The sequence below is a fragment of the Phocoena sinus genome, chromosome 3 (genome assembly GCF_008692025.1).
Source record: "Phocoena sinus isolate mPhoSin1 chromosome 3, mPhoSin1.pri, whole genome shotgun sequence".
NCBI lineage: Eukaryota > Metazoa > Chordata > Mammalia > Artiodactyla > Phocoenidae > Phocoena > Phocoena sinus.
Window position 1 is genome coordinate 13062475 of NC_045765.1, and position 60948 is coordinate 13123422.

General features: G+C 49.9%; 2 protein-coding genes across 2 annotated transcripts; both read left to right on the forward strand.

Moving 5' to 3' along the window:
* The first annotated feature begins 2001 nt into the window (after window positions 1–2001).
* MED26 (mediator complex subunit 26) lies at window positions 2002–41326 on the forward strand. Its single transcript, XM_032625905.1, has 3 exons — window positions 2002–2353; window positions 37857–37931; window positions 38592–41326. The coding sequence occupies exons 1-3, from the start codon at window positions 2282–2284 to the stop codon at window positions 40242–40244; spliced, it is 1800 nt and encodes a 599-aa protein (XP_032481796.1). The 5' UTR covers window positions 2002–2281; the 3' UTR covers window positions 40245–41326.
* Window positions 41327–43635: 2309 nt separating this feature from the next.
* Window positions 43636–60641, forward strand: SLC35E1 (solute carrier family 35 member E1). Its single transcript, XM_032625906.1, has 6 exons — window positions 43636–44068; window positions 44471–44541; window positions 46713–46850; window positions 47879–48004; window positions 56792–57037; window positions 57517–60641. The coding sequence occupies exons 1-6, from the start codon at window positions 43645–43647 to the stop codon at window positions 57745–57747; spliced, it is 1236 nt and encodes a 411-aa protein (XP_032481797.1). The 5' UTR covers window positions 43636–43644; the 3' UTR covers window positions 57748–60641.
* The last annotated feature ends 307 nt before the right edge of the window (window positions 60642–60948 follow it).

Here is a 60948-nt window from a genome sequence, read left to right on the forward strand (position 1 = left end):
TACAGAATCTGTGTGTGCCCATGTGCATCCTCATGTGTATTTATATCTAATGAAGTACTTCATGTATTAAATATTTATTGAGCCCCCACTGTGTGCCAGATCTGTGGAACTGAACTGCATAAGTACGTCTGGGTGTGTGTATACAGCTGCCATGTGTTTGGATGAGACATTCATTCACTTATTTCACATATATTTAATAAGCACTTCTCTATCTACTGGGGACACGGAATCAGTGCCCTTGTGGAGCTCACAGTCATCTTAATGTTCCTTCTTAGTTTAAAAAGAGTAGGTAAATGGAGTGCTTTCCAGATCTTTCTTAAGTAACCTGACCCATGGGAAACAAATTGCTTGTTTCTAAGTAACCCTTGATTTAAAAAATAATATATTGTATATCTGAGTCAGAAATTAAAAAGGGAGGCAGGACAGGAATATCCTTGGGGGAGTGCTTGTTTGTTTTGCTTGTCTGAAATGAGATAAAGAATATCTCCAAGTGGGCTTGTTTCCAACCGGGACCGTGTACACAAAGCACCTCATTCTAGGAGGGAGAGTGAGTAAATAAGAGAAGTCTTTTGCCGGTATTTATTGCCTCCTACAAGTGTGATGTAAAACTTTTCACACGTGCAGAAGCAGGCAACCACAACCACGTGCGGAAGCCGCCGTTTTTGCAAATAAAAATGCTTCCCAGAAGCATGACAAATGCAAGACTAACAGGTGTAGCACAGATCCAAGGCGCACATGTGGTTCTCATCAGCTGCCTCTGTTTTAAATCTAGGCCTTCCTGTAACAACGAAAAAAGTTATTTCTTCCGAGGCTGCGGCTAATAATCCACTCAGCCTGCCTTTCTACCCCTTCGCATAACCGTATATTTAACAGAGCTTCCAGAGAGAGAGAGAGACAGCAATGAAAGAAGGCAGTGAGGGGGCGGGGGGGGGGGGGGAAGCCCTTAGACTTGACATTTAACAATTCTGGGTTTGACCTATAACTCTGGGTGACCTTGGGCCTCAGTTTCCTCCTTTATAAAGGAGGTTCAGAGAATGAGGGCTTCAATTTTCCAGCATCTCCACGCAAAGCAGGGTAGGAAGGTCTTTTAAACCAGTGATTCTCAACAGGGGTCGGTTCTGCCAACCAGGGGACCTCTGGCAGTGACAGGAGACATTTTTGGTCGTCCCCAGCGGGGAAAGGGTGCTACTGGCATCTAGTGGGTAGAAAACAGGGATGCTGCTGAACATCCTGCAATGCACAGGACAGGCCCTGCAACAACAGTGATCCGGCCCCAAATGTTACTGGTGCCCAGGTTGAGAAACCCTGGCGTGGACACAGGTTTGCAACGTTGGTGTCAGCTCATGGTTTGGGGCTTTCCCAGCTTGGGGTAGCGGCTCCTCCGTGAGGCGCTTTGCAGTCTCATGCTTTTGGGGATCCTGGCCCTCGGCGCTGCCGACGCCGGGTTCGCATCCACGACCTCTGGAGGGGCGGGGGCGGCAGCGTTCCTCGGCTCCTCAGTTGACCCGCGCACGGAATTACAACGTGGACGTCTGCTTACTGACCCCCAGGAATGCAGATAGGCTGAGGAGGACCCCCGGGCTCAGAAAACTTGGCAGCTCCTCCCACCCGCGACTCCCGTCACCTCCGTCAGAATGGGGAAAGCTTTTCTGCCCTAGGAGGGGTCCTTCCGCTGTCCTCTCCGCCCCGCTGCCCTCAGGCGGCCACCCAGAGCGCCCGGGTTCAAGGACTCGGCGCGTATCGACCGTTTCCGTCGGAAACCTCGGCCCCCGCCCAGCTTGGGTGGGGGCGGGGCCACAGGTGGTGGCCGTTGCCCTGCCCAACCGCCTCCCAACGTCACCTTTGACCGGGAGGGAATAATGCGCCTGCGCGCGCATGCGTAAGAAACGAGGGGGCGTGGCCAGCGTGTGGCCCCGCCCAAGTTTGGCGTCTCAGCCCGCCCCATCTCCCAACCTCCTCAGTGTGGTGCCGACGCTGCGTGCGGCGCGGGTTACCCAGAGTGCTCCGCGCGGGGGCTGCTCACTGGAGTTTGGTTCTCGAAGCGGCGGCAGCAGCGGCGACGGCTCCGGCGGCTCCTCCTCCTCCTCTGGTGGCGGCGGCGCCCCGGGCCTGAGCCCCGGCCCCGGCTCCCCTCTCCGCCACCCCGCGCGCCCCCACTTCCCCCGGTGCCGGGGGGAACATGAGGCTCCGCTCCCGGAGGCCGGCGAGTGAGTGACCCCCGTCCGCCGCCTCAGCCCGCCCGCCCGCTGGCCCGGCCGCTCCCCCCCGCCTCGCCCAGGCAATGACAGCGGCTCCGCCGTCTCCGCAGCAGATCAGGGACCGGCTGCTGCAGGCCATCGACCCCCAGAGCAACGTAAGTGTTCACCGCACGGGCTGAGGTGGAGGCCGCGTGGGCCCGGGACCCTCCCCCTCCATAGTGCCCCTCCCCCGCAGGGCTCCGGGGGACCCCCCGGCCACCCACCTAACCCCGAGGGCCGCTGCCATCCCGGCCTCTCGCCCCCCAGGCCCGGGCCGGGGGCTGGTCGGGCAGCCCGGCGGCGCTCGGTACGTGAGGCCGAGGCTTTCGTGCGGCCTGGGCGGAGGGAGCAGATGGGAGCTGAGATCAGAGCTTTTTCTCCTCTCCCGCTCCAGCTCTACGACCCTTGCTGCTCCTGACGGAGCTCCCCCGCCTCGCCCTTCCCGGGGGACCCGCGACCCCCGGGAAGCCCTCCCGGCGGGGGGGAGGGGAGGGGGGAAGGCTGTGGAGCAACTGGTGTCCGGCGTATGACTCGGGGAGCCGGTGCCGGCGGTGTCTCGGTCTTCTGGGTAATCAGGGAAGTCCTCTTTCTCTTTCCTCCCGTCTGGAAGCACCTTCCTGGCTTCGGAGGGAACCCCCCTGGCCTGCTTTGCACCTAGCCGGGTGCCCAGGGCACTTGGAGAGTCCCTTTTGGTTCTGAGAGTGGACATGCCTTTGGCGGGTCTCTCTTGGGGTCCCTGCCGACGGAAGATGATCTTGTGGAGAGTGGGATTCTTTCTGTTACCTTTCTGGGCCTAAGTACTCATTACGTCTCAGACCAAGCCAGAGCCCTGCTTTTCGGTAGTGAATTAAAGGTGATTGTTTGCTCTCCCATTCCACCCAGAGCCCTCCGTCGGCTGTCTACGCCCTACCTGGGGTCCTAGCCTGTTGGTTTGTGACCTAGGCCATCAGGGTTAACCCCAGGGTGTCGCTTTCTCAGGTGCTCCTCCATGGAGGCTACTGTTTGTGGAGGGATCTCCCCTGCCCCCCTCCGTGTGTGTAGGGAAAGACTCACCGTGTTCTCATATTTTTTATGAGCGGTTTACGGCCATAGGGGTCATTTCCCCCTGTGGCAGGAGCAGTGGAGCAATGGGAAGATGTAGTAGCATCCAGGTATGAAGTGAGCCCCTGCATTTCCTGGGAGACCAAGAAGTGGCCATTGAAACCACTTTTTAATGTGCTGGGGATGGAAGAAATAAACCATCTTGGGCTTGGCTAGGTTACTTAGGTTTCTGTCACTATGGGGGCTTTTGCTTTTCGTTTACATGAGTTTGGCTGATTACTTTTAGCAGTAGGCTTTAGCCTAGCATTTTGGGAATAATTCATGTTGGATTGTACAATTCTGGCAGAAATAGTTATTTTTGTAAGACTCTGACTTCTGTATCATAAGTAATTCTGTCATTCCTGGTCTTCAGACCCCATTAAGATAGACTTGGTGGTAATTGTCTTTAAGAAATATCGTATACATTTTTGTTATGACTTTGGGGGTGGAGTAGGCACAAGCTATATAAAAACCTTGCAGAATTTTTGCAGAAACGGGTGCTGCAGCAATTCCCAAGACTGAAATATTAGAGGATAAAACAAGTGACTTGAAATATATAGCCTTGGTGACTTTTGCATCAGTCAGAGTGTAATTTCTTGAATTCCATGTGCTTGTTTGCCTTCCGGAGAGTCTGAAAGGTTGCTGAGATATTAGCACTGATTCTTAACGCCACCTAGGAAAGCTTTGGGATCAGGAGGCGCTTTAACGGGCAGTCACCATGTTGTAGATTAGGTGGGGCAGTGACCTCAGGGGTTCCAGTGTTGTGTAAGGCTCTAATCTAAAGGGTTCCTAAGAGTACAGGAGGAAGAGAGGCCAAGCCCACGGTTGTGTTACGTGTCATGGAATGCACATTTCACGTGGCTTATTTGGGTGGACTCTTGTGATAGGTTGTGTAGAGTCCTACTAATATAAGTGTGGTGGATGAAATTGGGAAATCGTCTCTGAATATGAGTGGGGAGAAAGTGCCACCTTTAAATGCTGCTGTTGTCAGTGACATCCCTGAGTATTGTTATAAGCCGTTTGACAGGCGTGTGGCTTGGAGCAAACCCCATATAGAAACTCAGAGCCGTGGAGGGATAGGTTGCTGGCAGAGATGGTGTGACCTTATTTCTGCAGTTTCTCTTGATTGACCTGGGCTCAGGTGAGAGCTAGGTGGCTCCAACCAGGCAGTGCCAGCACACAGCTGTTCTTCTCTTCTGCCTTGCCCAAGTAGGAACTCCACTTCTGTGTAGTTAGTTGACACATATTTAAGGTGCTCCTGGAAAATAAAAATGGGGACAGTGTTGAAGAGCCAACACTAAAATTAAACCTCTTCTGAGAGAAGCGACAGAGAATTGTGTCATGTAATGCTTACCTTTATGGGCATGCAAGTATGCTAACAAACTTAGCTTTTGCTTGAAAACCCAACGTCAGGCAGCTGACCTAATATCCACAGGTATCTGAAAACTTAGGGAAATAACAAAGTAACACTTTCTGACCATCTCCCTGACAAAGGAGTTCTTAAGAGGAAAGTTGTTTCTTTGCTCTATATTCTAGCCTCTGGAGTATTTGAATATCTATAGCATCAGGCTCTGAGTTAATTTCTCTCAACTCAGTAATAAAGTAAATTCTGTACATTCCTTTTCAAAAAGCAACTAACGGTTTTTCAGAACAGTCGAAGCCTTACTCTTCTTGTGTATGGCAGCCCAGAGTGTTGAAAATCTTTCTTAAGTGCACTCTGTGCCTTTGTTCCATCTTAATCTTGTTTTGTTATGGACAAAGTTGAGGACTGTCTTACTCCTGCCCAGAAATCAGAGTCAGTCCACCCAAGCATAATCTCATCAGCAAATGATTAGGTTCCCGTTTGTATCAGACACTCATTGTTTCCCCAGAGTTCGGGCTTTGTCTTCTCTGTCTAGAGCAGAAGCCTTAGGTGTACTTTCTAAGTGCTGGTTAAACTGACTGAACCCTAGACTCCTTCTTGGGCTGTCCAGCAGGAAACCTCAGGAACTACTTTTCTTCTTCACTGTTCTGCAGACTTCAGGTGCCAAGGGGAGGTGAACAAGGGGCCTCTGCAGAGAGAGACACGGGAAGGATAATTTTCCCACCTAGGAATTTGAAGGTTAAGATACCACTTAGCTTCACTGGACTGCCAGTTCCTCATCTGCAAAGTGGGATTGGGAACTGGTGTATTTGCCCCAAAAGCTCCTTCCAGATCCAGGTTCAGATTCTGGAAGGCGCAGCAGAGGCTAACATGAATTGTTGTTCTAGAAGTTTTTTCTTTTAATGCAAGGTACATTGTGTGAATTTTCTGAATAACAAACACTAACACACTTCTACACAGAGATGTATGCTTTACCTGACTTTGTGCAGCAGAGTCTCCTGCTTTCTCCCAACAGCCTATAAAGCGAGGTGGGGTGAGTAGCCAGTCTCCCCTTTCTGCAGGTGCAGAAGCAGACATCATGACAGTACTGTTTAGTGAGTGTCTCCCATGGCCAGGAGAGGGCAAGATGCCTTTGTTTCCTACTGACTTAATGTGAGGTGACTGCCCTAAAGTTAGGGAGGGACTTAGCCAAAGTCATTAAGCGATAGTGCTTCCAACTTTAAACGCCACCATACTGCTCTCAAACATGGAGAGGCAGCTTCAGAAGAGGCCAAGAAGGCAGCGTCCTTGAGCTGGTAAGAAAAGATGTGGGAGTCTCTTCTCTCCCACACAAGTTTATATGAGATTACAACTTGGGTTCGATTTACCTGTGATAGATCTTACAGGTTGATGACATTAGACAGCCTGTCCCGGAAACATCTTAAGGTTTCTGTCAGGGACACAGAATCCTGGGCCAGACCACACTGTGGTGTGGCAACTGCCAGCTGATGTGGAACTTTTCATGAGTCTTGTGTTCCAGCTTCCTTTTCTGCTTCAAGATTGCAGCACTTTTGATGTTAATTTAAAATGCCATTGATCCTGCAGAAAAGAGGAATCTTATAAGTTCTAAAATGGAAGACTATTAGTTCTGATTCTCATTAGTATATTAGAAGATATGAAATCTAAGCATGTGGACTCTTCCTGATCACACTGGTTGCCCACGTTCAGTAACCTTCCTGTCTTTGCTCCTTTACGTCGTGGCCAGGACGTGTGAGGACAGCAGTGTGGCATTTTATGACTTTGGGAAGTAGGTAGGTAACAGTGTTGGTTGTGAAGCAGGTGTAAGACCTTGTTGTGATTCACTCTCTCCCTCAGAAGAAGGTAGACTTTACATTCGGTCTTCATGGAGGTCCTCAGAGGCGGCTCTTGTCAGGGTATGCTGTCCTGGCTGGAGGTCACAGAGGCCTAGGAGGACAGTCCAAGATCAGCTTATGGGGAAGGGGTTTTTGTCCTGATACAGATATAAACAGGCACCATGGTCACCCGGGCTCATGATGCAGCTTCGTGTGGCAGGACATGCCCTCGGGGGTGCCAAGCGTGGAGCTAGGTGAAGGAGGAGAGCTGTATTTACTTTGCCTCAGTTTTGGTGTCCATGTGAGTGTCTTCTCAGATGGAGTTCTGGTTCATCCAGAACTGATTTAACCCAGCCCAACCTCTAGGTGACTGCCTCAGGGCGTCTCCTGCCCCCCCACCACCACTGTAAACCGCCTTCTGGAAGCTGGGGGCTCTGTCTCTCAGTAGAAGTTGTGCTTTTCCTTTTTATTCCTGGTGGTGGCTCTGGCCTGAGTCCGCCTGGTCCCTGTGGGGCCCACTAGCTGGTTGTCAGATTGGGTGACTGAGTTTGTGGCTCAGTGGCCGGCTGCGTAGGCAGCGCATTTTCAGTCCAGCCTTGTGAGTGCCCACTCAGAGCCCCTTCTCAAACTGCTCCTTTTCACTCTCCAGGCACATGAGTAGCGCTGAACAAGTATTGACACACGGGTTCCATGAACTGGAGAGCATTTCCTGAATAAGGAGGGCCTACCAATATTCCTCATGCTGTGTTTAAAAGTACTCTCTGAATGAATTCCAGGTCTTGGGAGGCAGTACGCTTACATTTCTTTCTTTCTTTTTTTTTTTTTTTGTGGTACGCGGGCCTCTCACTGTTGTGGCCTCTCCCGTTGCGGAGCACAGGCTCCGGACGCGCAGGCTCAGCGGCCATGGCTCACGGGCCTAGCTGCTCCGCGGCATGTGGGATCTTCCCGGACCGGGGCACGAACCCGTGTCCCCTGCATCATCAGGCGGGCTCTCAACCACTGCGCCTACAGGGAAGCCCTACACTTACATTTCAATCACCAAGTGATGCACACTGTTTATGGAGAAATATGGTAAAACTGGAAAAGGTGGCTCAGCAGTTGAATAAACATTTCTAGCAAGCATTTATGGTGCTGGATATGGAGAGTGCAGACCTGGGGGTGCCCAGCTGCAACCCTCCAGGGACCTGGAGCAGGCATAGAGCGTGCACATGGATAGTCTGGGGTGCGGCAGCCTTACAGGGCTACAGCTCTTAGATCCAAGTGGAACAGTTCATGTGTCTTATTCGAAGATAGTTCAGAATTCTTAAGAGCATGAAATGGCTTTCTAGAATCATCATTTTTTTCCATCATTTCAGTTTTCAGAAGGAAAAGGAAGTCAGTTCTTGGTTTGTCTCTGACCTGAGGGGAATGGAGAGTTTGGAGGAGTTGGTAGCAAATCCTTGAACAGTTTGCCCTCTCAGCAATGGGATGGGAAGGGGGCAGGTGTCAGGCTCTGTGAAGGGCCTGGGGCTCGTTTCCAGTACTGGAGTTAGGTAGGCTCTGTGTGGCTTCCGGAGGCAAACCTAGGACTCGGAAGGCAGGAGTTCCTGGGAGGTAGGTGCTGTTGCACTCAGGGGAGCTCTTGATTATCGTCAGAGCTGGCTCAAGAGTCCAGGGCCACCATGCCAGGTGGGCGTGCAGACAGGACTGGGCCCTCTATCTGGGCCCTCAGATTCTTGATCTGTGAGTTCCTGGAGGTTCTGTGATTGTATATGGAGGCTGCTAAAAAGAAGAGTCGTGTCAGGTGATGTGCCACTTCCAGGCAGGTGGGGTTAAAAGCCTTCCAGTGCTCCTGGGACTGCAACAGAGTTTCCTGGATTCATCCATTGGAGGCTGTAAAATGAAGAGCTGCTGTTTACTGAGCACTTACTATATGCCAGGTATTGTGTAGAGTGCTTTGCATCCTTGGTGGTTCTCTGAACCACTCTTGCAAGTGGATGCTCCATCTTCATCTTAGGGGAGAGCAGAGGTTAAGTGATCTGTCCAGTGTCACAGAGGTGGATATGGGAAAGCTCTGGGCCCAAACCCAGTGCTGGTTGGCTCAGAAGCCGATGGGCTTAACAACAGTGTCCCACCTCCTACATAAGCAGTGCCCAGCATGAAAGTTGAACTCCAGTGCGTCTTCTGAGGTTAACCTTAAATATGAAGTGTTTTTAAACGTTAAGTTTTGCATTTCTATTTCCTTCCCATATCCTACCACCTTCCCCCCCTTAAAATCTTCTAGCCTAGTGGGTCCTAACCTTTTTGGGTGTTAGGGTCCATTTTTATGATCAGAAACATTCAGGAACTTCCACATAATGGCAGGTGTACTTTGAGTAGCTGTTTTTTTTGTTTTTGTTTTTGGAGAAAACTCAAGGACAGAAGCTACTCCTAATCCAGTAATGTTTTGAAATGAAGTTATAGCTTGTTGTCAGAACAGCATCTACTTAAACCTGGAAGCCGACTTTACTTGTATGTGTGTGACACCTAGGATCGAACCCTTCGTTCTACCTCTGGTTGGGGCCTCCTGTTGTCCCTACTGCTCTCCCTTTTCCAGAAACCTTTCCTGCTTTAATCAAAGACAGTCTCCTTCTGGCACTGTACATAACTTAAAAATCCTACGTTCTTGCTGAGTATAGGTCTTGTTGAACACGTTTTCTATGGGATTGCAAGCTCCTTGCTGGCAGAGCATGAGTATCCAGAACTTCTTCAGCAGGTATCCCCAGGTATCCAGAACTTCTTCAGCAAGTGGGTGCTCAGATGCTTGTTGATCTTCCGTGAAAAGGGCTGGTCTTCAGAATTGGCTGTCAGCGCTTACTGAGCAGGTATGAGGTGCCAGCACTTTTCACCTTTAATCTGTACAGCAACCCTGGGAGGCAGGTACCAGTGCAGAAACTGAGGCTCAGTGGACACACAGCTAGAAGGGATGATACTAGGGTTGGAACCTACCCACCCAGTCCTTAGCCACCTGCTGCTGCCTCCCATGTCACTCGAGAGAGGGCAGTGGATACAAGGCAGACATTCCACTCTCCTGCCTGGATTTGGATCCTTATGCTGGATTCATCTGTACAACGTTTTTATGCTTGTCCCAGAGGAAAGTTGTACCTGAAATACTTTCTGCTTTCTCTTGAACTGGCTGAGGATAAGGTGTGAAGTGTTTTTTCCTTTTTGTTTCTTGGCTGGCATTTTTCACCCCTGACAGAGAAGGTGGCTCTTGATCTTAGATTCCCTGGCTGTCTGTGATCCCTGGAGACACTGTTCAAATGCTACCTTGGGATCCTGTGTCCTTTTTTGGTCATGTGACAAATCAAACCCTTCCTGGACACCCCCCTCTCCCGAGTTTCATTCGTCAAGGGCCAAAAAATGGGTGATGCTTTCTCCAGGCCACACCCTGTGGTGGGTCAGCCTCATGGCTGCTGTGGAGACTCTAGTCACTCGTCCACTGTGTGCACAAAGTGATTTTGTAGGTGGCTGGCCTTGGCTCTGTGATGGGGGTTCTGTGGTGCAAACGTCAGCAGTCAGGTGAGTTACTGACGGAGAACTCAGCTGCACATGACTGTGGCTCACACCGAGAGGCCATTGCTGGCCTGGCAGCCCTCCTCCAGGTGCCGGTGGCCCTGCTGTCCTGCTTGTACCTTCAGCTCCTTCCCTTACCCACAGTCCGGTCAGATTTGGCTCCGCATGGCGCCTGGCCCCCCAAGCTGGCTGCAGCTCTGCTTGCACACACCTGGGGGCTGGTTCTCCTTGTCCCCTTGATGCCTTACTTGGATATTCCCGCCTCCCCTATTCCACCTTAGCTCTCTTGACCCCTCTTTCCATCAGGTCCCTGGCCTAGCTTGGGTTGGATCATGGGGTGGTGGCCACGTCCGCTTTCCCCTGGGTGATCCCCAAGATAGCTACCTGTGTCCTCCTTCTTGAAGCCAGTTCTCCTGAAAGCCACTTCCAGTGAACACTTCGCATCTTTTTTTTACCCCTTGGTGCACCTTGCATCTGTGCCAGGCAAATAGTTGGCAAGCTAGCTTTTTAGAGCTGCGAGGGTGGGGGGTGAGTGACACTGACGTGTAGGTATATAAACTAGGAAGAGTTTACCCTTTCTGCTCATTGTTTCACATTGTTTCCTTCAAGTGTTCAGTTAGATAGTTGCAGGCAGAGCACCTTTACTAATTCTTTTAACCCCTTTTCTCCAGAGGGAGGGTGGCACTGCACTCATGACAGGAGCTTAAACGCAGAGGGGCTCATTGGCTTGTGTTACTTAAAGGCCCAGAAATGGGTCTCTTCTCAGGTGACGACCTGGCTTTACTCCCTCTCTCTGTTTTGCTTTTTGTTGTGTTGCCTTTGCATAGTGGGTGTCTTCTCCCCAGCCCCTGCAGCTTTGGGATTCACCCTCACTGACCATTCATTATCCAGGGGCAGAAAGAGAAGTCACCTCTTACCCAGAAGGCCCAGCAGACATTTCCTGGTGCCTTCTCTGGACTTTGATTGAAATAGCAGGCTGTGTTCGTTGGTTCACCCCTGAATCTTGGCATGGTGTTAGTTCCACCCAGACTGACCCAGAGTAGAGGGGGTGCCCCCAAGAAACATTAGGTCCTGTTAATGGGAGAATGAGATGGGGAGTGGGCTGGTGGTGATCCCTGAGTGAGTGCTGGTTTGGTCACCTCTTTGATATGATAGTACCTTCAAATAGGTGGGCACCTTCAAATAGGTGGGTGTCATGCTAGGCCTGGGAGACTTGGGTCCAGATGACAGAATGGATGTAACTGAAATATGAGGTCTGGCGTAAGCAACGGGATTGTTTGGATGGCGTCAGATCACAGCCAGGGTTCTAAGTACCCACTCCTGGTTGAACTGCAGACTCTGATTTGCCTGTAGTCTCACTTGGGTACCTTGTCTTAGTGCAGGTGCTAGGTTGCAGCTTCTGACCCTATCCTGGGCTAAGGAGCCCTTTAGGAGTCCAGGAGAGCCTCACCATAGCACTGCTGATTCTCCTGTCCCCATCACCTTTCCTGATGCTGCAGTAACTGCCTGGATGAGCCTGGGTAGAAGGAGACCGTGCCTGTGACCCAGGCAGGAGCCGAGTTCTCCAGACTTCTGTTCTCTCGGGCTCAGAGGTATGGCTGATTACTCGGAGGTCTGGTCCGAGCTGATTGTCTTGCCCATTTCCTCTTGTCTGTACCCCCCATCCCGTCGTCGTCATTGTTGTCCTCCCCCCCACCCCCCCGCTTACCAGAAACTGGTACCTGCATTTCTTTCCCTTAGGTTAACTGAAATGCATTGGGTCAGGTGATCTTTCGTGTCCCTCCATTTTTCCCTTCCAATCTGAGGGGCTGTAGGCAAGCACCCGAAATTGGTGATGTCTGCTCCCGCTTTGCTGGATGCTGGCAGCCTGGCAGTGGCAGATGTGGGCCACATGTTACATTTCAGGCGTGTCTGGGGGCGAGGAGGTTTGTGAATGGTTATTTCACTTTCACTTCTATTTTAAAGGAGCTTCTTATTCTTAAGCATTTAAAGTTCTCCCTTTGAAGGTTGGTCAACAGGCCAAAGCTTCCACTGAGTGCAGGAGCCTCACTTCTCACCAAAGGGCAAAAGTATCACCCTCCCAGGTGTTGTGAGCTCATCCTGCATTCGCTTGTAACCTTTCTCCTCTCACCACTGAGTCAAAGTACTGCTTGGGATTGAAATTGGAGTGGGAGAACTGAGAGGGAAACTGTTCTTTTTTTTTGTCCTCAGCATTGTGTGTGTCTGTGTGTCTTGTGGACAGACTTCTTCCACATGGCGGGAAATGTAGCAGCTCTGGGATTTGAACTCTTGAAAGCTAGGACGTAATCAAAAATGGATTCACTGCCTTGCTTCCAGTTTGAAAACTCCTAGAGAATCACTCCAGCTTGGCTTGGGGGTGGGGTGAAGGGGGCTTTGTAAGAAAATGGCAGTACCCTCAAGAAGTCAGGGAGGAGCTTGCAGAAGAAGCAGGGTCTGTTGTGCAGACAGAAGCAGTAGGTGTCCCTAGACTGCTGTAGCCCTCCCATGTGGCAGGACAAAAACAGTGAGGTCTGGGGCGGGTAGGTGGGGACTGTCAGGGTTTCTGGTGAACCTGCTTATCAGCCCCACTCAGAGTTAGGGGAGCAGGAATCTGCGTGTTGCCCTGGGGATGATGCTCCTGTGTCAGTACAGTGGGCATGGTTTTCTGTACTGTTGGTGGTGGGCTCCCTCGAGTTGGGGAAATAGGAAGTGGCGTCATCTGCTTTGTAAGATGAGCCAGCAACCTTGGGCATGAGGATGCCCTTATGCTTGTCATTCCAGGCTGTCTCCCTGGGTCATCATGCTGTGCTCAGTGGCCTGCCTCAGGGTCAGTGCTGAATGCATCTCCTTGGGAACGAAGCAAGCCTGAGGCCTAACACTGAGCGGTTCCCATTGTCCCCTGGCTCCCTGTACCTTACTGCATTGGCCTTTCCGCTCTCTTCAAACCTCATGCCCACGGTGCCTCCTTCCCCTTGAGTATTTTGGCTTTGCTTTGGGGACCCCTGTCTGGCCTTTAAGACTTTCCCCAGGTATTCTCACCATGGCTTCCAGCAGTGCATGGCCCCTTGCAGTCCAGCTGCCTGCTGCCCTCGGCATGCTGTGCTTTTGGTTGGTGGTGCCACAATCCACTGCTTAGCTGGCCACCTCCCTTGGTTGCCCCATTCCTACAAGCAGGATCACTAGGGAGATGTAGCTGCTTCCCAGCCAGCCTCCTGTGTCCTGGTCTTGCCTCTGTGCCGGCCCCAGAGTGAGTGTCCAAAAACAGACTGGGATGTTTCACCCCCTCTGTTGGGGCCGTGTGACTGACTGGGTAACATGTGAGCTCTGTAGGTGACATAGTGAAGAAGACAGTCTTTCTCTGGGTGGAAAACTTGGGCTTTAGAGTTGAGCAGAACTGAGTTGGAATCTTGACTGCTGTTCACCATGTAGCTTTGGAAGAGGTTAGGTTTGTAGCCTTAATTTTCTCAGGAGGATGTACATAAACTGCTTAGCAAAGCTGTTGAGAGTAGGATGTGGTCCCTGGCCTGAAGCATCTTGGATGTTGATGTGTGCATGGTAGCAAACAAACTTGGTGGTGGGCAGCTCACCCAGCTCCCATCCCCTACTTCCTCCTTCCTCCCTCTGGTCCATGCCCATGGGATGCTTAGTGATTGGGGTCTAGCCAATCATGGGGCTGCATCTTCCTGGCCAATGATTGGTTCAGGGATGGACCTGTGGCCATCTGAAAGTTTTAGTGCTCTGCTGGGATAGTTGGAGGAGACTTGAATGGGGAAGGATGTGAGCAGGTTGCTGCTAGGGTCTGCTGCCTAGGGACAGCCTGCTCAGGAGTGAGACTGGCCCAGAGGGATGGGGAGGAATAAGTTGCCTAGGCCCAGCTGGCCCTAGGTGAGTCAGTGGCTTCTTTTCTTGATGAAGCCCATTTGAACTGGCTTTTCTGTCACTTGCAACCAGGAGAGTCAGCTGAGCACATTATGCCCTATAACCTCTGGCTCAGGCATCCTCTCTCCTCCCCTGCTGCAGCCGCACTCAGCTGCTCATCAGCTCCTGACCCACTGTTACACCCCCACCTGGGTGGCCTGCCCTCCCTCTATTCTCCCTCCTTCCTTCCCTTCCTACCTGCCTCTCTGGGCTCCAGGTCCAGCATGCCTTTCCCAACAAGCCCAGTACCAGCTGTCGCAGGAGCACTGTCTTCTGACTGTTCTGGCATCCTGGTCTGATCTTGCCCACGTTTAACTTGTCTGACATGCCTGTGTCCACCCCACCCCATTCTTTTGCTGATGCATAGTTCATTCTGTTAGGGCCAATGACCAGTTTATTGTGGATCCATCTCTGATTTCAAGCTGTGGGTAAGCGCAAGCAGTGCCTAACCTGGGAGGACCAAGCTGGGTTTGGGGTAAGAAAGAGTTCAAGTTTGGTGGGGACTGGGCAGGGCAGCTGCTTGGCTTACTAGTATTGGGGTTGGGATGGCTGGTTCCCTGGAGGATGCCCCCCTCCTGTGATGACTGCTTGGCCCTCTCCAGACCTCAGCTCTTTGGAGTCCTCCTGTGGTGCGTCAGTTCCCTTGGAGCCATAGTGGCATGGTCAGCACTCAGGCATTGAGCCTGTCCTGTGTGCGTCACTCAGTTTTAGGGAGTCGAGATTCTAGGGGCTGGAGACAGGACTCAGGAAGCGGGGGAGGTGGGTAGCTACAGGTTTTGCAGCACTTGCCTAGCCCCCCTCTCTGGTGTGATGAATCCCTCAGGCCCAGCACCCCCAGGAGTGCACATGCCTCCTCCCTCCTTCGGGCCAGGCCTGGACTCCCCCTAAAAGAAGGTTCTGAACCCTGAACCCCAGCTGTTCTGTGAGAGCAGCAGCTCCAGGTCCTACTTGGTTGCTTCCACCTGAGTGGCCTCGGGGTGAATCACTTAGTGTCTCCGGGCCTCAGTGTCTTTATCTGTGATATGTGGCTCTTGGTGCCATCACCTAGTGGCGTCATCCTAAGGGGCTGAGCATGTTAGGTGCCTGGTGCAGTGTCTGGCTTGGCTTAGTCACCTAGGTGAGGGAGCTGATACTGTTTCTCTGTTAAAGATGAGGAAAAGAGTGAGGGGGGTTGTCCTTACCTGAGGCCTTGCAGCTGGAAGGAGCAGAGAGTGGATTTTAATCCTATTAGTGGGTAATAGACCTGCAGGTGGAGTTCAGCATGGAGGGACTGGATCTCATTCAATCTAATGAGCAACCCTACTTAACAAATCAAGTGTTCAGTGTCTTTTGGCATCATCTTTATAAGGGTTATCTCTTTGTAAGGACTTTATCTTTGGACCATAACAGAAGCAGGAGGACAGGAGCAACTCATCATATGCTCATTCTGTGCCAGGTATTATACCATTTAATAGATGAGTCTAAGGTTTAGCCAGGGTAAGTAGCTGGCCACCGCACAGCTGACCTCAGCCTTTACTTTTCTTAGGAGGCAACACTCTGCCCAATGCAGGGAGGAGAGGGGACTGCGAAAATCCCTGCTGAGCTCTTTCCTTCCTGGCTGAGCACTGCTGCTGATGGAGATGGTCTCTGTCTGCACTGTTCTGTGTGGTAGCCACAGCCACATGTGGCTAGTGAGCACCTAATGCGTGGGTGGTACACCAAGGAATTCACTTTAAAATTTCTATTTAATTTTAATGCCTACCTGAATTGGACAGCGTGCTTCCAGGGCCTCATCGCTTGTGCTTTGGGTAAGAGCTGGGGCCTGTGCTGTGTTTTTCCACATGGGGAGTTGGGTAGCATGGGGGTACAGAGTACGGCCCCTGTCCCCTCCCAGCGACCCTCAAGTCTTGACCCCTCCCCTGTCACACAGCCTGGTTTCTCTGATATCTCTGGGCCCCCTGAGCCATGTCAGCTCCATTCACGAGGTCTTGTCTCATGGAGAAGAAAGGCTTCTTCTCATTTCTTTTTTTTTTAATTTTTATTTTTTTGCGGTACGTGGGCCTCTCACTGCTGCGGCCTCTCCCACTGTGGAGCACAGGCTCTGGACGCGCAGGCTCAGCGGCCATGGCCCACAGGCCCAGCCGCCCCGCGGCACGCGGGATCCTCCCGGACCAGGGCACGAACCCGTGTCCCCTGCATCGGCAGGCGGACTCTCAACCACTGCGCCACCAGGGAAGCCCTTCTTCTCATTTCTTAAGTACGGTTGGTGAATGCAAAATCCTCTGGGCCTCCCCCCAAATGAAAAAGACAAACGGACGGCCAGAAAGAAAGGGAGGGAGGGAGAGAGGGAGGGAGGAAGGAAGGAAGGAAGGAAAGAAGGGAGGAAGGGAGGGAGGAAGAAAAGTATTTCATATGCAAGGGGTTTGGAGTTCAAATCTATATAGCTCTGTTTCTGAGATGTTTGTCCTTGGACAAATCACATCAAATATTGCTGACAATCTGTCAGACTTGCTGTCCTCTATAAAGCGAAGACAAGCCCTACCCTACTGAAGGGTTAAATAATGCCTGAAGGGAAGTTGCTGGGTTCATCGTAGACACTGAACACATATAAGTCCCCTCCCTGCTTTTCTTGGGGGTTGGGGGTGGAGGCAGTTACTCCCCTGGATGAGTTTGTAGATATTTAACTGTGGTTTTCACAGATGGTATTTTTTGCCAAAGATAGTCTTCCTTTTAGTGTGAGCAATTACCAGACAACATTGCATAATTTTGCACATTTCTGAAAGCTCCCTAGGGGGAAGCAGGAAGAAATTGGTTGTAGAACAAAATCCCACAGCTGTAGAAGGAAAGGCACACTTCGGAAGAGGTGCTTGGGTTGGAACTCGCAACCAGGTTTACAGCCTGCCTGAACTTCTCCGAATCCCTCTGTATTGTGGTTGCAGACTGGGGAGGGGAGGGATCAAAATACAGATTTGTGTGTGTGCGCGAAATCGCCTTTAGGAAGCAGTGTTCTTTTGGTATGGAAAACTTACTCAGAACTAACAATCACAAGCTCCCAGAGACGTCACCAGACAGAGAAATGTTGATATGATTAATAATCAGAAAATATACCTCATATTCAAATATGTGGGGGGAAAATGTTGTTGGCAGGTAATCAAGACGGCGTTAAACTGTCCTGTTGCTATTTTATATCTCCTAGAGCATCTGCCACTCTACCCACCTCATCCCACAGCACCTTGCTCCAGGACCTAGGAGTAACTTCATACTTCACCCTTTTGGAAAATATTTACGTGGCAGGAGGCATAGCCATGGCCACGTCCTTTGATCAGGTCATTTTACTCTTGGAAATTTATTTACAGATACATGGTCATTTTTAATAACAATGTTAATGAATATATTTATGTAATAATAATTTTTAATATCATTAATTAAATGGCGTGGGAGAGGCTTAGGAAACATGGTGTATCCTCAGAGTCAAATGGCGTAGAGCTGTGAAGAATGATCCTGCAGGCTCTGAAGAAAAATGGACAAGCCTTGCCATGATGAAGAAAAGGAGCATTTTTTGTCAGCCTTGCACAACTAGAAAAGGCACAAAAACTAGAACTTGGGGTAAAATGGGAAGCATTTGTATTGGGGCAATAGGAACGGTTTTTGTTTTTCCTGTGCTCCATTGTTTTTTCAATTAAACGTTAAAAAATGAAAATAAAAGTAGATTGATTTAGCCTGAAGAGCACTTGAACTATTGAGAGCAGTCAGATGTGGAGTGGATCGTGGGGCCACTGTGTACTGCAGCCAGTGGAGAGGAGAGGATTATTTCCTCTCTCATGCCTTTCTGGGAGATTCAGAGCAGGGGTGTGCAACTCTTTACCCCAGTCAAGTCCCCCAGTCGTATTTTTCATGCTCTCAGAGCACTGGGGTCCAGCCTCCCAGGACAGAGAGGATGTGCAGGACTCTTTTTAAAAATTTATTTATTTATTTTATTCTAATTAATTAATGGCTGCGTTGGGTCTTTCTTGCTGCACGCGGCTTTCTCTAGTTGCAGCAAGCAGGGGCTACTCTTCGTTGTGGTGCTCGGGCTTCTCATCGCGGTGGCTTCTCCTGTTGCGGAGCACAGTCTCTAGGTGCGTGGGCTTCAGTAGTTATGGCACGTGGGCTCAGTAGTTGTGGCTCGCCTGTCTAGGGCACAGGCTCAGTAGTTGGGGCACACAAGCTTAGTTGCTCCACGTCATGTGAGATCTTCCCAGACCAGGGCTCGAACCCGTGTTCCCTGCATTGGCAGGCAGATTCTTAACCACTGCGCCACCAGGGAAGTCCTGTGCAGGACTCTTGAGTTTTTATTGCAGTCAGTGCGGCCATAACTGTGGCCCTGTTAAAGCCCCAGCATCATCCGTGCTCCCTGCTTTTCTCCACCTTAGTATGTCCAGTCTATCTGTAAGTCCTGGTGGCTCTACTACCAAAATGTATATTCTCCCTTCATCATCTTTTCTCCATCTCTTGTCCAAGCCTGGCCATCGCCCTCTTGGAACACTTCCCTCTTGCCCCTTCCAAACCAATATCAGATCACATCATTCACTTAAGATCCCATGTGATTAGAATAGACATCCCCTCTCCTTATTGTCATGATCTACAGGTGCTATGTGACTTGGACCCTTCTTTCCTTTCTCATCTCAGTTTATACTTCCGTCTCCCTCATTCATGACTGTGCACATCTGCTCCCCAGATCTGTGACCTCCGATTCCTTCAGGCTTCTGTAAAGAGCCCCATCCCCTCCCTGCTGTCACACTGCCTGCCTCCAGACTACGTGTGTTCATGGCACACATAGGAAATAGGGTATCCAGGCAGGGCACTGGGAAACTAGAAGTGGGAGTGGGGGGAGGAGCAGTACATTTCTTCAGTATAGTTATGAGAAAAGTAAAGTGTTAGGGAATGTATTAAATATTGAACTTCTGTTGACTTTCCAGGTAACATTATTGATTTTCATAAAAGGGAGCACTGTGTCCATGAACATAACTTTTTTATGTTAGGTGGGCTTTTTTGTTTGTTTTTGCTTGATGTTGATAATCACCATGGAGAAATTCAGTTTGCATGCAGAGATGATAAAACCTAGAACCATTTTTTTAGTAAACCGTAATTTATAAGAGTTGGTATCTAAAGAATCCAGGTTCTTTCCTCTTTTCACTTATATGTAATGTTGAATTACAGTAATGCAAATGGATTTTAGTTTCATTCAAACTTTATTTCAAGCACTTTGAAGTAATGAAGAACTCTAATTTACTCTAGTGGTGTGCCCATAAATGTTCGACAGCTGGCTCTCCAGGAAAAAAAAAGTATGCCTGTACACACATAATTTATAAATTATACTGATAGAGAAAGGATAGGTAGCAGACAATTTACAAATAATAATGAAACACAACACTTCATTGTCAATTTGATGTAGTCAGTTGATTCTCACAGACTGCTTTCCTTGTTTTTTGCTGAACTTTTGTATCTATAATCAGCATATGAGTGTAGTCCTGACATGAATGTTGACTGATAATTTTTATGTTAATGAGTCAAGTAATGTCTTAGCGAATCAGAAAAGAGTTCTCAAATACTGGAAGAATATTTCCTCATCGTTTGTGCTATTCCTAATGTAACAGCTACAGGCATGACACACTTTTAAGTTTAATCTGCATAATCAACATTTTCTTAAGTCTAAACCCCAGGGGTTGGTGAACTATTTCTGTAAAGTGCCAGATAGTAAATATTTTCAGCTTTATAGACCATACAGTCTCTGTCACAACTCTGCCTTTATGCATAGCACAGAAGCAGCCATAGACAATTTGTAAACGAATGTGGCTGTATTCCAATAAAACTTTATATTCACATAGTTGATTTTATGTTATGTGAATTCCACCTCAATAAAAAATACATAAAATGAAATTTTAAAACTCTTTACAAAAACAGGCATTGAGCTGGATACAGCCCAGGACTCTACAGAGGCCACCAACTCAACAATAAATCAAGCCCTGATTTGTAGTGTTTGCCAATTTCCATGGTATAAATACTTCCACTATGTTTGATTTCAAGCTACTAACGTGTGTCACCAAATGTGGAGTTGGGAAGAGTTGCCTCAGTAGTACACCATTTTCACCATGAAGATATAGTAGTAATGAATAAACTCAGAAACCTAGATAAAATAGTACATGTGAGAAAATAAGTAGGAAGTGATGAGTTTTGAGTATTTCATCACCTTTGTTTTCAGTATAAGTTATTGTATACAGTTTCTGTCATTGCATTTTCTTTAAGTTAAAAAATCTGTTATACTTTTTTAAAAAATTGAAGTATAGTTAATTTACAATGTATTAGTTTCAAGTGTACAGCAAAGTGGTTCAGTTATATATATATATATATATATATATATGTATATATATATATCCGTTTTCAGATTCTTTTCCATTATAGGTTATTACAAGATACCGAGTATAGTTCCCTGTGCTATACAGTAGGTCCTTGTTGTTTACCTATTTTATGTATAGTAGTGTGTTTATATTAATCCCAAACTCCTAATTTATCCCTCCTCCCCTTTCCCCTTTGGTGACCATAAGTTTGTTTTCTATGTCTGTGAGTCTGTTTTGTAAATAAGTTCATTTGCATCATTTTTTTTTAGATTCCACATGTAAGTGATATCATATGATATTTAAATTTCTCAGCCGTTTCTCACTGAATCACTTTGCTGTATACCTAAAACTAACACATTGTAAATCAACTATACATCAATTAAAAAATACATATATCTCCAAATGAAGATGCCCTTGAGAAGTAAAAGAGAGTGCTAAAAGTAAATTACATTAAACAATTTTTGACCACAAATGGTTTATTAAAAAGCAATAAAAATTCCATTTAAAAACTATTTTTAATAAAATTCTAAAACTTTGTTTAAAAGATGAAAAATCCAGGACACACACTAAAATGGATAGGATGCCGAGTTAACTAGGACAGAGGTCACCCCAGACCTCAGGAATATGGCAGTAGAAGTAAGGCAGAGGTAGTGTCCATCCTTGCTGCTCAGAGGAACATCTCAAGTGATATTTATTTCAACCAGAATCTTCGTCAAATGAAATATAAGTCATTCCTGCTCCTTGGGTACTATGTCTGCTTATGCATGTTGGTGCCTTTGTTTTTTCAGGAACTAAACATAAAGCTTACAAGCACCAACTCTGGAGCCAGACTGCCTGGACCTGATCCTGGCTCCATGCCTTATTATCTGTGCGGCCTTGGGCAAGTTACCTAACATCTTGGAGTGTCACTGCCCTTATACAGAAAACGGGGGAAGTAATAATACCCATCTCCTGAGGTTGTTTTGAAGATTAAATGAGTTAATACACTTCACACGTCTAGAACAGCACCTGGCACCCATGTGCCATTAAAACTGCTTGTGCAGTTTTAATGCTATTAGTGTCTACCATGTACCTGACACTGAGGTATAAATAGAGGTGATCTGTGAGCTGGGTAGAGCTCAAGGATTTGTGTCGTTTCTTAGTACAGTATTTTTAAAACTGGAATTAGCTACAGAAATACAAATGGAGGTTTTCTATAAAAACCCAGTTATGTGACTTTTCTAGAAAATTTAGAATGCTGCCAGGCAGGAGATAACTAGCTGCCCACAGCAGCCTTCAGGTGGTCAGTCCCAGCCTTACCATTGCATTTTTAACAATGGCTGCGTTTAACATCTGGCTCCCAAGATTCCTGAAAGCTTCACCACAGGCTCTCATGGGCTGGTGTGAGCTGGCGCCAGCACACTCTTGGGCAGAGTCCCTACCCCTGTCCTGCTTGGATCTGGGCTGTAGGCCACAGGCTCCTTGTCCAAGATGGCATCAGTGCCTTTGCAGCTGGCTGCTGGGATGGTTCTCTTGGCTCGAGTGTCATGGAGGCCATGCTTGGAGCCCATTATGGGTACACGATGAGCCAGCTGTTCTGAAGGTGGGGTGGGGCCAGAAGTCTGCTCCAGACCCTTTGCTGCCCCAGGTTCTCTCTGGGGCTCCAAGCTGAGGCGACCACCCCTCCTGGCCCAGGCTCTGGAGGAAGCCTTCCTCTAGCATGTCACATTGGTTATTTTCTTCATAGCTTTCAGTACAGTCACCTTGTCCTGTTTGCTTGTCTGTCGCCTGCCTTCCCCACCCTGAATGTAAGTCCCTCCAGCTCCCTCTGCTCCCTGAGTTCCTCCTCAGCACATATACATTTTTATTTTCCTGGTAAATACATAACTGGTGAATGAACTCTGGTGTCTTGTCTTTGTTGGCTGCGGCAGTTTCACTGTGCAGTCTGAATGATTTTGGCTCCTGCATCCAAGGTTTACCTGATGTTGGAGACAGCCATTCCCTCTCAGTGTGTGCAGGGTGCCCTTCTCCTTGGAAACGGCAGCTCTGTCTTCTGGCTGTGTTCTCCTTGCAGATCTCAGAGTCACTCTTGGTAACCTCACCACTGGGCTGTAAAAATTGCTCTAGGTTTCAGCAAGGCTAATGCCATATTTGCTCCTATCCACACCCCCTAACCCCAACCCTGTGCCATTGTGTCCCTGCAGGGCTGTTAGAGCCCTCCCCAGGTAGAGTGACAGTCGCGTTAATCCTTGCCTGTCTTCCCAACAGCCTCTGAGTTAGAGCCAGCAGGCAGGGGGCCCAGTTCTCTCCCATTTCTGTGCAAGGAAGCGGTCAGCAGTTGTGAGCAGAATGGTCTCAGTGCCGGTCCTGGAGGGTTGTGTGTCCTGGGTTCTCTCTCCCTTCCCTGCTGGTGGAGTCAAGGGATAGATGACAAGGGCAGGATAACAGCTCCGACATTTGAGGGCAGTTTGCCAGACAGGTGGGCCCGCCTCTCGGGGACCCTGTGTAGGGTACATCAGATTCAGCCCTGCTTTCTTCCTCCCCTTCGTGATGGGGTCATTGCATAGTGTAAGGTGGGAGTGAAAAATAGCTGAGGCAGAACCAGTTGCCATAAAAGTATTTGGACCCTTAAGCAGAGTTTAACACCTGAGAATTTATTTCTGAGGGAAAAATGAGAGAAGGAAGTCGTACGTGTGAAGATGATCATTGCAAGATTGGTTGCAGTAGGGGAACCCGGAAGGAAATGGGATGCCCAGCAGTTGGAGAAGGTCAAGGAAATGATGCATTAATGGGACGTTTGTCTGTTAAACAAGATCATTATGAAGATTATGTAACAACAGGAAGAAGTGTTCAACGAAAAAAAAAACAGTTATCTGTGATGCAATTTCAACTACATAATTGTTGCAGGCTCTGGACAAGAGCAGGAAGGTCAGCCAGAGAAACGTGACCATGGCTTAGGCTGGTGGGGGCTCGGGGGGCTTGAGGGGCTCAGGGGAGACAGTCCTGCTGAGCTTGGCCTCTGGGGCCAGACCTGAGCCATGGTGTTGTCATCTGCCTCCTGGGGCTGTTGTGGTTCAAGAGTGACAAAGGTAGTGGCCTAGAAGATACTCTCAGAGAAAAGGAAGACCAAAGTGGGCGGAGGAGAACTCGAGATATTTAGGGTGAAGAACTTGGGCACCATGAAGCCTCAGGTCCCCATCCGTGAGCCCGGTCAGCACTGTGTTAGGTCAGACATGGTCAGTCTGCATAAAAAGTTTACGGGACCGGATGTGGGCACACTCAGACAAAGTGCCCATCACAAGTTGGCCAGGAGGTGGGCTTAGGTCCACCATTTCGGGGTTGAAATCAGGGTCCAAAGAAGACATGCCTGACTGGGCTAGTGTGAATGTGTTTATTTGGAGGTGAGAGAAAAGGGGGCTTGCCTGCTCCGAGGGTCCTGCCCCACCTCTGAGGGTGGGGAGGGATGGAGTCAGCCAGTGGTACCTAGACACCCTCAGTGCCTTTGAGATGCAGAAGTGCCGCCAGGTGGGTCCAGAGGTGGCACCTGGGCCCCAGATGCAGATGTGGAGCTGCCTGGGGGTGGGACTGCTCAGGCAGCGGAGAAGTGGAGTGAGAGAAGGAAAGGGTCTCGGGTTGTGCCTTGAAGAGCTCCAAGAGGAAGAAGGTGAGCATGTGGAGGGATGTCAGGATTTGCTCAGGGTCCGAGAGATGAGACGAGGCAGGGCTGACAGGTCCTTGGCTTTGGTGAAAAGTTGCCTGGGCAGAGCAGTTTTGGTGCAGTGACAGGTAGGGGTGAGGTAGAGCTCCTTTTTAATTTCCTTTTTAATGTTAATGTAGGTTTTAGTAAAAACTTGTGCTCTGTTTCCTCACCTAGTTGCCATGGTCAGTCGTATTTGGTATCCACCTGTATGGTGATTATGAAAAGGGGCAAAAACAGACCTTTAAAAAAGTTTAAAAAAATAGGTTTAAAATAGTGAAAAAGTAATGTTAGAAAATGATACACCAAAGGAAATACAGTAAAAATGGAAATCCTCTGTGTTCCCAGTGCTCCTCAGTATTCTCTGCCTGGTATGTTTAAAGCAAGGGAAAGCTGCTATGGTGCTTCTCCTGGAACCCAGCTGGGGTCCCACCTTGCCTTGGACTTTTGATGACCGGGACCTCGTGTCTCGCTGCAGGGCTGTCCTGTGACATTTAGCCATGGGGCAGGCTCTTGTCCTCAGGATCCATTTTGCCACCCCTTGCCCTGTGGGATGCAGGTGGTTTGGGGTGAGGTAGGCAGTGCCGATGGGGGTCCACGCCAGCCCAGCGGGGGCTGCTGTTGGGTGTCATGCTTCCCCAGGGTCCCCAGCAAGGAAGGTTGGGAGGAAGCGGCTGGTTTGGCTTTTGGTAGCAAGTGACCTCGGGAGCCGTGGTGGTCCTCCATCACCTTCTACCAGCAAACTTCCACTCATCCGCCATGCCAAGCAGTGCTGCTGCTTGTGGATCATGCTGTCACTGAATTACCATGGTGGATTGTGATGTTTGGTTCCCCCCATTGCTTTAATGTTGCCTCCACAAAAATCTCACCTGGCTTTCCTTGTTCCTGCTTTATGTAACCCATCAGAATCATTTCAGGGTGGCCAGGAAGGTAATTTGGAGAAAGTATTTGTGGTTGTGGTGACGTCTAGGACCACTGTGTTGAAAATGGGAGACTCTCTCCAAAGCCATTGGGCCCTGCTGAGCAAACGTGTTTGCTTGGAGCAGTATCAGAGCCTGTGCCACCCTGGTCACAGCCTTCTCCTGCCCTAGCCTCAGCTTTCCCTCTGCCGGCCACCCAGCCATGGTACCCTTGGCCTTGTCTTCCATGGGGGTTGTGTGAGGAGCACTGAGAGTCACCTCCCTGTTCCCATGAGCCTTGTGGGGTGGCCAGTACAAATAACAGCTGGAAACTGGATAAGGCCTGTTTGCTTTCGAGATACTTACTTGGTGACTGCACATCCTGACTTGCTGCAGAGGGAGACCCTTGAGATGTTTATAATATTGGAGTAAACATGGTGCCCAGCAACCAAGGACAGTAAGATGGGGCTTCATTTATCTATCCGTCCTTCATTCATCCATTCACTCACACTTGAGAGTAGTAAGGGTCTAGCTCAGCTGTCTTGAGGGAAGTCAGGATTTCAGACACTTTCAGTCACAGAAGCTTAATACATTGCAGAAAACCGTGAAGAGTGAGGGGGGAAAAGAAGCTGTCAGATGCTTTGAGGCTGTTTTCATGTCAGGAGGATGGAGACAGGTTATCGCCCACACCAACTGTTTGAGGGGAGAACAGACTGCTGTTTGCCTAAGACTTTCTGCAGATGTTTGTGGCCACTGGCCTTTCCCATGTGAGCATGGGAAGTTGGCTCCCTCTCCTGGGTTCCCAGTTGAAGTATGACAAAACCCCACAGGCAGGCTGAGGAGGGCACATGTCCTGAAGTTCAGTCCTCGGCGGCTAGTGAGCCTTTCATTTCACAACCTATAAGACACTGTCACCCAGCTCCAGCCATAGTGCGTTTTCTGAAGGAAAGCCAGGAGTCACCTTTTCCAAGCCCACAGTTAGGATGTGCAGTCTGTTGATGCACAGGTGTTGCAGGGGCAAGCAGAATGTCCAGGAAAAAAATATATATATGGATTGATGCCTGCTGCTTTTAGGAGTGCGTTATACACACGTGCCTTTGTCATACAGTCCTTATGATACCCCTGGGAGGCCCAGGCATGACAGACTTCTTCATTTCATCTTCATAAGGGGGGAAGGAACTTTCTGTCTGACCTACCTCCCCAGGGAGGGCTGAGCCCAGGAGGGGCATCTGATGCCTAACCTCCAACAAAGAAGTGTTCCTTCTCTTTGCCTCCCACCCCTCCTCCTTTTTCTAGGACCTGTCGCATCTGTCATCTGCCTCCATAGTTGCTTTACAACTCTGAGGTATAATTGACATACAATAAACTGTGCACACTTAAAGTGTACAATTAGATATATTTTGATCTGTAAATACACCTGAGAAGCCATCATCACAGTCATGGTAATAGATATTTCCAAAAGTTTTTTCTTGTCCCATTGTAATCTTCCCTTCAGCCCACCCCCATCCCCAGGCAACTGCTGATTTACTGTCACTGTAGGTTAATTTGCCTTTTCTAGAACTTTGTGAAATCATGCAGTATGTACTTTTTTGGCAGGGTGGTGTCTGGGCTCTTCTTTCATTAATATTTATTTTGAGATTCATGCATGTTGTATATATATGAATAGTTCATTCTTTTCTGTTGCTAACATTTAATTTTATGGATATACTACAATTTGTTTATCCATTCTTGTGTTGATGGACTTTTGGGTTGCTTAATAATCTGTCAAAATGTCTTGCAAGGCGATTATACCATGTTATACTCCAACCCCACCAGCAGTGTATGAGAGTTTCAGTTGTCCCACATTTTGATGAGCACTCCATGTGGTCAGTCTTTTTTAATTTTAGCTATTTTAATAGGTATGTAGTGGTATCTCATGGTGTTTTAAATTTGAATTTCCCTGATGGCTAATAGTGCTGAGCATCTCTTCAATTATTTGTTTGCCATGCATAGCTCTTCTTTGGTGATAGATTTGAAAATCTGTTCAAATCATTTCCCCATTTTTTTCCCCCTTGGGTTCTTTGCCTAATTATTGAATTGAAAGAGATTTTTATATATTCTAGAGACAAGTCCTTTCTTAGATATATGATTCATGTATATTTTCTCCCAGTGGTGGCTTGCCTTTTCATTTTCATAAGTGTCATCTTTTGAAGAGCAAAGATTTTCAATTTTGATGAAATCCAGTTTGTTTTCTCTATAGTTTGTACTTTTTGTTTCATATTACTATAAAGTCTTTGCCTTTTAAACCCAAGGTCACTAAGATTTTCCTCCTGTGTTTTCTTCTGTACATTATGTAGTTTTAACTCTTATATTTAGGTTCATGATCCATTTTGTGTTAATTTTTGTATGTCTTGTGAGATAGAGGTCAAGGATTTGATGTTTTGTTTCAGTGTTGTTTTTTGCCTATGGCTATCCAGTTATTCCAGCACTATTTGTTGAAAGATTATTCGTTCACTTCTGAATTGCCTTACCACTATTGTTAAGAATCAGTTGCCCGTGTGTGTGTGGACCTGTTAAATGGACTCTACTCTGTTCCATTGATCTGTTTGTTTGTTTTTGCTCCAATACCACACTGTCTTGACTATATAATGTCTTAAAAATCAGATAATATGGGCTTCTGATTTTCTTTTTTTCTAAGTTTGTTAGCTATTCTAGGACCTTTGCGTTTCCATATACATTTTAGAATCAACTTGTCAATCTCTCCCAAAGACCCTGCTGGAATTCCGATTGGGATTGCATTGAATCTATAGATCAGTTTGGGGGAGAACTGACATCCTAACAATATTGACTCTTCCATGCTATTAACTTCGTATATCTTTCCATTAATTGAGGCCTCTCGTAGTGTCTCTCAGCCATGTTTGGTACTTTTCAGTGTTGAGGTCTTACATCTTTTGTCAAATTTATCTGTAAGTTCTTCATAGTTTGTTTTTTTTTAACATCTTTATTGGAGTATAATTGCTTTACAATGGTGTGTTAGTTTCTGCTGTATAGCAAAGTGAATCAGCCATACATATACATATATCCCCATATCTCCTCCCTCTTGAGCCTCCCTCCCATCCTCCCTGTTCCACCCCTCTACGTAGACACAAAGCACTGAGCTGGTCTCCCTGTGCTATGCAGCTACTTCCCACTAGCTATCTATTTTCTTCATAGTTTTAATTGCTATTGTAAATGGAATTGGTTTTTAAATTTTCAGTTTCTGAATGTTTGTTGCTTGCATATAGAAATACAGTGGAATTTTATATTGAACTTATATCCTGCCACCTTGCTAAACTCACTTATTCTTATTTTGTAGATTCTATAAGATTTTCCATATAGACTGTTCTGTTATTTGTGAATAAAGACAGTTTTACTTCCCCCTCTCCAAACTGGATGGTTTTTCTTCCTCCTTCCCTCCCTCCCTCCCTTTCTTTATCTCTTTTCCTTGCCTTATTGCACTAGCTGGAATCTCCTGATGAGACTGAATAGAAGTGGTGAGCACATGTCCTTGTTTTGTACCTGTTCCTGGGGGAAAACATTCAGCCCTTCACCATCAAATATGATGTTAGCCGTGGGTATTATCAAGCTGAGGAAGTTCTCTTCCACTCCTAGCCAACTGAGAGTTTTCATCAGGAATGGATGTTTAATTTTGTCAAATGTTTTTTCTACATCTGTTGAAATGATCATAAGGCTTTTCATTTTTGGCCTCTTAATATGGCAGATTAAGTTGAGTTTTGAATGTTATCTGCCTCCCCCACTTTAATATCTAGTCTTTCTTTGCTATCTTCATTCCTGGTGTAGGCATGCAGAATTTTCCTTATCCAAATTGTTCCACTGTTCTCCCTTGAGCCAGCTGTTTCTGCCCTTGTCACCAATACGACTTGCTGATGGCCTGTTGTGTGGAGGCAGGTATGGGCTAACTGCACAGGATTAGCAGGTTAGGTTAGTAATGAAACTGTGGCCAGGTATGTAATGGGCACCCTGGCTTCCTCATTGTGGAAGTGGCATAACACCTACTTTGGAAGTCTGTGGTCTCAGGAGAGAACCACTGTGTGGTAGGAGACAGAGGCCCGCCTGCCCACCTACCCAGGATGCTGGCTAGTGATGCCCAGGCAGTGGTTGCTGCCTGCCTGCCTGCCTCTCTCCAGTAACTTTAGAGCTTGCTCCTTCCTGGGGACTCTGACCTGCTCGGTGCTCCTTCCATGGAACCTAAAGAGCACCCTTGTTTTCCCCAGACTGGCCTCTGCCCAGGATAGGAGCGTGTGGACACCTTTCTCTGTGAGCTGTGAAGCGTTGCACACACTGGGTATCTCAGGTAGCCTGGGCTCCTGGTGCGGTAGTTCTCAGACCTTGAGAGGGTCTCTGCTGCCGAGTGGGGGGTGAGGGGCTGGCTCGCCAACACCTCTCCCTCCTCTTCAACCCCAGTAGCGCTGGCATCTGTTTCTAGGATGGGATGGCCTCTAAGACCAATTTTTCATTAAACTGTAGCATATATCCAGAAAAGTACACAAGTTGTAAGTATTACATCTCAGTGAACGTTTATGAAGTGAACATACCCCAGAAACCCCTAACCAGGTCATGGAATAGAGCTTCTCCCCAGAAGCCATTCTTGTTCCCTCTCCTAGTGTCTCTGCACCCCCAACTTCCCTGACTTCCGTCACCATGGACAAGTCTTGCCTGCTTTTGAGCTTCCAATCCAGTACAGAATGTATTCTTTTGTATCTGGCTTTTCCACTCAGCCTGTTTTGAGATTTATCTTTGATGTTGTGAGTAGCAGTAGTGTGTTCATTCGACGTTGAATGGCTAGACCATGATTTAGTCGTCCGTTATACTGTTGGCCACGTGGGTGGTTTTCCGACGGGGCTGCTCTGACCATTCTCAGCACATGCATGCTCACGTTTCTGTTGGTCCCTACCCCAGAGTGGAATGGCTGGGCCCTGGGGCATGAGCGCTCATCCTTACATGATGTTTGATACAGTGCACAGACCTGCCTTCCTGTTCCATGGGACGATGTCCTTGGTCTTCTCCACGGGGGCCCCTGTTGCAGGAGTGCCCACTGAGAAAGTCCCCATGCCCACTGCTGTTCTTCTAGCTCCACACAGAGCCCAGGGCAGCAGGTGGGGGAAAGAGGTGGCCTTGGACCTGATCCCTCTCAAGTCCCATGACAGGCTCTGTGGTGACCCCCTTTCTTGAGCGCTTACGTGTGCCAGCCAGGCCCTGTCCTGGGTGTTCATGTGTGTATCTCTTGTCCCCCTCCCAGGAGCCTGTAGGAAGCTTCTGTCATCTTCCCACTTCGTGGCTGAGGGAATAGATGGGTGGGCTCAGAGCTCTCTGCTCACCTCCTGTGTACAGTCTTCTCTGGTGCTTTTTGCCCTGGAGCATGTGATATGGAGTTCACGCAGCCCATTAGACCATGTCCTGCCTGATGGTTGCTGTGTCATGTAGGACAGGCATACCCACCCTCAATTACCTTTAGGGCCTGGTGAGTTTGCGGATCTCACAGATTCCTGTTCTGTGGAAGGTGACATGGGCTCCTCCGTACTTAACCCTGTGACTCAACAAATGACTTAACCAGTGTGGCCCCCACCCAGGCTCTGGCAGTTCCTGTTACTCTTTTCACATCCACCCAGCTCAGAACAGACATTGGTGACCCCGTGTGGAGTGCCCAGGAAAGTGAGGGCCACCAGACCCTGCGAGTCAGTCACGTGTCTGTAACACACTCTTACTGCTTACCATGGGAGTCCTGGTCGTCGGTTGTGGGTGTGGTCACTTTTACCCAACTAGGCTTGGCAGCCTCAGGTTCTGGGACCAGTTCTGGGCTTGAGGCCCTCTGAGAAGGGGTATGTCCTTGGTTCTCTTCTCCATAGTCCTTCTCATGTCCTAAAGGAGCCTGCTTGATATCGCCACTTTGGTGCTCCTGGCCGCTCAGCTGAGCCTCAGTTGTGGTGCCTCACCTGTTACTTCTGTCCTTGCCTCTGGCCATTTCTACATATGCCTCAGGACTGGGCCATAACCAGCCCTTCCTGCATCCTCCAGGCCTGCATTTGGTGACTTGTTGAGGGAAATTCTAGGATATCCCCTGTTCTCAGGATCCTATAGCAGCCCAGGAGCAGACTGGCAGACTTTTGGCGCCACACTAGGCACTGTGCTGCCTGAAGGGATCTTAGAAACCCCAGAGCGGCCTGGCGGACAGTGCACAGGACCCTCTCCTGGCCTGGCAGCTGTGGGCACAGTCTCCCAGGATGGTGGTCAGTGTGCCATTGAGGATCTACAAACACAGTCTGTGGTTTTCCCAACATTCCGCCCAGGCTTTCCAGCTGCCAGAGGGAGAGCTGGGCTCAGGTTGGTGGCTGGTCTTGCTTTAAGTCTTATTAGTTGGACCAGCATTGGAAGCCAGGTCTGGCCCGGCTGCTTCTCTGCCCAGCCCCAGCGCCAGGCGTTTTTCACCGGCAGCACAAGAGTGCACTGCTGTCACCTCGCTGTTTCACTTAGCATTCTCTTGGAGGTTGGCCCCATCACTTCCTAAAAAGCTGGCTTGTTCTAGTTTTGGATCGCCTGTATTCTACGTGTGTGTGGGCCGAGCACTGTGTGTGCCCCTCCCCTGGGCGTCGGGTGTTTCGTCTTGCGCAGCTAGTATTCTTACTGGCTGTTCCCACGAGAGCACGGCTGAGAGGGAGGAAACCTCACCCGGCGTGCTGTCATCAGATGCACTGCCACCTGGACCCTTCTGCGAGCATGGATGCAGATAGAAAACGCTCTGCTTGGCTTTCTGACTATCCAGTTGTATCAGTGTAGGAATGAACCAGCTCCCAGATGACATGTTGAGAGCTCCTGTGCTCTCAGAAAGGGCTGAATTACAACAAGAATTGTATGTTGACCTGATTCAGAGGTCAAGAGCATTTAAGTTTGTAGTTTTGTTGGGAAGAGCTGCTGGGACAGTTGAGAGAGAGGACCAGCACTGTGGAGAGGGCCCTTTCTCACCTCTGCAGGCCTCTCGGAGAGGTCCCATGGCTGATAGAGGCTCGTGGCTGCTGTCCTGGGCCCTGGGCTTCCTCTTCCTGGGCTGCTCATTAGGTGCAAGCAGTGCTCTGCCTGCTGCCTCTGGGCCGAGTTGCGGCTGCAATCGGCTGCTCTGGCCATGGGCGCTCTGCAGGCTGTGAGTGTACAACAGTCAGGGCCACGCAGGCAGTGGCCATCCTCCAGCTGTGGATGCTCCTGGGGAGCAGATGAGCCTCACCAATGAGGAAGTGCTTTTGTGCTTTTGCAAGTGGTGAGCTTGGTGGCTGCGGCTGAGACACAGCCCCTGCCCCAGTGTCGTTCTTCCTCTCAGAAGCCGTGAATGAGAGAAACTTCACCCTTGTGAGTGCGAGATTCCCATGGGGTCCTGGCAGAGGAAGGCACCTTTGCCAGGCAGGGCGCTGGCATGACACCTGCCTGAGGGAGGTTCCCCTGGCTCCTGCCTGGCTGTGGTACCAGGCAAGGCAGAACAGGGCCAGGAGGCTGCACCTTCCGAGCTGAGAGGTAGAATCAAGGCACATTGACTTCTTTTCCTCGCTCAGGGAGATGGGGTGGGACACGGGCTGGTCACCGCCAGGCTCTCTGGGAGATGCAGGCACCGCCTCTTGCACTGACTTGCAGTAGAAGCAGTTAGAGTCACAGAATAGCACCCACCTTGGGAACATGTGGAGTTCATCAGAAGCGGGAAGACTTGCTGTGGCTGAAAAGAGTGAGACTGGAACCAAATCACAGACACGCACTCGCCTGGCAAAGCCTCTTTCATCCGCGTGGACACAACTGACGCCCACTGTGTGGCTTGCAGGGCACAGTGACTCAGCCAAGGATGGCCTTACAATGCTCAGCACATTGAAAGGCTCGAGGTTTGCTTGCTTCTGGGTGCCATCTGCGTCGTGTTTTGGTTTGGAAGGACAGCTTGCTCGCTGATGAACACTTCCAAAGCCTTTCGAGCTAAGTGGGTTTTGTAAATTCTAGTCTAGACTATTCTGCTTTAAAAAGAAAAAGAAAAAAAAGAGACTTACACATGGTTGGTTTTAAAGCGAACTAGTTTTTGCTGCTGACCCGGCGGGCTTTGAGCCCACTGAAGGAGTTGCTGTGGGCTGTGCTGCATAGATGCAGGGCCACAGTGTGGTCAGGGCCTGGCTAGACAGGCGGGGTGAGTCCATCCTCGGTGTGTGCCATTTCCTTCCAGGGCCTGGCAGGGAGAGGCTCCAGTGCCATTGTCATTTACCAAGTGTCCTGCAGCTTAGGGCAAGCGTTGAGGGTGGGCTCAAGCCCCTGATGTTGTGGGTGGGCGTGGGGACCTCTCTGGCTCCAGTGCACCCTGGGGGTAGACAGAGGCAGCCTGGCCATCCATAGGTGCTGCTGGGCATGAAGCCAGCCCTCTGTGGAACTCTTGTAACCTGTGCATTTCCCTGCAGTGGCAAGTCGGGGAGAGTATGTGGGTGGGATGCCAGCATCACCAGCCTGGTGGTGTCTGCGTGCCCTCCCTCACCCTACCTAGTAAAGCACCAGCTGGGCCGTGTGTGTTGGGCAGACCCTGTGCCAGGCTAGCATAAAGCCACACTCCCCTGCCTTCTAGCTATGTGGTGAGCACTGGACCTCTTTTACCTTCCTGGACTCTCAGTTTTTTCTTATCTGTAAAGTAGAGTTTCAAGGGAGAAAAGCTAGAGACCTTGGCCCCTGGAGGAACCCAACAAGTAGTGGTCCTGTGAAGAGAGTCAGGCTGGGTGGGCCTTCCCTGGCTTACTGCCCTTGAGTCTCACCAGTGCTTGGACTTGGGGAGTACAGGGTTTCCTCTTTGCCACCAGGGCTGCACAGGTCCAGCTTAATTAGTGAGAGATTGGGGGTTTCGGGTGGAGCAGGAGCCCTTGATGCCTGGAGAAAAGGGAGCAGTGAGCAAGGGGCCTTGCGGACTCCAAAGACGTCTCAGTTCCTTGTTTCACATCAGGGCTGGAAATCCCCCACAGGGTGGTAATTACTCAGGGCCTGGGCCTGTCCCCTGAATTACCACGAGGAGGAGGCTGGTCAGTGGTGGGTCTGTCCCCCCTGAGCCGTCCCCACCTCTGCACGTGGATCCAGGTTCAGACCACTGAACCAGTTCACAGAACAGTTTTCAGACATGTGATGTGGGAGTGGTGGCATCCTGCACTGTGTAGTCCACACTTTTACCCAGGCTGCTTCTGAGGGCTGCTGTCCTGCCTTGGTCCTGTCACCTGTGCGTGTCCAGCACCCCTTCCTTCCTCCCGTGAGTTGAGCAGCAAATGTCGTGGGTTAGGCTGGCTGGAGTAGTGACTTAGCAAGTGATGAGGGGCTCACTAGAAGGTAGGCCTTGCTGCTTCCCCGCCTGCCCTTGGTTCTCACGTGGTGGGAGGTCTGCATAAGAACCCTGGGAACTGGGTCAGTGGTGAGGAGCGTTCCCTCCCCGCCTCCCAGCGTGTGCCCCTGGGCGTCCCTGAGGTGTGAGTGAGGACAGTTTGAGGAGGGTTCTTTCTCTCCTCTCCCTGAGCCGGCCTGGAGGAGGCCAGTTTAGGGGGTGTCCGTGTGTTCCATGTGGAGACACTGGCTGCTTCACCTTCTTTCTGCCTGGGATGGTTGTTCGTTCGCTTTCCTGTCTGACCGTGGATACCTGATTGTCCCTCATGAATCTCCAGTCTAGGATCCGCAAGCACTCGGCGCAGTAGTAACAGAGTCAATTCCACCAGTGGTCACCAGCTGACTGTGTTCACCTGGGCCACACCCTGGGCTGCCCACTGACTTCCTGCCCTGCCTTTGCTCTGCTCTGAGTGCTCCCCCGCTGCCTGGCCCACCTCACCTGCGCCCTGCTCTTCCAGAGTAGCCCTCCCCGCTCCTGACACCTCCCTCTGCAGCGCCAGCCCTGAGCACATTTAGGCACCTGTGTGCACAGGGGCAGACATCACCACCCTGGGACGGTATTTACTTGCAATAAAGAGGCCAGTCAAATAATGAAAGTAAGTGGGCTGGGACAGTGAGCAGTTCACATGGGAAGTCAGCATTAGTAGAAAGGAGGTGACATTTGGCTTCACTAATTATTGAGGAAATTCACATTAATCTGTATCTGTTGAAGGAGCCCTAATGAGAAGATGAGGCTGCAGGTGTTCAGATGTCCCTCATGTGTGAATTCTGCCCTTTTGGGGAAAGCTGTTTGGCATATAGTTTTGAGAGGTGTTTTTTTTGTTTATTAGTTTTGGTTTGACTTCATTCCCTGGGAATGAATCCCAAGGGAGATATCCAAAGGACAGAAGGGCCACAGATGTGCCAGGCTATTCCTGACAGCAGGATGGTGTGAGTGACCCTTGAGCACTATGACCTGTAGAGCTGCCCCAAAGCCCTCTTTGAGAGCAGTGCCTGGGAGTAGCTCAGAGGCTTCCTCCCCGCACAGTAATGGCATGGTCTCTGCTGTGATCGTGAGTGAGTGTATTTTCAGACAGATGGGTGCCAGGAAGGACCTAGCAACAGGGTGGCCTGTTGGGGTAGTGGGAGCAGTTTAGCTCCCACAGTGGCTGAAGTTAATGGAAGGCAGGTTGTGTAGCCAGCTTACTTCCCCTGGGTCTGTTCTTCCTCCTGGCCTCCTGACTTATGCCACTGTCTTTGCTCTGGACCCCTCTCCCCTCTCCAGGGCTTTGGTGCCATTTCACCATCTCCTGAGGTGTTGGGGCTTCTCCTGTCCACCCTGGGAGGCCCTGCTCAGATGCTGCCCTCACCACAGGTACCCCTGGCCTGCCTGGTACCTGGCACCCAATCTCCCTGCCCCACGGGTCCTGTGCTGGACTTTTTATAGGCCTGGAGCCTGGATGGGAGCCTCCCCTTGGCTATCTATATCTGAACCTTGGCGTCCCTGCTATGCACAGGGTCCTCTCATCGAGGGTGGGAGGCAAGGGCCACAGGCTGCCGGGGTGTCACTCTCTGCTGTGTCTGAGGCCGGAGGCCCAACCTGGCACTGCATAGACCCCAGGACTCCTGACTGTTTGGTGTGGTGAGGGCAGGGCTTGGTCCACTTCCTGGTCCCAAGGGCCTGACTGCCTCCAGAATGCCAGGTGATGCTCCCCACACAGTGCTCAGTGCCCTTGCCATCATGGCCAGAGTGGGGGCCAGAGCGGAGCCAGAGGGATGAGCCCTCAGGGGTCCTGGACTTCAACGCAGCAGGGGCAGAAAGAAGAAGGCAGAGGACGTAGCACTTTCCACAGGGCCGAGAGCCTGAGAGCCTCCTCAAAGCCGAAAGCCTCTGTTGCACACCCGCCCGAGTGCAGGAGCTGCTCAGCTGTGACAGTGGGGCCCGCAAGCAAGCCTTACCGCATCCCCGCCCCTGTGCAGCCTCCAGGAGGGTCTCCAGCTGTGTGAGGTCTACAGTGCCAGCTTGCTGCCAGCCCCTAGGGTTGCTCAGGTGTTCTGCCTCCCCCCCTCCTGTCTGGCAGCAGGACAGTGTCTGCCCAAGGACAAGGACACTCTGTGCCGCTGGGCTCGCTCTGCGGGGATTGCTGGTTCATAAGCTTGTGGGGACCCAGGGCTCTAAATATACCAGGGTGAGGTCACTGGAGTGGAGACAGGCCATGTGGCAAGCCTAGGACCCTGTCAGGGCCAGAATCCCAGGGCTGGGGACAGGGAGAGGGTGGCCTCGTCCCTGTGGGACCGGCCTCCTCACTGCCCAGTTTGTATTTTTTCTTGGATATTAGTGCTTTGGGGCTCCTAAGAAATCTTTGTCTACCCCAAGGTTGAAAAGGTATTCTCCTGTTTATTCTAGAAGCCTTAGAGTTTTTGCTTTCAGATTTAGGTCTGGGATTCATTTTGAGTTAATTTTTGAGTGTGCTGTGATGCTTGGTGTAATTGGAATCAACAATATGTATTTTCTGTGACTTTTCATCCTGCGTGGTTTGAACTTCACCTTGTTAATGCACTGAAGCTGCAGTGTGCTCATTTCTAGTGCTCTTGAATTTCTCAGTCTGTTCCTTCAACTCCTGGAAGACATTGGTGTCGTTATAACATATGACCACATGACCCACACCTTTCTGTGCCATCCCCATTCATTAAATGTGATGGTAATAATAGTACCTTCCCCTTGAGGTTGTGATAATTCAACAAGGTAGTGCTATGTGGAAACAGACCTTGGTAGAACAGGGCCTGGCTCGTAGCAAGTATCGTGTGAGGGATAGAATTGCTTGGTCATGAGACATGCACGTGTTTGATTTGACTAGACACAGCCCCATCGCTCCCCAGAGTTGGCTGCACCCCAGAACTACCTGGTATTGTCAGACCCCATTTCCACCAGTCAGGTGTGTTTGCAGTGTAGCAGCCACTGGTGGGTTCGGTCTGCATCTGCTGATGACTAAGAGAGTTGAGCACTGCTGCACGATCTCCTGTTTTGTCCAGTTCCTATTCGTGTCTCCTGGCCCAAGTTCTCTGTGCTCCAGGTGGATCCTCGGGGCCCTGTGGCATTGGTCTTCTCCCACTTTGACTTTTGCTCTCCTTGTGGTGTCTTTAGATGAACTCTGGAGGTCTCATTAATTTAACAAAATTGATTAGATTATTATGTATGGCTCTTTTCAACTTGGTGCACTTTATTTGATAAATCCTTCAACCTCCCATCAGATGGCAGATTTGAGTGCATCTCCCATGTGAAGAGGAAATCTTGTTTCATAAACACAGTGAATCTCAGTTGTGTGACAGCCACTTGGACAGGTGGGCGTGTCCATAGATAGGCTCATGGTAAACTGGTCACCATGCACTAGAGGAGGCAGACTGGAGGGTGTGCACTGGGTGCCATGCTGGCCCCTGGGAGCAGGTAGGAGGCTGCACGAGGTGGGGGCTTTGGTGATGCTGGCTCCACTGGCTCTTGTGAAGGGGAGCGTTCTGGAGCAGGCTGGCATGGGGAGAAGTGCCTGGGGTCTGACCAGTAGCTCTTGTTTTGCAGATCCGGAACATGGTGGCGGTGCAGGAAGTCATCTCCAGCCTGGAGAAATACCCCATTACCAAAGAGGCACTGGAGGTGAGCATTTCTGGCCTGAACACTAGGGAGGGCAGTGAGGGCCGGGCCTGGGCTGCCCCAACCCAGGTCTTTCCTGGCTTCTTGGAGCCTCAGAGACTTTGCTCACTGGCCCAGTGGGTCCTTAAGAGGAGTGAGGGGGGCGTGCCCTCCTGGCCTGCACTGTGCCAGCCCACAGCACATGCTCCAAGAGTACCGTCTTCCCACAGGCACTGCAGGACATGGGTGGCTTTAGTCTGGGGCCCCTTTCTCTGCAGGAGGCCCTGCACGCTCTGGGGTGCATGCCCAGCAGAGGTTCCAGTGAGTGACGCTGGCTCAGGGCCCTCTGTTTGCTGTTGCCTTTGCCACAACGTGCTCCCCCAGGATGCTTTGCAGTAGCCTTAAATGGTCCGTCCACAGCCTCCAGGAGTTGGGAGCCTATGAGATGATGCTTCGGAGCCTGCCGTCTCTGGGACCATAAGGTCTGAGGACTTGGGAGTTGAGAATTTAAATGTCACAAGGGACCCAAAATCCTCGTAGGTTTTGTGTCTGGGAGGCCAGTGGTTTAGGGGCCAGTGGGGTCATTTCAGAGACATGGGGCCCTTCCCCCCATTTCTGTCTCAGCTCCCTTTTCATGGGGTGTCCCTGTCCTAAAAGTGTGTCATCGTCTCTCTCTGGCTGTAGGAAACCCGACTTGGGAAGCTCATCAACGACGTCCGCAAGAAGACGAAGAACGAGGAGCTCGCCAAGCGGGCCAAGAAGCTGCTGCGGAGCTGGCAGAAGCTCATCGAGCCCGTGCACCAGAATGAGGCTGCACTGCGGGGGCTGGCGGGTGCCCCCGGCTCGGCCAACGGGGGTGCCCATAACTGCCGGCCGGAGGCAGGGGCAGGCGGCCCGCCCAAGAGCATCCATGACCTGAAGAACCGCAATGACATCCAGAGGCTGCCCGGGCAGCGGCTAGACAGGCTGGGCAGCCGCAAGCGCCGGGGGGACCAGCGCGACCTCGGTCACCCTGGGCCACCTCCCAGGGTCTCCAAAGTGAGCCACGACTCCCTGGTAGCCAACTCGTCCCCCCTCCCCACCAATGGGATCAGTGGGAGCCCTGAGAGCTTCCCCGGCCCCCTGGACAGCAGCGGGCACGTGGGCCCCGAGGGCAGCCGCCTGGAGCACAGCGAGAATGACAAGCACAGTGGCAAGATCCCCGTCAATGCCGTGAGGCCACACACCAGCTCCCCGGGTCTGGGCAAGCCCCCCAGGCCCTGCTTGCAGACGAAGGCTGCGGTGTTGCAGCAGCTGGACAGGGTGGATGAGACTCCAGGTCCCCCCCACCCCAAGGGGCCGCCTCGCTGCTCTTTCAGTCCCCGGAACTCACGGCACGAGGGCTCCTTTGCCCGGCAGCGGAGCCCATACACATACAAGGGCTCCATGCCCAGTCCCTCGCCTCGGCCCCAGTCACTCGATGCCACACAGGTGCCGTCACCGCTTCCGCTGGCCCAGCCGTCCACGCCCCCCGTGCGGCGGCTCGAGCTGCTGCCCAGCGCAGAGAGCCCGGTGCGCTGGCTGGAGCAGCCTGAGGGCCACCAGCGGCTCGCGGGGTCGGGCTGCAAGGCAGGGCTGCCACCGGCCGAGCCCCTCCTGCCCCGGGCAGGCTTCTCCCCGGACTCCTCCAAGGCAGACAGCGATGCTGCCTCCTCCGGTGGCTCGGACAGCAAAAAGAAGAAGAGGTACCGGCCTCGTGACTACACGGTTAACTTGGACGGGCAGGTGTCCGAGGCAGGTGTCAAGCCTGTCCGGTTAAAAGAGCGGAAGCTCACCTTTGACCCCATGACGAGACAGATCAAACCTCTGACCCAGAAAGAGCCAGTGCGGGCCGACAGCCCTGTGCACACGGAGCAGCCGAGGACAGAGCTGGACAAGCCCGAGGCCAAGGCCAGCCTCCAGAGCCCTTTTGAACAGACGAACTGGAAGGAGCTGTCGCGCAACGAGATCATCCAGTCCTACCTGAGCCAGCAGAGCAGCCTGCTCTCGTCGTCGGGTGCACAGACCCCGGGCGCTCACCACTTCATGTCCGAGTACCTGAAGCAGGAGGAGAGCACTCGGCGTGGGGCCCGGAAGCCGCACGTGCTGGTGCCTCACAGCCCACCCACGGACCTCCCAGGGCTAAGCCGTGAGGTCACGCAGGACGATCTGGACAGGATCCAGGCCCGTCAGTGGCCGGGGGTGAACGGGTGTCATGACACACAGGGTAACTGGTATGACTGGACGCAGTGCATATCGCTCGACCCGCACGGCGACGACGGGCGGTTGAACATTCTGCCTTACGTCTGCTTGGACTGACTGGCCTGTCGGGCTCTAAGTGCATTCCCACCTTGCAGTCAGCCATAGAGCCCGGCGCCTCCAGTGGTTGGGAATCCGGAGGGTGGGGGGAGGTCCGGCCTGGGGTGGGAGGGAGAGGGAACGAGAGTCTCTAGGTCTCTCTGTGCTCTTCCCTCAAAATTCTCCTTCTTTTGTGAAATGCTGCTACCAGTTTACTAACAAAATTGCAAAGGAAGGACCGCGTGGAAGGAAGGCCAGCAAAGTGAGTTCAGAACTCTATAGCAAACCAGCTATTAAAAAGCGTTAGCCCCCCACCCCGGAAGAGGTGCGGACGCTTCCCAGCCCCCGGTGAGCTGGGACCTCAGTTGCAGGCAGGCACAGAAAACCTGTGGAAGAGGTTACCTTTAACACAGCAACAGAAGCACGCATCTCATCTCTGCATTTTCTGTTTTTTAACATGGCCCTGAGTGTTTGAGGCAGTGGGCAACGCTGTGGCCTCTGTTTGCACCCCACCTGGCCAGCTTTTCCATCATGGTGCCAGAAGCTTCTCAGCTGTAGCGAGCTGCTGGCATCAGGCAGGCCAGCTTGCCAGCCAGTTTGACCCATGCTCCCTGGGCGTCCACACATTTGTATCTGGTTTCAGTTACAACCCAGTTTTTAAAGAAATGCTGCAAAAATTTAAGTTTTCTGGAGTTTATTTTACCCCCCTCTTCCATCTGACCATCAAATGAATAACGTTCCTTGTTCCTCCCTCTTCATTTTCCCCTTCCTGCACATATCTAGAAAAGTTCACCTTTCTAGAGTCTCTTCCCCAGAAAACACAAAAGCAACCGTGGGTGCTACTGGTGTGTAAGCTGTACTGTTGGGTGAGAAGAGACCTGTCTGTACGCTGGAAACACTCATAACCATTCCTTTAGATTCGTTTGCCTTATGGTTATTTGTCATAAACGCGATTTGCAAAAACAAGGAGCCTTAGTGAATGTACAGTACCTAGACTTCTGTGTTCTCAGGACGCAGAAGGGAGCAACTTTGCTATTTGGTCCAGTAAATGGACACCTTGTGATATAAATGTGGAAATAAAAAAAAAAAAACATTTGCACAAACCAGTCTGAGAACTGTTTTTAATTTGGTCCTTTACAGCCATATCAGCCCTTTCTGGATTCTGGATTAGCCAAGACCTGGACCCCATATCCACGGTTCAGGCCCCACAGCTAGCCAGACCATGGGGAGGTGGACAGGGCAAAGTCACAAAGTCAGCCTCCTAGCCTTCTGCATGGAGACTGCCCTCCACCTTGCCTTTCATTCACTCAGGGCCACGATGCCTCTCCCATCTCTAGAGTCACCTGCTAGCTTTGGGTGACAGAACAAGGGGCCACATCTGTCTCCATCCAGACCTCATCTTCCCCAGAAAGAAGCCCTCCCAAGCCGGCTCCACAACCCAGGTCTCAGTGACCTTGTCTTACCCCCTAAAATATTTGTAGTTCTTAAATGGCATGGCTCCAAGCTGTGTTTGGCAGCCTAGCCCTTGGCCCTAGCTAGCCCCAGGCTGCCAGCTCCCCATGCAGGCCTGGGGCTGTCTTACTGTCTGGCTGGGGCTGACTTTTTAAAAAATAACTTTTCTTCCTTGACTTCCTTGATCATCTTTTAATTCATCCCCCTTGTCTCTGAAACTGTATGCTTCGGCTTTCTAGTTTTTATCACTCTGGAATAGGTCTTGTCCATATCTACTTAATTTCACAGGTAAGGAAGCAGCTACCCCTTTAGAGGGGCAGCCCCACAGGGCAAACCACGGGGTCCAGGAACATTCAGTCAACCCAGAACCACAGTTTCAGAGCCAGTGGGGAATTCTGACATAGCCGTGGTGCAGGACACACCCACTCCTAGATAAAGTAGGTGAAGTAACTTTAAGGGCAGTGTGAGGTTGAACTCTGCCCCTGCCGTCTACCATCTGTATGGATCTGGGCTAATCACTTTACTCCTGTGCACCTGTCCCCATTTGGGAGCTGCAAGTGCTACCCCAGAGTTGTGAGGACTAAATTAAATCATCAGACTTTAGGGTGGAAAAAAGGAAAGCATGTCAGCAGGACCATTTGTGCTGTGGAGTAACTAGTTTCCTAAGTCCACTGTGCCTGTTTTCTCACTTTGTAATATGGCCAGCTGACATGTGGGTATCCTGAGGGTGACATTATTCTTGTGACAAAGGGTCACAGGCACAGCTGGAAACTATTAGGGTGCAGGTTGGCATCCCATGAGCCTGTCCTTCTCTCAGGCCTGGGCTTTGAGGGAGGTCACTGCTCCCCCACCCCCTCCAGGGACCACCTGTTCTGTGTCTGAGTATCTGGTCAGCCCTAGGGTACAAATATTGCCTGCCTTTGAGAACACAAGGTTAAGCTAAGATCTGCCACCAACATTTGGGGATCAAGTTGGGCTGTCACTTTTTAATTTGCCAAGTAAGGACACAGTAGAAGGAAATTTTAACATTCCCTATCCCCCCAAAAGTTGGAAGTACATGACTTTTGGAACAAAGTCCTTCAGTATAAGATCATCTTGCTGAAAACACCGTTTTGTTTTCCTCCGTTGCGGCTTGGGGCTGCTCTATCCCAGCCGGTCCTTGGGCGTCAGCAGTCGGGGCCAGCATCACGCCCCTCCCTCCTGCCTATCCCCTAGAGACAGGTGCTCGAGGAGGCTGCCATTACCACGGCTCCCAAATTGGCCGGAGGATCTAAGCCACGTCGCTTCCCTCCTCTGGGCTTCAGTCCGTCAGTCGGTGAAATGAAGAGATGGTAATACCATCCTCGTTTCACCGCACAGCGCACATCGAGTTCCCAGAACGTGCTCCGGGGCGCTCTGAGGTTGGGTCCTCTGTTGGAGTCCAGCCACGGGAGTTCGCTCCCGGTTTGCAGAAAGAATTTGGCCCAAGGAGAGGTTTTTACAATTGGGTTGCTCTCCCCGAAAGGTCTGGTCTTTTACCTTCGTTGTCCGCCGCCGGCCATCAGGAATCTGGCTGGGGGGCACCGATGCAGCCCGGACATCGAGGTTTGACCCACGAACTCGATCGCCCGCTCACAGACACCGACGTGGCGGGGCCTAACGCTCCCGCCCGCCCCTCCTGCTTGTGCTCTGGGCCCCCGTCCCCGGTCCCCCGGGCCACCCCACCGCTTGAAGAGCCCTTGTGGCTTTACGGTCCCCGTCCCTTCCTTCCACTTCCGGGACAGGCCCCTCCCTCCCCCTGTGGGCTTCCGGAGGGGGCGGGGCCTGCGCGCGCTACGTGGTGGCGGGCGCGTCTGCCGGCGCGTGTCGGTGACGCAAGAGGTGGCGGCCAATGAGGAGCGGCGTTGGCTGGCGCTCCCGCCCATCCTGCCCCACCCCCGCCCGGCGTCGGGCCGTCGGACGGGCGGGAAGGGGTGGGCGCTCGGGGAGGATGGCGGTGGCGGCGGCGGTGGGAGTGGGCGCTGGCGCCGGGGGCCCAGGAGCCGCGGGCGGCAGCGGCGGGGCGCGCGAGGGCGCGCGGGTGGCGGCACTGTGCCTGCTGTGGTACGCGCTGAGCGCGGGCGGCAATGTAGTCAACAAGGTGATCCTGAGCGCCTTCCCGTTCCCCGTGACCGTGTCGCTGTGCCACATCCTGGCGTTGTGCGCGGGGCTCCCGCCTCTGCTCCGCGCCTGGCGCGTGCCCCCGGCGCCGCCAGTCTCGGGCCCTGGGCCCGGTCCGCATCAGTCGCCGGGCCCGCTCCTGCCACCGCGCTTCTACCCGCGCTACGTGCTGCCGCTCGCCTTCGGCAAGTACTTCGCGTCAGTGTCCGCGCACGTCAGCATCTGGAAGGTGCCCGTGTCCTACGCGCACACCGGTGGGTGCCAAGCCTGGCCTAGGGGAAGGCGTCCGGGGCACGCCGCCTGGGGCTTCGGCGCTTGGATTGGAGCGCGCCGGCCGGGGTGCAGTCGACGGTCAGGAATGCCGGGCTGAGAAGTCAGCTAATGTCCGAAAGGCGCTGGAGGCCGCCAAAAGCTTTTAACAAGAGAGGGACACGCACAGGGGTCTCGGGAAGGGAAGGGGCTGAAAAGAATGCTGGGAGCTGAGCAGGGCGGATCAGAACTGTTGGGTTAGGGGGAAGGCCCACAGAAATAGAAGAGCTGAAGCAGGTTGAGGGGCTGCCAAGCCTACCCGCCCCTCCAGTGGAGTTGGGACAGAGTCCCAGGGTGGGTTCTAGGACTAGAACAGCTCCCTGAACGCCCCTTGCCTCTCTTTGCAGTCAAGGCCACCATGCCCATCTGGGTGGTCCTCCTGTCCCGGATCATCATGAAGGAGAAACAGAGCACCAAGGTAACCCAGGAGGGCTCTGGGCCAGTGGGGGCCCCAAGGGCTTTCTGGCTGTTGCCCAGCTGGTGACGTGGTCCAGGTTCCTGGCCTGCAGGTTGCCTGGCTTCCTGTCAAGGAAGGAAGTCAGCTTAGAGACCTCTGGTGGCTCTTTTGCTGCTAATGTTCTGCAATCACCCTGGGGGCAGGGGTGTGTGGTGTGTGTGTTCCTGAGTTGTCTCTGTTGGGTGATCTCAGGATGCTGCCATCCATCTCAAGTGCAGCGTTCCTTCCTGTTTTGATTACCTACCTGGGGTTGCTGGTAGGCAACTTGGATAACTTGGTCCCATCCTGACCAGACACCCCATGCCCCTCCAGTGGGGTCAGGGTTGGAACATCCTTGGAACATCCGACTCCTTGCTGGAACGGAACTCTGACAGAGTTTCACATCTTTGCAAGAGATAGCGGTCAGGTTGGGACTTCTGGGGTCAGAAGTGAAATGCTAGTCAGAGGAGTCCGATTTTGGCAAAGCCCAGCAAAGTCTTCACAACAAAAACAGCCAGGAATTGTGAATGTCTGGGAATGGAAGTGAAAACAACACGCAGAACCCAGGGCTGCATAGGGAAGATGCTCCGGGCACAATTCAGGGTCTGTTCAAGATGCCAGGCCTGGGTATTTCCTGGCTTGGAGGGAGAGAAGCTGTGGCGTCAGCCAGAGACAGCCTTTCCCTGTGTCCTTAAGTGGAAGTGGGACTCCTGTTGTCCCAGCTGGAATCCATTTCATGCTGGACAGAGCTCCTCTTTCCTATGTGGTCGGTTTCTGGCATCCTGTATTTTATGTAACTTAGAACGGCGGTGCCCAGGATCAGCTTATAGAAATGGGGCCACCTCTGGCTGATGTTTTCTTTCAGCCAGTCTTTTCCCCTGCAAGATCTGGGCGCGCTCTGCAGCCCACCTGCAGGGTGACGTCAGGTGTGACTTGTCTCCCTAGGTCGGAGTTGCCTGAGGTGTGCGGCTGCATCTCTCCATATCACATTGTGTTTATCAGGTTTCCTGTTGTAAGGGACATTGTACCCGGCTTGGGCGGGAAGCCAGAACCTTACACAGAGAGGAAAGACAGGGGAATGGCTTAGGCAGGAGACTAAGGATAATGATAGAGTAAGTGTGGTCCCACCCTGTTTGGATAAGCTGGGTAATCATTCCTGATCTCAGGGGAAGAAATGGGACTTCAAAAGGGAGAGCCCGAGGGCGACAGCCAGTAGTGGGGGGAGCAGGAATTCTGGAATTCAGAGGCCTCCCTCGGCCCTGTGTGTGGGCGTTGGTGGGGTGGGAAGCCTCACCACCCCCTCCTAAAGTCTCCCAAGTGCTTTAAGAGTATCCTTTGTAGAAGGATGAGTCAGGAGTAAGAAGAGCTAAGTGTGGGGAATGGATCCCATTTTAGCCACCAGAGTTCCAGGGCCATTCCTTGCCCTAGGCCCTGGAAAGCTTGAGCCTTCTGGAAGGCCCCCTATCATGGCACTCGCTACTCGTTCTTTCGGCCAGCAGTTACTGGGTTGCCTGCCGTGTGCTGGGCACCAGGAGCAGTGAACAAGGAGCTGCCCTAAGCGAGTGCAGGGACGCAGACAATGTAAAGGGCGCTTGTAGTGGATGGAGAGTGCTATTCCCTGGAACACATAGCAGAGGAAACTGACAGCGTCTAGGGGGAGGTGAGTCAGGGAAAGTTCTTGTGTTTGTGAACTGACACCTGAAGGGAAAGGAGATCTCCAACTGGAGAAGGTGTCGGGGCAGTGTCCCTACCAGGGATAACTGCATGTTGGAAGAGCCCAAAATAAGAGGGACCCGGCCAGCCTTTCAGACGATTGAAGTTTCAGACCCTGGTGTGTTGGTGGCAGCAGCTGGATAGATCCTATTGAGACCAGCCCTGGTTTGTGGCTCTTAATGAGGGTGATGGTGTAGGGGGTGGGGCCACCCACAGTGATACAGCCCTGCCCTCAGGTACTCCAAGAACCATCTGCGTCCCACCCACCCCCCCAGCGCCCCCTAGAGCCTCACTGTCGTGGCTAACACCATTGTTCAAGGGGGTAGGCAGTGTCCTTTTGGGGAGGGAAGAGACAGCAGCTGAGGCTTTCCTCTGGTCATCTGTGTTGGGTGGCCCAGCTCATCCCTGGCCCATCAGCCCCTCCTGCCCTCCTCTCACAGGTGTACCTGTCACTCATCCCCATCATCAGCGGCGTCCTGCTGGCCACTGTCACGGAGTTGTCCTTCGACATGTGGGGGCTCGTCAGTGCCCTTGCTGCCACACTGTGCTTCTCGCTTCAGAATATTTTCTCCAAAAAGGTATTTGGGTGCCATCCAGGGTGCACCTGGTGTTGCAGGGGTGTGCGGGTGGCATCTAAAAAAAAGTGGCCGAGTAGGGATTTCTTTGGTGTTGGAACAAAACAAATCCTGTTGCCCTTCTGCTGGTTTTCTATTTGTTTGGTTTTTAAATAGCTTTTTTGTTTTTTTTATTATAAAGTTCGCCTACATTCAATGTGAAAAAATGGAGAAAAGCCCAATGAAAAGAAATCAGAAAACTTATTGAGCACCTACGGTGTGCCAGGCATCATAGTAGGTGCTGGAGACAAGGAATCAAGAGAGACCTGCCCTCTGCCGCAGGGTTTCCTCTTTACTGAGGAAAGTCGCAGTGCTGTCCCCTAAGGAGAACTACTATTAATGCTAGAGATTTTTCCTGCACAGTTTTTAGAGTTGTAATATTATACGTACTTTTCAAATTGTGCTTCGTTCATTTATTATTGCAACACTGCATGCTCCCATATCATTGAAAGTTATTGCTCCTAACTCCAGTAATAATCACATCTTTTCAGGTATCACAAGTGACACAGTCAGTTTCCCTATTGCAGATGCAGATTATTTCCAGCTGTTCACTATAAATAATATTGTAATGAACGTCTTGGCACATAACATTTTTCTGTCTCTCAGGTTATTTCCTTTTGATAGGTTTACAGTTCTTGGGTCAGAGGGTATGAGATGTTTATGGCTCTTGATATACTTTATGCCGATTTAGACATTAACCAGTGCCATTTCAGAGTGCCTGTTTTACTGTAGCTTCACCAGCATTGAGTGTTGGTGTTTTTTGTTTTTGTTTTGTTTTGTTTTGTTTCTTTTCTCCGTCCTTCATGTACGAAACATCGTGCCTGTTTTGGACATGGGCTGTGTGTCTCGTCATAGGTGCAGTTTCAGGTTTGGCAGTCAAGGTCAGATGTCAGGGTTAACGTACAGTCACCATGCTTGGGGCCTGGGTAAGCGGAGCCCCTCTTGCCACTTAATAGTTTCGATCAGCCTTTACAGAGGTTTTCTCCCTTCAGGTATTAAGAGATTCAAGGATCCACCATCTCCGGCTGCTGAACATCTTGGGCTGCCATGCCGTCTTTTTTATGATCCCCACGTGGGTCCTGGTGGACCTCTCGGCTTTCCTGGTCAGCAGCGACCTGGTGAGTTGGCCTGTGTCAAGAACATGGCCTTTTCTTAACTGGTTCCAAAGTAGGCCCTTTGTCAGGGGGTTACGCCTCTGTGTTGACTTTGGGGCAGCTGAGGCCTCTGACAGGCAGCCCTTTTAGCCCTCAGCCCTTTGATGACTCACACCGCTTGCAGCTGAGCAAGAAGGCTGCCTGTGCATTTCGTTGTGTGTCGTGCTAGATCCTAGCTGCTGATAGCTGCTGCATTTGTGCCAGTGCATTCAAGGAAGAAAACAAGCACAAGCAAGTTTCCCATCTTGACAGTTTGGTTCAGATCTCACTTTGCCTTTTGGAAACTGTGCTTGCACTGCTCGAGTCCTTTCTTGGTGTCATCTCTGTACTTCCATTGGCACCAGATGTATCCATAGCTCTCTAGGCACAGGAAAGAGCATCTTCCCACCACCTACAGGACCAGCCTCCAGAGAATGTGGTAGAAACTAATGCAGGTGACAGTGATAAGAAGGAGGTTCTTCCAGGCCCGAGTTAGATGGAGTCAGTGTTTATTAGGGCTTAATGAGGTCTGACTGGATTCTTGACATTGGTCTTTAATCCCTACCACCACCTATGGACGTAGTGGAGGTTATCTCTGGTTTCCAGGTGAGGCAGCCGTGGCTCTGTGTTCTAACTTCCCTTCCATGTTGATTAGCTGTAATGTTTCTGTGAAGAACTTTCCATCATCGGCTGGAACTAGTTTGTCACCTGAAAGTACAGTGCATGAAAAGCAGTTTACTGCTTCTCTTTCCTTCTAGTTACCAGTTTTCAAAGTAAAGAAAACCAGGGAGTGTTAACAGGGAGTTGAGGGTTTCTTCTGGGTGAAGGAGGGTTCTTTGATTTATTTACTTTTCAGTATCATTGTGAACTTGTGTTTGTCAGTTGTATGCGTTATTTTGTTAAATATTCAGAATATCTTGTCTGGGCTGATGGAGTCCTTCTTATTGGCTCCCTGCCCTTCTGATAGCACATATCAGCCTTGGGTAACTTTTGGCCCCACAGGATATCCTCCCTCATCTTGTGCGCCTCCCATCCCAGACCTGCAATCAGCCACTCCTTCAGGGACCCGGGTTGCTCTTAGCAGAGAGAGATTCGTGTTTAGAGATACCATCTCAGTGCCACGTGTGCTCACTGCTGTTGGGTTGTCATTGTTTTTAAGCCTTGGCAGTAAAAAACCAGGAAAGACGTATTTGGTGGCGGAGGGGAGAGCTTATCCTGATTGATTCTAAGTCCAGTTTAACATTGCAGCATTTATTACTGCTTTGATTTTGTGTGTGTGTGTCTTTCCTGGTACACTTGGTTTCTCACAACGTTTCTCATTTGCAATATACTACGGAAACTGTTCATACGTGATTCTACTGTACACACATATAACTGCTTCGAAGTGAGACTCCCTACCAGACAACTGCAGGTAGCGTACAGAGAAACGGTAAAGATTTCTTGGCAGCTCTGTCTGTCCTTAAAACAGGTTTCGTTACAGACGTACAACTGGAATACCGTGTTCTAAGGGCACTTGAAATAATTGTTTTCACAATGTGCCTCTGTCACCAACTTCTTGTGCATCTGGGTTCCTTTACTTCCATTTGTTTTCAATTTCTAGGCAATTTTTTTCCCTCACTGAATATATCAAACCTTTATATTTCCAAACCCAAGTGATATGACAGGGTTTATTCAAAGAAGTCTAACTTCAGTCCCTGTTGCCTCCCCACTGCCGACCCCCATAAGTAGCCATTTTTCTGATCTTGGTTTACCCTCTCAGTGTTTCTCTTCGCAGACATAAGCAAATTTCTATATATGGTCGGCCCTCCATATCCATGGGTTTCGAGTCCCCATATTCAACCGAGGATCAGAATTTTCATCCGAGGCTGGTTGAATCTGCAGATGTGAAACCCACAGATATGGAGGGCCGACTATAAATTGTACTACGCCATTTTATATGAGAGACTTTGAGCATCCTCAGATTGGGGGCTCCTGGAACCAATGCCCCACAGATACTGAGGGCCAAGTGCGTTCATACCTCCCTCCTCCTTACACAAAAAGTGGCTTTTTAGATACTTAGAAAAGAGTGCCTTGCTCTTTCCACTCAGTGACATGTCCTGAAGATCACTCCATACTGACCTGTTAGGTCGTTTTGTTCCTTTTATTGACTGCATAGTATCGTCTATAGGTTTGGCTTCAGTTCTCTTACACTGTCCTGTTACAACTCATTGGGGTCTGTGTGTATACACACAAACAGGTATACGTAGGCTTTGCTCTGCTCTCTCTCTTATTTTTAGGTCTGCTCTCTTTGCTTTGCTTTTCTCTTGTATTTTGGACATTTTTCGGTTTTCTTCTAGTTTTTCTCATTGAGGCCATCTATTTTTTACCTTGATGGGGACCTTGTGCGTTTTAACAGCAGCCCTAGGAGCATGCAGTAGTCCACAGCGCTGCCGCCTGAAGGCGGGGTTCCTGTCGGGGCTCCTCCTCTCTGCCCTGTGTCTCTCAGCCAGGTGAGTTAGCTCTGTTCCAGTGCGGCGCTCCATAGTGGGAGGAAGGAGGTTCAGGTCGGAGAATATCAGCTGGGGCCTGCTACTCGCCATGTTACCAAGAAGCAAAGGCTACAGAGGGCACTTCCCAGACACGCCCAGCCCTGATGCCAACAGTTCAGCTGAAGCCAGGCACGGATCACCAGACTTGGGAGCAGGAAGCCTAGTTTTAAAGTTTGGACAGGATGTGTGAAACAGGTATTTGAAAACTGGAAAGTAAATGGGAGCAGGCAGGCTGGTAGAAAAAGCCAGATTGCAAAGTACCACTGAGCCATCTGTGAGTTTGCCTTTCTTTTGCCTCCTGTGTCTCCAGCCTGGACTCAAGGCAGCCGGAAATGCAGAAGTGGGCACTGGGGGAGAAGACAGTCAAAAGCCCTCTATGCTGGCTTGCAGACGGGGAAAGGAGATTCCTGATGTTCAGAGAGAGTAGAGGAAATCCCCCATTTTCTCTGTTTCCTTTGTTCTCTCGCATCCCAGGCCCCCAGCAATCCCATGATAGTGGCGGCAGCAGGTCCCACGGGCATCTGAGATGCTGAGGGGGGCAGCCTCCCTCTGCAGTCACAGGATGGGATTAGCCCCATTGCATTTTTTTTTCTCCCTTCATTCTCCCACTGCTTGGCCCCCGAAAGGAGGTGTAGTTGTGGGAAAGACACAGCAGAATGGGGTAATTAATTCCAACTTTCTGACTGGAGGACTGAAAGAGGGAGCCCTCAGAAACCATAAAGTACCAAGGAGACATGGAGAGGAGGAACCCAGAGAAAATGATCTCATAAAACATGAAATCCTGGGCCCACTCCTGAGCTGCGCACATGGGAATCCGATCCTAGCAGCATACAAAGACAGGATAGACTACTACCCAGGACCAAGAGTGACAACTGGGTAGAGCACACTCAGGACAGAGCTGTGTACCACTGAAAAGGCTTTGAAAACAGAACTGACATTGGAACCACAACCCACAGGAGGCTGCTCAAGCTTGTAGCCTGAACCCAACTGAGTCTGCTAAAACCAAATATTGATATTCCCCATGGGACTTAAATAAGACCTACAGTCTTATAATATTCTAACTGTCCAGGATATAATCCAAAATTACTTGGCATATGAAGAACCAGGAAAATTTCAAGTCTTGTGGGAAAAGATAATCAACAGATGCCAACACTGGGATGACCCAGATGTTGGAATTATTGGACAAAGACTTTAAAGCAATGATATATAATCATGCTCCAAGAATGCTCTTGAAACAAATGGGAAGAACAGAAGATAGATAGAACCGAATGGAAGTTCCAGAATGGAAGGAACAGCTTAAACACTCACTGGATGGGCTAAGCAGAATGGAGGTGACAGAGGAAAGTCCATAACTTGAAGATAAATCAATAGAAATTATCCAGTTGAAACCACAGAGAGAAGAAGATGAAAAGACAAAGAAAAAAATCTTTGAAAACAGCCAGAGAAAAACGATGCAGTATTTATAGAACGGCAGTTTGGATGACTGCGGGTTTCTCATCAGAAACAATGAAAACCAAAAGTAGAATAACATTTTTTTTTAAAGTACTGACACTAAGGAACTATCAACAAATATATCCAGCAAATATAGAATCTTCAAAATCAACAGAACTATAGAAAATCAGCAAGAATAAAGAACTGAATGTCACAGTCAACCAACTGGATGTCTCATTGACATTTCTAGAATACGCTACCCAACAGCAGCAGAACAGTCATTCTTTCAAGTGTACATGTGGAACATTCACCAAGATCATATTCTTTGTTACAAAACAAACCTTAACAAAAGGATTGGAAACATGCAAAGTATATTCTCTGATCATGATGAAATCGGAAGTAAATGACAGAAAGGTAATGAGAAAATCTCCAAACACTTGGAAATTAAACAGCGCATTTCTAAATAATCCCTGGGCCAAAGAGGAAGTCTCAAGGGAGAAAAAAATTTTTTTCAACTTAAGCAAAACTGACCAAAAACAAGAGAGAGAGAGAGAGAGAGAAGACACTACAAATATGAGGAATGAAAGAGGGAATAGCACTGCAGAACTCACAGACCTTAAAACCGTACTACTACTACTGGCAGTTCTATACACATAAATTCAACAATAGATGAAATAGACCAGTTCCTCATAAACCACAAACTATCAAAATGCACCCACTCAGGATGAAGAAGATAACCTGAGTCTCAGAGCTATTAAAGAAATTGAATTCATAGTTTAAAACCTTCTAAAAAGAAGTCATCAGGCCCAGATGGTTTTACTGGTAATTTCTACCAAACACTTAAGGAAAAATAAACACCAGTTCTACACAATCTCCTCCAGAAAACAGAAAAGGAAAGGAACACTTTTGGCTCATAACAAAACCAAGAAAAAGACCAAAATCCCTCATGAACACGGAGGCAAAAGTTCTTAACAAAGTATTAGAACAAATCAAATGCAGTGATATATAAAAACCATGCTACACTATGAAAAAGTGGGATTTCAATCAAGAATGCAAAGCTAATTCAATACTTGAAAATCAGTCAGTGTAATCTACTATAATAGTCTAACAAAAATCATGTATTCATACCAACTGATGCAGAAAAGGCATTTGACAAAGTCCAACGTCCAGTCATGAGTTTTAAAAAGTCAACAAACTAGAAATAGAAGGAAACTACCTCAACTTGATCAAGGGCATATATAGTTAACATCATAATGATGAAAGATTGAAGGCTTTTCCCCCTAAATTCAGGAATAAGGTAAAGATGTTTACTTTCAACATGCACATTCCACATCATACTTGATATCGTAGCCGGGCAACAAGACAAGAAAAAGAAAAAAGAAATACAGATTTGAAAGGACAAAATAAAATTCTCTATACCCAACAAAATTTTATTCTTTAGTATTAATTCAACTATAAATCACTACTTAAATTTTAACTTTAATTTTTCTCCTTGTCAAAGGTGTAAATGAAAAAAACTTGAGATACTAATCTATCTGTGTGTGTGTGTATACATGGAGATAAGATATATACCTATATATATTAAATTTTTAATATAGAAAAGCTGATTGGAAAATTTACATACACTGACTGGCAAGAGAACTGGAATAGCCAAATAAGTTTGAGAGAGAAAGAATAAAGTTGGAGGAATCACATTACATAATTTTAAGACTTAGTATAAAGGTATGGGTATTGGTGGAGAGAGACATCGATCAGTGAAGCAGAATAGGCAGTTTGAACTTATACTCACAAATATGGGTAACTCATCTTTGATGAAGGTTCAAAGGCAATTCAATGGCGAGAGGATAGTTTCTTTAACAAATGGTGTTGGAACAATTGGACATCCATAAGCAAAAACTGAGGCTTGACTTCAACCTCACACATTATACAAAATTTAATTCATAATGTATTCTAGACCTAAATTTAAGAGCAAAAATGATAACCTTTAGAAGAAAACAGAAGAAAAATCTTCACAACTTGGGATTAGTTCTTAGACATTACACCAAAAGCAAAGTCCGTAAAGAAAATAATTGGTAAATGGGGACTTCATCAAAATTAAAAACTTTTGCGGGCTTCCCTGGTGGCGCAGTGGTTGAGAGTCCACCTGCTGATGCAGGGGACACGGGTTCGTGCCCCGGTCCGGGAGGATCCCACATGCCGCAGAGCGGCTGGGCCTGTGAGCCATGGCCACTGAGCCTACGCGTCCGGAGCCTGTGCTCTGCAACAGGAGAGGCCATAACAGGGAGAGGCCCGCGTACCACAAAAAAAAAAAAAAAAAAAACTTTTGCTTTCCAGTACACTATTAAGTGAAAGAAAGACAAGCTACAGACTGGGAAAAAATATTTGCCAATGAGATACTGACAGAGGACTTATGTTCAGGATATATAAAGAACTCTCAAAATTCAATAGTAGGAAAACAACTTGTTTAAAAATGGGCCAAAGACTTGAACTTCACCATTGTGATTGTACAGATGGCATGTGAAATATGTTCAACATCATTAGTCATTAGGGAAAAGCAAATTAAAACCGAGATGAGATGCTACTTCGTATCCAGTAGGATGGCTACAATGAAAAGTACTGGCAGTACCATGTTTGTCGAGGCTGGGCCACAACTGGAATTCTCATATATCGTTGGAGCAAGTGCAAAGTCATGCAGCCACTCTGGAAAACATTTGGGAGTTTCTTCTGAAGTTAAACATACACGGACCATATGTCCCAGCAGTCTCACTCCTGGGTATTTACTCTAGAAATGAAACTCACATTCACACAGAAGCCTGTACATGAATGTTTATAGCAACTCTGTTCATGATCACAAAGTATTGGAAACAACCCAAATGTCACTCAACGGGTGAATGGTTAAGGTAACTTCGGTATGTTTGTACAGCAGAACATTTCTCGGCAATAACAACTGTCATCCCTTACAACAACTTGGGGAGTGGGGGGGTCAGAGGCATTATGCTGAATGAAAGAAACCTGTCTGAGAAGGTTCCATGCTGTATCATTCCATTTATAGGACAGTCTCCAGAAGATGAACCTATCATGAGGAACATATCAGTGGTTGCCTGGGTTGGGGGAGGGGGTTTGCACAAAGAAGCCCTGGGGAGTGTTATGGGGTGATGGAGCTGTTCTGAATCCTGATTGCAGTGTTGGCTACATGAGTCAATATATGTGTGAAAAGACATGGAACTATCCACCGGGAGGAAGAAACACTTGACTTTATTGTTATGTCAGTTCTTTTAAAAAGCTGGATTGCCTGGGTTCCTTTCCTGCAAGATAGATATCTTTGCAAGCTGGCTGCCTTGTAAAAATAGCTTGGAAGTCCATATGGGTCACCTCAGGGAAGAATTGCTGGGAGAACAGGCCAGCTCACCCTGAAGGCGTGCTGGTGGGCTCACATGCCTTACAGAGGCTATTGTCCCAACTAGGGCAACGTTCTGGGCAATTCTGAGCAGGTCGCCTACTCAGGTCTCCCTCACCTTTAAGAGGACTACGTGATCGTTCCCTATCAGAGGGTGGTAGAGATAGAATCAGGCCGCTGCCCTAAGATTGCTGCAGCTCCCATCCTGGCAGGGCCACTAGACACCACTGTCCTGGGCGACCCAGCTGCATCCTCCTCTGTCAAAGGCCAGAGCAGCCTGGGAACTGGCTTGGGATCAGCCCAGGCTCTTTGAGGAGTTCTGTGGCCCCGACGTCTGCTAGTTGTGGTTTCTTCTGGGCCCCCTTCATTAGGGTGGCTTACTTCTGGTGAGGGTCAAATGGTAACTAAAATTTTGACGATAGCATCACCTCCTGTTTGTTTGGCTTGGGATTGTTTTAAAGCACTTTCAGAGCCATGATTGCATTTGATCCTCATAGCAGCGGCGTTGTGTGGACTTATCGGGGTCAATCTTTCCCATTTCATAGATGAAGGAAACAGAGAGGTCGAGCAGCTTGCCCGGGGGGTTCCCAGCAATGGGGCAGAGCCTCTGGCTCCCAGCCTTGGGCGGGGGGGGGGGGGGTCTTCACACACCCAGAGGCTGCCTTCCCAGGACCTCCCCATTTTATACAATGCATCATGTCTGCTATGGTTTAAATGTCTGTCACCCCCCACCAAATTCTTATGTTGAAACCTAAGCCCCAAACATGATGGTGTTAGGAGGTGGGGACTTTTGGAGGTGATTAGGTCATGAGGGTGGAGCCATCATGAATAGGATTCATGCCCTTATAAAAGAGACCCCAGAGAGCTCCCTCACCACTTCTGCCATGTGAGGACCCAGTGAGAAGGTGCCACCCTGAACCAGGAAAAGGGCTCTCACCAGATGCGGAATCTACTGGCGCCTTGATCTTGAACTTCCAGCCTCCAGAACTGTGAGAAATAAACATCTGTTGTTTGGAAGCACCCTCAGCCTGTGGTATTTTGTCTTGGCAGCCCAAACAGACTGAGGTGATGTCCAGAATGCAGACCTTGCTCCGCTAACCCAGAGCCCCGGCCCTCACTGGACAGGGATGAGGGAAGGCTTTGGTTTGTGTCATACTCTGCAGCCCTTGGGTAGCTGATGTCCCCCCGAACCTCCGCCTCCTCAGCAGGAAAGGGTGGTGATCATTATTATTGTTGCTCCATGCAGAGTGTCGTGAAGGTCAGAGGTTGTATAGATAAAGCACCTGGTATCACATGATGACCCACCTGGGTCTGTTCCCCAGCGAATGTGTGAGCCTGATAAGCCGCTGTGTGTCACCCCCCCTGCCAGGGCAAGCGTGTGACCGCAGTGCTGTTCTCGCTCCCCCGTCTCTGTAGACCTATGTGTCCCAGTGGCCTTGGATGCTTCTGCTCCTGGCTGTCAGCGGCTTCTGTAACTTCGCCCAGAACGTCATTGCCTTCAGCATCCTCAACCTCATCAGCCCTCTGAGCTACTCGGTGGCCAACGCCACCAAGAGAATCATGGTCATCACAGTGTCCCTCATCATGCTGCGAAACCCAGTCACCAGCACCAACGTCCTGGGCATGATGACGGCCATCCTGGGAGTCTTTCTGTACAACAAGGTGAGTCTGGGGTGGGGGGAGGCTGTCCCCCCGGACGCCCAGGGAGTCTACCGAGAGTTGGTCGGGGCGGGGAATGGAAGGGGCCTCACCAGGAACTAAGAGGCCCGGGTTCCAGCTGCCAGCTTTGCCACTGACTGGTTTATGGTCTAGGCTCAGCCCCCTCTGCCCGGGGCTTCCTTTTCCTGCGTAGATGACCCCGGGCTCATGCCTCAGTCCAGTGTGGCTCTCGGGTCTACTGAGGCTTTATCGGGAATTTCCCTCCCTCCTTGCGAAGATTGTTTGTTCCGATGTAAGGCTGTGGGATGGCTGACAGGTAGGGCCGGTCCAGTAACAGTTCACTGGCCATGCCCAGCCCCGCTAGGGATGACACTTGTGTTGGCCTTGAAGGCTGCTTGGCTGTGAATCTCGAGCTCCCCTCTGTCCTCTGTGCGTGTCCTGGACAAGGAGCCAGTGGTCTCACCGCTCTCTTGACCTCGCAGACCAAGTATGACGCGAATCAGCAAGCCCGGAAGCACCTCCTCCCCGTCACGACGGGGGACCTGAGCAGTAAGGAGCATCATTGGAGCGCCCTGGAGAAGCCCCACAACGGCATTCTCTTCCCCCAGCACGGGGACTATCAGTACGGCCGCAACAACATCTTGACAGATCACTTCCAGTACAGCCGGCAGAGCTACCCAAACTCGTACACTTTGAACCGTTACGACGTGTAGAGTCTAGCGACCAGGGCAGGACGTTCTGCCAACCCTCCCTCTTACCCCCCAGCAGTACCAGAAACTTCTGACAACCAGTGAATGTACAACTCGGCCAAGGGGGGACGGTGCAGAACCATCAGAAGACCCTGGGGTTCCCGGCCCCCCGTGGGGGCAGCAGGACGCCGTCCCTGCCGTGGGGACCACTGCTCCCGAGCTCCGGTGTTTCACGCCCTTTCTTCCTGGAGTCTGTCTTCTGAGGGCTGCGTCGCCATATGGAAATCTCGTCCGGCTTTTACCTTTCTGTGTGGACTTACTTCCCAAGTCATGTTTTTCAGAGTTCTTGTTCTGTTTTCCAGATAACAGCCAGGACCCTCTCTGGAAGGGACACAGACCTCGGAGTGGGCAAGAGGTGGTTTGCGGGGAGGGTGGCAAGGAAAGGACCCTAGGGCGGTGCTTGGTGACAGACTAGCAGCTTTAATTCCACTGCTCAGGTAGGCGTAGGACTGGTGCAGCCATGGAGCAGAGGAGTGTAACGGTTATTGAAAACATCTCCAGCCACAAAGATGGACTCAGCTTTCTGATCAGCCCCATGGCTGTTTGCAGTTCTGGCAAACGTTCCCCAGCGCAAAGCTATTGTAATTAGCATTGAATTCTTAGAGCCTAATTCTGACCCAAAAGTCAGAGGTGGCGTGTGCCCGGATCCAGAGGGAAAGGTGGCCGCTGTCTCCTGGGCTCCCTCTTCCGTTGCTGGAGCAGGGCATCTCTCCTCTCGGAGCAGCAAGGAGGAGGGGACGCAGGGCTGTGAGAAGGATCATGAGGAAATCGTGTTCAGTGTTTCAGGCTCTATTTCTATAATATTTGTTTTGTTTCTTGAGCTTTCACCACTTCTGTGCTGACTTAGTAGGATGTTTGGGGGGGGGGGGTGATGTTGGCTTTATGAGGATCTTGCATTTTCCTAGGGCAAATTTTGTAGCTGTCTGTGCTTTTATGCCCCCATCCCCCTTAGGGGATGCAGGATGCATGAGGATCAGCTTATGGTTGGAAAACCCTTTTGTTTTTAAGCATTTAAAAACAAGAGAAGTTGCTGGCGATGCCTGTCTCGGCACATTTCTGCGTTTAGTAGCAAGGAAGTGTTTTGAAAAGCTGGTCACTAGCTTTTCTAGTGAGCAGTCCCTGAAAGTGAGATAAATCAAGAATGTCATCTCGATAGTTTGTGTCATAGATGAGAGCTCAGTGCTCTGATTTCCATTAGCTGTTCTTGTGGTGTTTGCATTAGGATCTGAATCATGTCCCAGTGAAGGGGCAAGCACCAAGCCAGGGTTTGGTTTGCCAAATCCGTCTTTGGTCAAGAAAAAGTTTGGGTTTTGGTAAAATCACTCGAGGAAAATTATGTGACCCTAGTGGGTAACCCATGTGCTGAGGTCCAGGTCGGGACACCTGGCATCACTAGAGACTGTGCCCTCGGAAAGGACCACTTGCTTGGCTCTGAGGGTCTTCGCTGATGGCAGCCTTCTTCCTTCAGCCCTGTCCCCGGCCTCTTGAACAGGCACTTGGCTTGATCAGCAGATGGGATATCGGGTCACCCTTTACCTCCTGGCATGTGAGACGGTTCTGTTTCAAGAAAGTACCGCTTGACTCCTGTTCGTTTTGGTAATTAGAATTTTACACTTAGAGGTTACACTTTTGTCAGCTTATGAATGGGCGGCTCCTGGAGAGGTCACAGGGACCCCTTGTGGCCTGTGAGTTCAGTACCACTGGCCTAAGGAGTCCCTGTTTGTCATTGTCTTGCTTTTGAATTACTTTGGCCACAAGTTCTGAGACAATGCTGTGTAAGACAGGAAGGGGCCGTTCTGAGGGTGTTATTTGGGAAAAGAACCTGCTGAGTGCCTTCACCAGAGGCAGTAGAGTCTGCAGTTGAACCACAATAAATGGGGATAATTTTGCACAGCATAGACATTACAGTAGTTGTCTTTATGATAGGAACTGATTTATTGAACGTATAATTGAACTCCAAAATGAATTATGCCTCTATGCAGGTTTAATGAAATTTCTGAGGTTGCTGAAATGTGTATATTTGTTTTCCTTTTCCAGTGCAAGATCTGCTGGTGAGGGGAAATATCTGACTGGTTTTATTACGGTTTATACATGAATAAATGGGATATTTAGTTCTGTACATAAATCTACAGTGAGTACATACACTGGAATGAGAGACAATCATATTAGACCAAATCATCAGATCAAAAGACAAAGACATACTTTTGAGACTTGAAAGTTCAAAGCTGACACTGACCTCCTGAAGGCCAGTTTTCCAGCCACTTGCTGCCCTTGCTCAACCCTCCACCCCACTCTCAAATCCACATTTGCAGCTGGGTGCCCCTCACCTCCTCACTGCCAGGGATTGTGACAGCTAGTTCACCCATCCGTGGTATGGTCTGCAAAACTAACTCAAACCCAACTCCTTCGTTTTACAGAAGGGGAAACTGAGGCTCAGAGGGCATTTTTAAATAGTGTTTGTTCACTATCTTGAGACTCAGTGTGGAATTTTTAAGCACCTTATTTTAATTCATTCATTATTGGGAAAATCAAACCCCTGTTACAAAGGAGAGAAGCCAAATAGGTTCAAATGAAGAAGCACTTGGAATTTCTGGATTTTACTGTGTATTTGGCATACATCATGCAACAGGCCCTCTGTTATCACTGGGACATAACCAGACCTGGATACCTTAAGGTCTAACAGCCTTAAGGACATAGAACATTAAATTATTGAAGAATCTGAACATTGTGAATTCTCTTTTTCAATTGTCACCTTGTTTTCAGGACTTTTCTTGCTATAGACTGTTCTGTGGGAATGATACTGTGTATATTCATGGCTGGCATTTACCAAAAATAAATGGTGGTCTCCAGGGAATCAAGATTGGTCCCAGTTTGTCAGTGAGGGTCCCTTTCTGAGTGACCCTGTCGTCAGCGTGCCCAGCAACAAAACGTGTAAGAGGCAGAAAGAGCAAACCAACTTGGTTCCCACATTCAGGTGTATTGCAACTTTTTAAATCTTTTCTAAGCCAAAATTTAAACACGTGACTTGTGAATTCATGAGCCAGCAGGACAAAACTAGAATCACAGCTTAACAGTTAATGATATGCCTTTATTGAACAGAATAACATGGAAAATCCAAGAATGTTGTGAGAGCTGTGCTTACATCTGTATGAGGAACGACAGAGT

Coding starts and splice junctions, on each gene's coding strand:
- SLC35E1 (XM_032625906.1), top strand. CDS start 43,645: ATGGCGGTGGCGGCGGCGGTGGGAGTGGGCGCTGGCGCCGGGGGCCCA. Junction 44,069..44,470: donor CGTGTCCTACGCGCACACCG/GTGGGTGCCAAG, acceptor CTCTCTTTGCAG/TCAAGGCCACCATGCCCATC. Junction 44,542..46,712: donor AGGAGAAACAGAGCACCAAG/GTAACCCAGGAG, acceptor CTCCTCTCACAG/GTGTACCTGTCACTCATCCC.
- MED26 (XM_032625905.1), top strand. CDS start 2,282: ATGACAGCGGCTCCGCCGTCTCCGCAGCAGATCAGGGACCGGCTGCTG. Junction 2,354..37,856: donor CCATCGACCCCCAGAGCAAC/GTAAGTGTTCAC, acceptor CTTGTTTTGCAG/ATCCGGAACATGGTGGCGGT. Junction 37,932..38,591: donor TTACCAAAGAGGCACTGGAG/GTGAGCATTTCT, acceptor CTCTGGCTGTAG/GAAACCCGACTTGGGAAGCT.